At 46.3% G+C, this 71,746-nt stretch overlaps 1 protein-coding gene across 1 annotated transcript; it reads left to right on the top strand.

The window, feature by feature from the left end:
* Positions 1-20,485: 20,485 nt before the first annotated feature.
* On the top strand, positions 20,486-66,437 carry Cdcp1 (CUB domain containing protein 1). The gene is made up of 9 exons (XM_076856616.2): positions 20,486-20,567; positions 44,166-44,375; positions 49,366-49,728; positions 50,462-50,830; positions 57,099-57,320; positions 58,462-58,854; positions 60,865-61,230; positions 63,380-63,467; positions 66,011-66,437. Exons 1-9 carry the CDS (start codon positions 20,486-20,488, stop codon positions 66,435-66,437), a joined length of 2,520 nt encoding a protein of 839 aa, XP_076712731.2.
* The last annotated feature ends 5,309 nt before the right edge of the window (positions 66,438-71,746 follow it).

Here is a 71,746-nt window from a genome sequence, read left to right as displayed (position 1 = left end):
CAGAGGGACAGAGTCAAGGGTTCTCCATAAAATAAATCATCCTTCAGGAAAAGCTGGATCTGGAACTCCACTGGACACTTGCATGTCATACAGGAGCTTGTTTATGATTCCAGCAGCTCTGTCCCGCTGGGCTCATTCAACCTGGTTTATAGATGAGGAAGCTGAAGCTCAGAGGCAGGCCACCTGCTCAAGGACACAGGGTCCATTCATAGCAGGGCCAGGATCCCAATCCAGAGGAGATGGGCTCCAACATCCAGGGCCTCCCATACAGCTCATTCCCTGCCTGGGCAGGGCTTCCAGGTCATTTTTTGGACAGTATTCATTTTTCACCACTAAGATCTTATTACAGAGATCTCAGTGTTGAGCCCTGAAGCTATGCATGTGCTGGGTTTTCCGGTCCTACTCAAGTTCCATCTTAAATGTGCAATATTTACTGCCTGTTAAATCTTTGTGAGGGCTGCTCATCCCCAGTTCATGGTCATGAGGTTTCCCCTTACGGGAATCAAGTACATCTTTATGAACACCCCAACATAGCATAGCACAGTGTGGGGGGACAAAGTTGGTGTTCCATCAATGGTTGTGGAATAAAAGAAAAATGACAGCTGTTACTTATTGCATGTGACAAATCTTTCTCTCCTGTTCTATCTTACTTGACCTTGACAATGACCTCTGAAGCCACAAATGGACCCTTGGCTCAGGAGCACTCACGGTGAACCCATTCATGCAGCAAATCCATGGTCATTTCCCCAGTCCTCAAACGTGTGATGCAAATGGATACCCCTGGCAGCAAAATTCCCTCGTCGGTTCTCTGGCTTGTGGGGCCAGAGCTGCTGTCATAAGACCAAATAGGCCCTGGTCCAACCAGTCTCCACTGAAGCCTTCAGACTTCTCCCCCAACTCAGGTGAGCAAGAAACAGGAAATTATCTTTCTGTAATTCAACCCAATTTCCACTGAAGTCCCTTTTTTTTTTTTTTTTTTTTTTTTTTTTTTTTTGAGATGGTGGATGCCTCCCTTGGAGTAGAGTCCCTGTTTGGGGACTCATGCTCAGCCAAAGGCCCCCCAAGAACCTTCTAGAAGCTTCAACAGAGCCAGCCAAGGTCCCACCAGCATCAACCATCATGGGTGTCAGTCCTCAGCTGTGTGAGGGAGGGAGCCCTCAGCTGCTTCCTCTCCAGCCTTCTGGCTGACCCAGCTGGTACCACAGACGTGAGCGAAATAAAGATGGTGGCTGTTTTATCTCCTAAGTGTTGGCATAAGGGACTAGAGGCCGTCCTCCGAGGATGGGCACTGACCCAACTCTTGACAGCCTGTAGCCCAGCACCGTACCTGGAACATTCTAAAAATTCCTTACCTGTCAGGTGTTTATTCTGTTGTTTCCAAATTGAACAACCCCAGTTCTGAATGGTGGCACTGAGCTGTAGACACACAGATAAATGGCTGTGCCATCCAGACAGGGGGGATGAAGGAGGGCTTCGTAAGATGAAGGCCTTTGGCCTACACCCTGGAGGTGAGGAAGCGAATTTTCAGAGCAAAGGACAGCACTACTCACAGGTGCAGAGCTGGGAGGTGCCTCAGGCCCCGCTAGCAATCCTGGTTAAGGATTGGTGGTACTGACCCCAAACCCAGGTCTCCTGGGTCCTGCTGTGGAATGTGTCCCCTCTTCAGGTTACCCAGGGGTTGCCCTCAGGCTGGGGAGCTTTGCCCACAGCTCTCCTCTCCCTAACCTGCCCGGGTCTGAGGGTTTGATGTCTGTTCCCCTGAAGTTTGTTGACTCTTGAAGGCCTCCAGTGAGCGGTGTGTTTGCACATCCCTATCTCTCCATCCCCCTCCTCAGCCCTGCAAGGCCCAGAAGGTTATTTGCACCGACTCGCTGCCTAATGGGCACTGGAGTCCAACTGGGCACCCACAGACAGACCTCATCACTCCCTCATCAGTTAACCCTTCCCTCTTGTTCTACCGCCAAGGTCAGGCCTTCCCCTGAGGACCGTGGTTTAGAACCAACTTCCAGGGTACGCAGTTACATTGTATGCAGTTACACTGTATATTTGTAAATCATAAATGAAAGATAAGTAGGATATGGAAAAATCTTGCAAATTAAGAAAACAATTACCCACAACCCCACCAGCCCGCCCTGACAGTGATAACCATTGTGTCTATCTCTTTTGCATTTTTTTTCCCCAAACCTTTCAGTATTTTTGGAAACCTGCTATTGTTGTACTTTACATTTAATTGTGAAGGCTGAGTTTTCCATTTAACATTGCAATGTGTGCTTTTTCATAGCTTGCTTTCTTAATGAGTACATAGCAATACTAAGGGGCTGAACCATATTTCATCTATTTAGTGGGGCGTTTAGATGGTTTTCAATCCTGTAGGAAACATCTTCCTGCCTAGAGCTTTTCCTGAAAACAGAATTATTCCTTAAGATAGATTCCTAAGAGGAATGACTGGGGTCAGAAATTGTGGGGATATTGATACCCACAATTCTCTGGATACCCTTTTGTCAAATGATCACAGTGACTTTTTTGAAATTTGATTTACTATTGTGATTGTTACTGTTGTTATGAAGGATCAAATGATCCATGTAGAAAATTTGGAAAGTTGAGAGAAATGAATAAAAATCACCCACATTTATCCCCCACAAAGATAATCAGTAATTATCTTTGTACAGCAGTAATGTTGGTATATTTGTCTTCAGCCTATTTTTTTTTTATGTGTTAGGGGTTTTTGTTTGTTTCAGTACATTTGTGAATTAACATAATTATGATGATGCTCTAAATAAATTAGAGATCATAATTTTCCTCGAGCACAACAGCTAAGCATTTTCCACTTTATTGCAAACTCTTCATAAATATCAAATTTAAGAAATGCATAATTTCCCATTGAGTAGATATATTCTCATTTACTTGCCCATTATCCTATTTGGGGACACTTACACTGATTCCAAATTTTCACTTTTAAAAACATTTGGTATGAATAAATTTGCAAGTTATGGCTTGAAAAGCAATTCCTAAGTTGGGTAAGTAGAAAAATTGTGAAAACTCATCATGGAAGAGGTGACTAATTGGCCTTGATTGTGGAAAAAACTAATTTCAAAACTCTTAGAATCACAAATGGAATTTTTTTAAAAAAAGGAGTTTTTTTGTTTGGTTGAAATTTTTTTTTTTTTGACAATCAGAGCAAACCCAGCAAAAGAACACTGGTTGGGAACTCTGACGCCTGGTTCTCTGATGGCTTTGCCTCTTGCTGTGTGATCCTGGACAAGTCACACAACCTCTCCAGGGTGTAGTAGAATGAGCAGTTAGACCAGATGGCACCAGCCAGGTGCTGTGACTCCCTGGCTTTTCCCTTCCACCCACCCACACCTTGTAAACAGCGCCTTCATTAAGCCTCTGGGGCTGCCATCTGCTTCCTGCCCCACCCTTACTGGAAAGCCCTGCAGTCTGGGGCTGGGCGCTGGTGTGCAAGCAGCAGACAGGGTGCCTGCTGCAGGAGCCATTACAGACATGTTGGCTGGGAATGTGGCTCAGTGGTAGAGTGCCTGCCTGTCACAGAGCGAGGCCCTGGGTTCCATGTCCAGCACCACAGAAAAGCATACAAACAAAACCAGTGATGGTGCTTCCTCTGTTCAGACATGGATAGATCATCAAGAAACTTATTACGTAGGAAAACAAAACAACAACCAAACAAAATATCCTGGGGGGAAAAACCAGGACATAGTATGCTATCATTTGCATAAAAATAAAGAGCCAGAGATACATATTTAAAAAAAAATCCAAAGAGTTCAAGAAAAGCAGCAAAGGGCCACGCAGCCACCACTGGCAATCACAGGGTGAAGACTTACTGTTCCTTAAAAAAAATCACTTCACTTTACCCACGGATAAGACTCATTCACTACAGAGGTGTTTAGTCAGCTTTTTAACTCCTGTGACTAAAAGACCTGACAAGAAAAATTTTGAGAAGAAAAAGTTTATTTGGAGCACACAGTTTCTGAGGTCTGAGTCCACAGATGTCCAACTCCATTCCTCTGGACCTCAGGTGAGGCGGAACATCATGGTGGAAGGGTGTGACCAGGGAAAGCCGTGGGGATATGGTACCAGGAAGCAGAGAGAGAGAGAGCGCCACTCACCAAGAACAGGATACCCCAAAGACAGGACCCCAATCACCCACCTTCTCCAGCCTCATCCTACCTGCCTACAGTTACCACCCAATTAATGTCTATGAGGGGATTGACCCATTGATTAGGTTAAGATTCTCTTAACCCAATCATTTCACCTCTAAACTTTCTTGCATTGTCTCACATGTGAGTTTTTAGAGGATACCTCATATCTAAAGCAGAACATTCTGCCCCTGGCCCCCAAAAGCTCATGCCCATCTCACAATGTGAAATACATTTAGTCTATTTCCAAGAATCCCTATAGCCTTAACAGTTCCAGGACTGTTCAGAAGTTCAAAGTATTCACCAAGACTCAAGGCAAACTCTCAATATAAACTTTGGTAAAAATGAAAATCAGTACATACACATATATATGCTAAGAGTAAACATTTCCATTCTGAAAGAAGTAAAAGGGGCCTAGAAAGAAGCCACGGTACCAAAGCAAGACCAAAATCCAGCTGGACAAACAAATCCTGTGGCTCTGTGTCCAGCATCTGGGGCACACAGCATCATGTTGTTCTCTCCAAAGGGCTTGTGTAGCTCTGCCCCTATAGCTTTGTTGGTTACAGCCCATATGGTCTCTCTTTTGGCTGGTTTGTGTTCAATCCCTTCAGCTTTCCTTGGCTGACATTCCACGGTACTGGCATTTCTTATCCCAAAGTTCTCCACTGCAGCTTTGGCTTCCTTCTCACATCTCCACACATGGTCCTCTCAGTGGCAGCCCACAGGAACTCAAACCCTGTTCCACTTTTCCAGACCTCCCAGGTCTGCCTTTGAAATCTTGGTGGAAGCCTTCATGACCCTTTAACTCCAGCATTCTGTACTCCTGCAGAACCAGCACCACGTGGTTAATGCCAATGCCTGACACCATCTCAAGCAGTAATCAAGTTTCTAGGAACTCTGGCTGCAGCAGCCTCTGTAGGCCTAGGTGGCTGAGCGTGATGAAACAACTTCCTGACCTGCCCGTGTAAATAGGGTGCCCCATGGTCTCTTCTCAAAGGAATTTTTTCTTTTACAACCTTGAGCCTGAGATAGGTGTGGTCTTGCCAGTTCCTAAGATGCCATCAAGTCATCTTTCTTATTGTCTCTGAGTAAAATGTTTAGCACTTCTTGAATGGCTATAATGTCTGTAACAACCACAACTTCCCTAGCCCCGGTTTTACTCACACTTTTCTGGCAGAATTCCAAGTGTTTTCTAATCTGTTGGTTCTGCTTTCCTCTCCTGATTATCACAATAAACTTAGCCAAAAGTTGCCAGCAATATCCATGCCATCACCTGAATACTATGCTACCTAGAAACATACATTTTTTTTTTGCCTGATTAAGAAGCCCATTACCAGGGCTGGGGCTGGGGCTCAGCAGTAGAGCACTTACCTAGCATATGCGAGGCACTGGGTTCCATCCTCAGCATCACATAAAAATAAATAAATAAAGATATTGTGTCCTACTACAACTAAAAAAAAAAAATATTTGAAGAAGAAGAAGAAGAAGAAGCCGCCCATTGCCTTTGAATTGAGCCTCACAGAGAATCATAGGACATGGGCAAAAAGTAGATAACTTCTTAACTAGAACATAACATAGTCCAATTTCCAATAGAGTCTGCCTTTTGCTCTGAAACCTCATGAGCCCAGTCTTTACTGTCCACAGTCTTATTGGCATTCTGGTCTTCTGCGTTTCCACCAGAACTTACCCATTAAGTTCTGCTGACAATAATCTAAAGTTTTTCCAATTTGCACCACTAATTTTCTCAAAATTCCTTCAAGAAATTCCAAAAAGCTCCAAAAGCTTCAGGTTAGTCACAGTAATGACCTCCCTCTTGGTATCAATTTCTGTTTTAGTAAGCTTTTTCACTGCTTTGACCAAAAACCTGATAAGAGCAATTTTAAGGAGAAAAAGTTTTATTTAGGGCTCACCGTTTCAAAGGTCTCAGTCCATAGACAGCTGACTCCATTGTTCTGAGTCTGAGGTAAGGCACAACACCATAGTGGAAGAGTATGTCAGAGGAAAGCAGCTTGGGACAAAACATCAAGAAGCAGTAAAAGGGAGCTCTACTCAATAAGAACAGAATATATACCCCCAAAGTCTCATCCCCCAATGACTTGCCTCCTCCAGCCACACCCTACCAGCCAACAATTACCACCCAATTAAAGCTTATCAAGGGATTAATGCACTAATTAGGTTAAGACTCTCGTAACTCAATCATTTCACCTCTAAACTTTCTTGCATTGTCTCACATGCCGGGGACCATCTAACGAGAGAATAACAAGAGATCTGCTGGTAAATGACATAGGCTTGGGTAGGAAGAGTGAAGCCAGTTTGCCCAGATGCCTCCTGGGTGCCCAGGCTGACCTGTGGCAAACTGTCCACCTCCCAGACAGCCATATCAACAGGCCTCAGGAGACACCCTTAGAGACTACACCAGGAAGAGCAATGGCAGAGAAAGAGAGAGAGAGAGAGAGAGAGAGAGAGAGAGAGAGAGAGAGAGAGAGAGAGAGAGAGAAGGGAGAAAACTGTGAGAAAAAGAGAGGAACTTTGGCTATCTTTTGGACACTCAGAAAGATCTTGAGGAATTCTGATGATGCTTCACTCAGGACAAGCTCTTTAAAATTATCTTCCTTTCAAGGACACCTTGTCTCTCAAGACATCTTTCTGTCTCTCAGGATATCTTTTTGCCCTCAGCAGCTCGGAAGGGCTACTGCTGCTTGGCAGCCTTCTGGCTGGGGACAGATCCGGAGACCCTGGGTTATCCCTGTTTCTTGTCCTAGTCCTGGCCTTCCAGTGCAATAACAAGTGACCATTGCCTGTGGCCATGCCTGACACCTCCCGCCTCCAGGGTCTTAGCACAGGTAGCCCCACTAGCTCTCCCTCTGAAAAGGGCCTCTCAGCTCCTTGTGCATGCTTTGGAGCAGAGATGCTGAAAATCCTGAGGCCCTGGCAGGAAAGATACGTGGCAGAGTTCATATTTCCCAGATGTCTCTTTCTTATCTGCCAGGATTAATCTTTGGTGACACAGCCATTAAACTGGACAGAACATATGGAGAAAATGAATCTGATGCAGACATCCTGAATAATAAGGGGTGAGAACTGTGGGGAGAACTTGGAGTGCTGAGAAAGCCCTGCCTGAGGACAGCACACATGACCAGAGGAAGCAGGGACCCTGGAAGGCCAGCAGGTCTCCTGGGGCCTGAACACCATCCTTTGGAATCTTATGTCATGGTTTTGTCATTCTATCAGCAGCACCTCCACTCAAAAGTTGGAGTGGGCTGGAGGGATGTCCATTTCTTGCTTTCTCCTCCCCACCTTCCAGCTGGGGTCAGTGAAACCAGGTAGCATGCCAAGGCCGGCGTGACCATGGGCTGTGCTCTGCGACAGAGGATCCCTTCAGACCTCTGGCCCACATTAGGGACAGAGCTAGGCAGTGTTTCCAAGTCTTTTTTAATTCCTGAAAAATGACACAGGGACACAGGAAGAGTAAAAACACTGTTTTTATAATAACAACTAGTATTTTAGACTCCCTCAGCCAGGTACCACTCTGCTTTAAGAGAAATGTCCCATTGGATCTTTGCAATGACCCTAGGAGGGAGATTCAATGATTTATCCCCAGTTTCCTGAGGCATGGAGAAGGTTAAGACCACACAGCAGGCTAGAGGTGAAACCAGGGAGTCTTCTCGTGTGTACCCTTAGGTCAGTAACACATCTCATTACTAATAAAGCCGATGGGAGGACTCAGTTTCCATCTGTGGCTGAGGGGGCTTGTGAAAACACCTGTCTAAATGGGACAGGCTTTGTCATCCACTTGGGGGTGGGGAATCCAGCCTTGGAGCATACCTCATAGCTGAACAGGGACACTTGCCCCAAAGAAAAGAAAAGTCACAAGCCTCTGGGCAGAGCTCCTGCTACTGTACCCAAAGTGAGAGGAGGATAAGGGTGGGTGTTACTCCAGCACTGGGAGGTGCCCCCTGGCCTGCATGGCACAATCACCTGGGGAATGTTTCAAACATTTCCGTATGTCCAGTCTCTCCAAATGCCTGTCCCCAGTGAAATCTGCTACTCTAGGAGGGACCCAGGCATCTGTATGTTTGAAACTCCGCAGGTGATTCCAGTAGTCAGGCAAAGTTGAGAACTACTTCCAGGCCGACATTTCCTTGTGGGACAGTAAGCAAGTCCAAGTGAATGGCCACTGGCCTTTTACATGAATTTGGAGATGTGGACTGGGGTGAGCAACAGGCGCAAGGCCCTGTCAGTCTTGTCATGCAGTGTGAATTCATTCTGGCCTCAGCTCCCTCGGTGCTGGCTGAGATCCAGGTGCAAAGGAGAGGGAGTTTGACAGAACAGAGGGTGCAGTTGCTACCAGGGCCCCTGCAGAGAAGGCCAGACCACCACGCACCTTCTGGCTCACTAGGGTGAGCCCCCATTGGCCATCCTATTTTGGAGCTTCTGCTGCCTGAGTCAATGTCTTAGATTACACCCATTGCTAAATAAAGAGAGAGAGAGAGAGAGAGAGAGAGAGAGAGAGAGAGAGAGAGAGACAAATAAAAATTTTAAAACATAAAAATTGATTAATTAATTAATTTTTTAAAAAAGAATACACCCATTGCAATTTCACAATGCCCCCACCGACCCCCCCAGCAGCCATTGCTCTTTCCACTGCCTCGGGAGACGGTCTTCTCCACTCCTGTTACCTCTCTTGACAGACAGCTTGTCCTTGAATTAAACTAAAACTCTCTTCCTGTGACATCTACACCCTGAGCAGAGCTCTGCTCTGAGGAGACATAAAGAGAAGTTCTCTTCCCACCACAAGAGAAGAGTTCTTCAGACACAGAAAATACTCCCACTGCCTCCAGAACCTGCTCTGACGTGGCCTAGCACCCTTAGTTCCCCTAGGGCTGCCCAGATCTCCTGGTGCAGCCTCCTTTTACCATTTTTGGGGTTTTTCCATGGATGGTCATTATGTCACCATGTACCAGTGGCAGCTGTGTGACCCTTGACCCTGAGTTCTTTCTGATTCTTGCAATTATTCTCTCGACTCTTCATTGTTGTGCTACTAAAACAGTGTGGTGAGCATTTTACAGATCAGGAAGCTGCAGCTCAGAGCTGCCAAAGTCGCCTGTCCAAAGTCAGGCAACAGATCAACGACAGAACTGGGGTACGGACAGACCCAGGCCTGCCTGATGCCAGGGCTCAAGTTCATCTCACTCAACCGCCTCTGTCAGTCGCAGAACAGCATGCCACAGCAACCTCTGAGCATGCCAGGAGCATTAACGCCTCCCTGGCCTAGAGACTTCCTGTGTCTTCTAAGTAAGCATAAGATTACTTTTATCCTTTCTATAATCACCTACCTGTCAAACTTCAGGAGGCCCAATCCAATAAATACCTCTGAAAAAACTCACCTGCTACTGAAGTTTACACACTGCAATCCATCCCCAGCCCACCCCAGGGTGCTAAGAATGATTCCAGTTTTCCTCCTAAATGCTTTTGGATTTTGCCATTTCTATTTCTCACAACTAGCCTTGGGTCCATCCAATATATTTTATTACTTGGAAAAAATTCAGATGATGGCTCATACTGTACATTTTTTTCATGGCTGCAATTCCTAGGGAAAGTCTGAAAGGCAGGTATGAGCCTAAGTCTGGTCTAACCCCTTCCACGCTGTTGCACCGTGGGCATGTTCTGGTTGTTTCCTGTGCTGGCAGATCTGGCCACTTGCTCCTTCCTCAAAGCTCTGGTGGGGTCAATGTGTGATGCAGAGAAGGCTAAGACTTCCTGTGAAGCTAAAGAATGCCTCAAACCAGGGAAGAAGGCCAGTCCAGGAGGGAAAGGGGGGGTTTAAGGAGATGGCATCTGAGTCTCTTATGACATTGTCCACTTAATACAGTATCTGCTTCACTGGTTGTGCAGTGTATCCACAGATGAGTCATGAATCCCATATTTCCTGAAGCTCAAATACCATCAATATATCTCACATCACTACTACAGATACCTCTAAGAAAAATATTCCAACTGTTTTCTTATCTAATCAGCAAGAGATGCATCTCAATTTCAGAAATGCTAAAATGCAAGGGGGAAAAAATGGTGTAAATGAGGAAATGAGGTAAAAATACTTGAAGGTGAAATGCGTTTGGGAAATCTTCCAGTGAGACAGTCCTCCTTACTGTAGGACTTTTCAGAGTTTTAATATGCTCAGGTGCACAATGAGCTCCTAAGAAGAGGGAAGGAATGAGCCATTCCTATTGGTCCGCACGTGGTAGTTCACAGACACTTCCTACCAGAGAATCCCAGAGATGGGGCAGATGGTGAGAAATTGGGGAATGAGAAGCCTACAGGAGACTGAGTCCAACACCTGGGAGTCCCTAAATCTAAAAAGTAAAGATTATCAATAAAAAGAAAGAAATCCAAAGTCAGGATGACTTGCACTGTGAGGAAAAAAGAAACAATGGTGCAGCTTGCATGTATGAGAATCACCTGTTCTGACGTTGACCTTCTGCGCTTCCGGTCCAGCTTCTATGGTGCTTTCAGAATTCTGTGGAGGAAAGTGAACCAGAGGGTTGTAATTAACATAACCATGTTTGCGCACCCCCAAAATCCATTCAGGTGACCTGGAAATGGGAATTTGAAGATCAGGATTCTTGCTGTCCATCAATAGATAAATGGAGAAATAACGGTGGTGTCCCTAATTCCCCCCTCAAACAAACACACATACACAATGGAAGATCACCCAGCTCTAGGAATGAAGCAAATTCGGACACATTACTACAACATGGATTGTTGGGAAAAGGTATAATGGCAGCCACGCCCCAAAAACCCCAACATGGCGCCTGAGGAGCTTCTCTTCCTGCCTCTCCCTTTCCCCGCTGGCACCAATATTCAAATCCCACTGGCGGGAAACCTTAGCCCCAATAAGAACTAACTTCTTGGGCTCCGGAACTGACATCTGGAAGAACTTACCAATAAGCGGGCGACCCGTCATTTACCTAAGCCCTGCCACCTCTCCTGAGATCTATATAAGCCCACGACCTTTTGTAATAAAGTGGAACCTCTCCGGTGATTTGTGTCGTGCGGTGTCTTTCATTCACAGTGCGGTGTCTTTCATGGATGAACTTTGATGATATTGTGCTAAATGAAATAAGCCAGTTACAAATGGATAAATATTGTATGTTCCACATATAGGAGGTACCGTGTACCGAGAGTAGACTAGTTCATGGGGACAGAAAGTAGAATGGTGGTTGCTAGGGGCTGAGGGTGGAGATCAAGTGGGTAATTATTTTGAGGGGTACAGAGCCTCAGTCTAGGAAGATGAAAAAGTTCTGGGGCTGGATGGTGGGAGGCCCCCAGCACTATGGTCGGGTGACTCGATTCCCTCTCCAGGGGCAAGAGATCACCTACAAAAGCCGTTTACCTCCCAAACTCCAGGGGAAAACAGAAAAGAAAGGAGCAAGCCTGATAGGCAAGGCCCTGACTCGGGCATGGGTCACATCCGAGGGATGGGCAGGGCATGACTCTCTCTGCCCTGTGGGCAAGAGACTTACTAAGAGCCGGTTGCACAAGCTTAAGAAAGAAGAGTCAGCTCTGTCTCCAGCTTTGCTCGTTCTCTTTCTCCCACTGGCATTTTATCTTGACCTCTTGGAGGTAATTGGGAGGGGTGATGGAGTGTGGATCCCTGGTCACTTTGGGGTGATCTCAGAACATGCACGGCCACTTACTGTCCAGTTCCTGAGTCATAAGTGCACTCAGCCCCCAGCCTGCAGCAGGTGACCAGCTGCTCCGTGCAGGTTTTCTGATTTGTCTTACTCATTCCAAGATTGAAATCCACCTTTCCATGTGGTTACCCCTCCCTGCCCAGGCCAAGGACTCAGAGAAGGAAGTCCTTTCCAAGGAAGATTCCTCACAATCCAAGACCGTGGCGAATTCCCCTGTTTCAAGCGTCACAAAGAGGCATTTGCCCAAAGTGAGACTGCTGGGGAGGGTGGGGGTGGGGGAGTTGTTTCCTCCCTCAAACAGCAACTGGCCTGTGTAGTGACACTAGAGCGATCACGCACTGAAAGAATCTCAACTCTGTTAACTTATTTAATCACCTGGAAAGCAAACTCCAAGAGGACCCCTGCTTCGGACAGATGCTCCTCCTCCTCTTTGTTCAAACCACATAAAGGTCATGCCCACCAGACTCTGGCCAACTCCACAAGACCAGGGTTACCACCAGACATCTGCATGGGCCCAAATGACCTTGTTCTAGAAGTCAGGGCCCTACCACCCCCCAAAACACACACACACTTTTCTTTCCTTCCTTCTTTCTTTTTTTCCTTTCTTCCTTTCTTTCTTTTTCTTTTTTTTGCAGTGCCAGAGATTGAACCCAGGACCTTTTGCATGCTAAGCAAGTACTCTACCACTGAACCACATCCCAACCCCCATCCCTTTTTAAAATGAACTATGTGTTCTTGGCTAGAAAAGCTCATTTATTCCCCAGCTATTTATTGAGCGCTGACTACACACCAAGCACTGTTTCCAACACCAGGAACATCAACATGAGTAAGACAGAGACAACTTCCTGCCTTGAGGGGCTGATAATTTCTAGTCTGAATGAGATTATAAAGAAATGTGTCTCCAGACTTCTCTTTCCAGAACTCTTCCCCCCACACTTCCATAGTGTCTAGCCCCACCAAAGTGACAGGTGTGCCTTTTATGCCAGCCCCCACAGCAAAGCAATGTCAGCTAACTTTACTGTGCATTTGTTAGTGCCAAACACGGTGCTAAGTGAGTTATATGTATTAGTTTCATTAGTCTTTACAACACTCTATGAAGGATACTCTCTCATAGCCGTAGTTCATAGACAAGCAAACTGAGGCATATGGTCAAAAGGAATTGCATAAGCCAGTAAGTGGCAGAGTCTGTCTGAATCTACGACTTCTACCTGCAAAATCCACATTAGTAGTTGATAAGCTATTCCATCTTGCTCCTGTAGTAAAGTTTATTTGCTCTCTGCAGTAAAGTTCCTGGATCTACATACTCCACAGCTCTAGAAACCCAAGATAGCCTGTCACTCTATGGTGGGGGCTGCCCTTGGTTGTTCAACTAAGTGTGGCTCTGTTGCATCTATAGAGCTCAGGTATGCTGGGGCTTGGTGTGGCAGCGTGTCTCAGTGAAATATCATTATTATTTGAGAGCCTCATCACCAGAGGCAATGGCTCCATGTGAGATTACTCCATGCTCCATTCACTAGGAAGGGAATGGTGGCCACAGAAGTCAGCCCCAACCCCCTGGCCCAGAGTAGGCCACATGCTTTAAGACTTGACTCAATCTGGATGCTGGGCTCTCGATAGGCCTGGTGCACATCACTCTGGGAGTTCCTTGCCCCTCCCTTGGGCTGGACCTCTGCTTCCTGCACCCAGAGGCACACATACCATGAAATCCAGAAAGCTCAAATGTTACCATAGAACCTTCCAAAGGCTGTACCCTTTTGGTCACGTGTCTTTGTAACATTTGCAAAGGCACATATTTTAACTGCCAAAAAAAAGTTCTCTACATCTAAAAAATAAATATTAAAAAAAAGTTCTCTTCCCACCTGCAGTCCATTAGGCAACATAGCATCCTGTGGCTGTGGATGTTTTGATGATAGCTGGCTAAGTGGAATTGGAGTCACATTTCACTGAGGTTTAGGAGGGTGCATTCAAGTAATCCACACTCATGTTCATATATAGTTATTTGTTCTCACATTGTAGTAATGGCTTCCAGGAATACTCCCTCCACCCACTGGGCTGACTCACCAGATGAAGACCAGAAGGAGCAAGGTCTGAATGGGTATCATATTATGAGCCTGCCTTCCAGTGTCCAACACGGAGAAGCATGTGGATATGGAAAGAGGGAGGACACAGTTTGAAGTGTACAGAGCCAGAGGAAGCTTAGTCCATGAGAAATTTTTTTAACACCTTTATTCTATTTATTTATTTTTATGTAGTGCTGAAGATCAAACCCACTGTCTCACATGTGCTAGGCAAGTGCTCTACCACTGAGCCATAACCCCCAGCCCTTGAGTATTTCTTTGTGTAATCCCCGTTTATGCTTTCTGAGTCAAATTGTGTCTTATCTGATGTATCTTGCAAAATGACCTGAAGAAATCCGTGAAAAGGAGCTGTACCATGCAGTTCACAGTAAATATACTACGGGGTTTTTTTCTGAATTTTGTGATATTTGTGATCTTTTTCAATTTCTTCAATGTCGTAATTTGTTTCCTTATTCTAAATAATCACTTTTTACATCTGATTTTTTTATTCGTAAGTTTGTGTTCTATTTTTAAGGTGACTGATCTCAGCCTCTACAAACCTATATCCGCATAAACATGTAGATTACACAAAGAAATACTCAAGGGCTGTGTTTCATGTATTTCTTGTTTTAACATATACATCTTCCAGTATTTTCCTGAGGAAAAGGTGTCTGGGAGATTGTGTGCATGTGCACATGCGTGCATTTTCTACCTTACCTTTTAACTTGGTAGTTTGTCTGGATATTCTGAATTCCAAGATGGAATTTATCTTCCTTCATAATTTTGAATATATATTTTTTAATATTTATTTTTTAGTTTTAGGTGGATACAATATCCTTATTTTACATTTATTTGGTGCTGAGGATCGAACACAGTGCCTCGCGCATGCTAGGCAAGCGCTCTGCCACTGAGCCACAACCCTAGCCCCCAGAATTTTGAATTTATTGATTCTCGTCTTTCAGCTTCCAGTGTTGTTCTGGAGAAATTCAGAACCATTTTGATTTTTGTTCTTGTCTGTGAGGTCCGTTTCTTACCTCTGAAAGTCACAGCCCTCTTTGTCCCTAGGTTTCTGAAATTTCAACACAGTACTTTGATGCGAGCCTACGTGACCTACTGTTCAGGACATTCCATGAGTTTTCAAGTCCAGAAACTCATGTCATTCCTTCCTGGGGAACTTCTTGAATGATGTCATTGACGTTGTCTTCTCCTCTATTTAATTTGTTCTCTTTTTTCCTAGAAAACCCACTGTATACACATTGGGGCTCCTGAGCTGTGCTTCATCTATCTACCTATTTATTATTTTTTTTGGCAATGGGGATTGAATCCTGGGTCGTATGCATGATAAACAGGTGATACACCACTGAACTACACTGCCAACCTCTCTTTTTTTATATCATTTTTAAAACTTTCCAAAAAACTGCTACTATTAATTTTTTAAAATTACATCCTGTTCCTACTTCAGAGATAATTTCTTTCTGAGAAAGTTGATCATGTTTTTGTTTTGTTTTGCTTTGTTTTCTTCTTGTACTCTCTCTTTCTTCCATGTGACTTTTTTTCTTGTTTGGTTAGTTGGTTGGATTTTTTTTTTTCTTTTCTTTTCTTTTTACTCTTGTTAGACACTTTCCTGGGTTGTCAGATCTGATCAGATTTAAAAGTGAGAGATTAAGCAGCTCTGTCAGCCGGCTTGCCAAATGGGAGCCTCATGGTAGGGAGCCCTTCAACCTGTGGAGGGGGTCAGTGTCTATATCTTTTGGTCTTCCCTCTTGTGATCCTCAAACTCCCTAAAAGAAGATGAGAAGGTTCTTTCATCTCCAGTATGGATGATCAAGCCCCTTCATCCCGTTCTAGGAGGCTAGTTGGGAAGGGGAGGGAGGTTCTCAGCAGTCAGACGCAGATGCAAAGGTTCTCTTTTATCTACCGGTTTTCAGAATGTTTCCTGGGCCTTCAGCTACCCGCAGCCCTCAGCCCAGATTCCTACATTTCTGTCTTCCTAGAAAACAACACTCAGATTTCTGGGATGCAGGAGGGACAGCTGCCCAGCCAGAAGGAAATCAGGCAGGGTTCCGGGAGCTACTAACTATGGTACTTCTCAAACAGTTTTCTCCCAGTCTTCTTCTTCACCTTCCATCTCCAAAATTGGAACTGCCCTTTCCTGAGGGTTTTGTTTTTGTTTGTTTGGTTTTCTGAGGACTTCACAGTGTCAACTCTGTCATTTCTCAGTTTTCCCCTATTCAAATAGGGTTTTGGCACCTCTGAGTTCCGAAGGCAGGTACGAACCATCTGTCCCTCTGCCTTCTAGCTTCCGAGGTGATTTTGCTGCTGTCTTCTCTCTTGTTCTCCCGACCTGAGTAGGATTATACATTTGCAAAAATTCCTGCTTTGTAGCCTTTGTCGTTTTCACAAAGGTCAAAATTTAGAAGGGATGGTCTATTTTCAAAATCATCTCTCCATCTGTCATTCTTCTCTGGCGATGGATAACTGCCTGAATTTCTCTCCAGTTCAGAAACACACTCTTCAAATTGATTCCTTCTATTCCTCCATGCTTGTAAACATGAAACAAATCAAAGAAGACATTTGGCATTTGTTTTTTAGGGATTGGCTAGCTTCACTTAGCATAATCTGCTCTAATGCCATCCATTTCCCTGCAAATTCCATGATTTTGTCATTTCTTAGTGCTGTGTAGTACTCCATTGTGTATAAATGCCACATTTTTTTTATCCATTCATCTATTGAGGGGCATCGGGGTTGGTTCCACAGTCTAGCTATTGTGAATTGTGCTGCTATGAACATCGATGTGGCAGTATCCCTGTAGTACGCTCTTTTGAGGTCTTCAGGGAATAGTCCGAGAAGGGCAATAGCTGGGTCAAATGGTGGTTCCATTCCCAGCTTTCCCAGGAATCTCCATACTGCTTTCCATATTGGCCTCACCATTTTGCAGTCCCACCAGCAATGTACAAGAGTACCCTTTTCCCCACATCCTCGTCAGCACTTGTTATTGTTCGACTTCATAATGGCTGCCAATCTTACTGGAGTGAGATGGTATCTTAGGGTGGTTTTGATTTGCATTTCTCTGACTGCTAGAGATGGTGAACATTTTTTCATGTACTTGTTGATTGATTGTATGTCCTCCTCTGAGAAGTGTCTGTTCAGGTCTTTGGCCCATTTGTTGATTGGGTTGCCAAATGTCTTCTTTGATATAATGAGAGCAACTAAGAACAGAGCAGGGAGGAAGAGCAGGAGGAAAAGATTAACATTAAGCAGAGTCATGAAGTGGGAGGGAAAGGAGAGAAAAGGGAAATTGCATGGAAATGGAAGGAGACCCTCATTGTTATACAAAATTACATATAAGAGTTTGTGAGGGGAATGGGGAAAAAATAAGGAGAGAAATGAATTACAGTAGATGGGGTAGAGAGAGAAGATAGGAGGGGAGGGGAGGGGGGATAGTAGAGGATAGGAAAGGTAGCAGAATACAACAGTTACTATTATGGTATTATGTAAAAATGTGGATGTGTAACCGATGTGATTCTGCAATCTTTGTAATGTTTTGAATAACCAATAAAAAAAAAAATTAAAAAAAAAAAACATGAAACAAATCCATACCTTGAATAAGAACATGAGGTTAAGAGAATAATCGTATAAGATGAGCCCACTGTACTGGGGTTTCTTTGCCAAAAAGCTATCAGTTTGCAGCACCACCTGGCCTGAGGGGACAGGATATGAAACACTCCTCAACAAACTGACAAACTGAGGTGGGGGCAAAGGTCAGGCAGTCATTGTAGGTAATCAATGATGGGGGTTAAGAAGATGAAGGCTGGTTATCAAAGAAAAGACAAAAGGTCGCTCTCAGCTAGCCTCTGGGATTGCACTTCCTGGCACCTGGAGTCTTTTGTGTTCCTGATCCTTCCTTCCCCTATGCTCCTAAGGAGAAGAAAGAGAAAGTGTGTGAGTATTGGGGGGGGGGGCGGTCCTGGGGTCTATAACAGAGCAAGATACACCCAAAGAAGTCCTTTGTCCCTATCTCTTCCTTAAATAAAACTTACTTTCTGTGCTTTCTTCTGTGTTTTGTGAGTGTTTAATCTTCCACTGCCGGAAAAAGGACCGGTTCCTGATCTCCGAGACCAGTATCACCTTGACAATGCTTTGTTCGCATTCCACTCCAAGAACCAAGACATTATTTTAGAACATCTTGCCTTCAACTATGGAGTTGGGCTGACACACAGAGTGCTGAAATACTTTCCTACTATTCTCTCTTTGCTGCCATTGTCCAGACCACCACTAATCCTTCACATTTGGAAACTATTATTATTTTTTATTTTTTTTTTAGTTGTAAACAGACACAATATCTTTTTATTTATTTATTTATTTTTAATATGGTGCTGAGGATCGAACCCAGTGCCTCGCACGTGTGAGGTAAGCACTCTGCCACTGAGCTACAGCCCCAGCCCCACATCTGGGAATTACTGAATCTCATGCCATGTTCAAAAAGTTGGTATCAACTATTCCAAGGAGGTCTGTTAAGCAAACCTTGGAGAAGTGAAACAATTAGTCCCTTAGGTGTGACTTGTCAAGCCATACTTCTGCTATTTTGAACTCGACGTCCTACTTTCTTCTTATTGTTGTTGTAGTGGTTGTTACTATATGTGGGATATAGCATATAGAGTTATGGTTATGGGGAGAGGATGCTGGGATATCTATGTCTGCTCAGAATTAGGGCAAAAGACAACACCTGCTTTCTTCTTGCGGATCAGCATAAACATTGCTAAAGGGTGTTCAGGTTTTTTCCTCAAGATCTTTTACTCTTAATGAATTTGCCCTCAGTTCAGCCAGAATAACCAAGAGCCTCCCCATTTTTCATCCTCTTCCTTTCCTCTAGGCCTCAGTTTCCCTAGAGATCTGCTCAGTGAGGGAAGTGGACTAGAATTTAAAAGTTTAAGGTCCACTGTAGCTTCTAGGTTCCTCCATAGGTAGAGCTGGTTGGACATCTCTGCCTCTCTTAATAAACTGTGGGCTCCTGAGGGACGGGTTTACTTGATTCTTATCCTTGACCAGGCATAGAAGGAAGGGGGTGGGCCTCCTAAGGGACTGACTTCTCACCTCTGTTGACCATAGGGTTAGGGCCGCTGGAGAGGCTCAGTGTCCTTAAGAATTCAAGAGAAGTGCCATTCCTTGCCAGTAATCCCAGCGGCTCAGGAGGCTGAAGCAGGAGGATTTCAAGTTCAAAGCCAGCCTCAGCAACTTAGCCAGACCCCAAGCAATTCAGCAAAACACTGGTTCTCAATTAAAATGTAAAAATGGGCTGTGGATCGTGGCTCAGTGGTTAAGCACCTCTGGGTTCAATGCCTTATATTAAAAAAAAAAAAAAAAAAAAAAAAAAAATCCAGACCACCGACATTGTTTTGGGGGACTGGCCCAGCCTCTGTCTACCATGGATACAGGTAGCCCAAGGAGTCATCAAGTCATTTTGGCCAAACACTGGTCTGCCAGCCAAGAGTTCCTCAAGCATCCACTGTCTCTCCCTTTGGCCCTGTGATCCAAGATTTGCTATGTGGCCTGCAGGGTGGAACCCACAGCACCTCTGGTGCCAGAGGTAGGGGGCACAGCTGCAGCTGGTGCTATGCACAGTACTCCCTTGTTCAGTGGAGGGCACATTCACAACTCAATACAGAGACCCGAGGGCCTGTTCACATTTCTTCTCTTACCTTTCCAGCCTCACGTTTTCTCTCACTCATTCATTCTTCAAAAAATCAACACCAGGAGTTGGTGGTGTAGCTCAGTGGTACAGCACTTGCCTAGCACAGAAGAGGCCCTGGTTTCTATCTCCAGACTACACACACACAAAACCACAAAATTTCAACACAACAACTCTGTGAAACTCATCTTGCACTGCCAAATCCTTCTTCTAATTTACCAACTGACCTGGTGACCGTGGGCCAGTCACCGAACACAGCAAGTCTGTCTGGCCTGCCTTGCTTGTAACGGAAGGGTTGCTGTGAGCATTAGAAACAAGCAGGCCAAGTGCCTGGGGTAGGCTGCAGGCTCATGGTCTTGCAAAGAGCAACCCTAACACCGACTTGATGTCTGGTGAGCCTCAAAGCCAAACAGCAGGAGAGAAAGCACAGGAAGCCAAGACTCAGGTGACCCACGAGTATGATTCCCTTCCAAAGCGGCACACCTGGACAGCAAAGAGAAGTCGGATTGACTTTCCCTAAGTAAGACCTTCGTACCTTTGTACCAAGAGATCTGATCCTTCTTAGCTTTGGGAAAGAGGACTAAGCCTGGGAAGGTGGAAACAAGTCCGACGTAATGCCACATTGGGTAGGAAGGAACCCAGCTACAGTGCCTAGGACGTCCCCACACCGCGTGGCTGAGGCAGGAAGGGGAGGAGGAGAGAGAGGAAGCACCGGTCAGGTCAGCGGCGCTCCAGCTGCGCAGGGCGGAGCCTGGGCTGGTCCGCCTGCGCGCAGGTGAGCTAGCCAGGACCGAGCGCGGCGGACCGGGTGCCAAGCTCCGGCGCCCGCGGCCGCCGCTCCGAGTCACAGGCTACAGTTGTTTTCCCCATCAAGGGCGCCCCAGAGCCATGGCTGGCCAGAACTGCAGGGTCACAGTTGTACTGCTGGGGGGCCTGCTACTGCTTGCGGTGCGCCTGATGCGCGGGGCAGGTGAGTGCGGGGCTCGGGGCTGGGGTGGCGCCGAGCAGTGGGGCGGGCTCTCCGGCCCGCGCTAGGCGGTGAGGGTGCTGAGGAGTACCGGGTGCCGAGACTGCAGAATGGGATGGCGCGGCAGCCCAGTCGGGGTGCTCTGGTGGGATGGGACCCCCAGGACAGCCCGGCCCCTGTTCGCTCCTCATCGGGTGCCGTGGCAATGCCCTGCTGGGTTCCAGCGACCTAGCTCTGGGCTCAGGCCGTGGCACGTGGGAGTGTCTTGGACCCAGAGCCTCTCGGTCCAAGTGGATGAGCCCAGCGCTGGCCGAAGGGGAAAAGGCGCGCCGAAGCTTAGCCCTGGGAACAGGCCCGAGGGGGCGAGCTGTGCGTCCTGGGGGCTTTGCTGGGATTCTTGGGGAGAACCACGCCGGGTGTGGGGAGAGAGCTTTCCGCTCCAACGCTCTACCTCCTCAACTGGGCCAAGGAGAAAGAAAACAGTGGTCGGATTATCAGATCGCCTCCTTTTTACCCTTCCGCCAGCCCCTCGCCTTCTCCAGAAGTTCAAGAGTGTTAATTCGAAATGAAAGCGCCAGGTAGGAGAAAGCTGCCAGGGTCCGCGCCCCAAGGACAGGCCTTCCTCCTGCCCCTGGCATCTCTGTGTAGTGGACTTTGACTGCAGCATTGGGTAGTTTCGGGGGAAATTAGGCTAGTTCAGGTTGGGAGGAGGGACCGCCAAGAGGTCTGTGCCAGTGAGGACGTGCCCTGGAAGTTTTAGAACATAGTAAATAATCTGGTGTCTTCATGTAAGAACTTGAAATGAGGTCTTTTCTGAGACTAGCACAGGTTTTGTGTTTTTGAAGGAGACCTATCCAGGAAGTGATTTGGGCTTTCGATATCATTTGCCGCACCTAAGCGAGTGTTTATGTTTGACAGGTAGATAAACTAGGGTAAATTATAGTAAAGAATGAAACTAGAACTTGTGAGGTTGAACTTGGACGTGACAGTGACAATTATCGTTACAAACCCAAGGCAGGAAAGTTTCCTGATTTCTTTCTCCAACATTAGGTGACATTACTGCACAATAGATAGAAAAGATTTAAAACCATTAAAACATTGAATACATATTTACTGTAATATCATAGGACTGAAGTTCAAGATCCCATTTGTAGAGAAAGAAATCAGTTTAAGAGTAAAAAACGGCTTAGGGAGTGAAGATGGGTATAAATGTGTTAGAGAAAAGAGTGTGTCTACACACATTCTTGGAAGTGTGTTGAAAATTGTTTGAGATGTTTCTAACTTTCTGTGATAACAGAAAGAAACTTGTCCATGAAAATATGGTGTAAATCAAGGCATTATGGATCTTGAACTGGCTTGTTACATGTCCAGGAAGTTCTTGAGGGGCTAAGCTCTGTGTAATGGTTTGGTGTATAAAAACCACAAAGCCTAGTAACTTCCCCAATTCACTTTCTTAAATTCCTCCCTATTACCTCAGGAACAGACTCTGAGAACCCATGGTGATGCTCACTTGAGGGCTTTTGTGTTTAGAATAGAGCTCAGCAGCAGTACATCTGATTTGCCTGGAGTTGTGGGGTGTATCTAACTGGTGGAGCCTTTGGGAAGTTATTGGAGTCTGTCCTGCAAGGACAGAGAAAGCCAGAGCCCTCTCTCTCACTGTGGATTTGTTTGATAAATTCCTGAACTCTCTGAAGAAAGACTTAGCAGAGTGGAAATGGACTTGGTATCTCCATGCAACTGAAAATATAGGACAATTGTGTTTTGATAGAGTGTGTGGGTGAGACTTTGGTATTCCCACCAACTCCCCCATTTCCAGGAATGAAGCACTGATTGAGTTGGAATCATAACCTTGTTAAAACCTTAACTTGGTTGCTTTCCAAGAACTGATACCAGAGTCTGGTTCAGTGACCCCATTGTTACTGCATTGTTTCCTCCAAAAGATGCAGGCAGACAGATCAAATGCTGTGTTTGTTCACCTCGGGTGAGTGTGTGTGTTCGTCATTCTTCAGATTCAAAAGAGGAACTGCTGGCTGGTATCTGGAATGTGTAACAGGCAGGACTGATGAGTCCCACCAGTCCTCCTCCATACCCCACAGATTTGCACGAGTTGAGTCACAGGAGAGGGCTGTTCTGCCAGTCATAGATGTGTGCTGGGGCTTACCTGTCAGCCCTGGTTTGCCTCAGGTACTGTCATTCCGTCTGTGATGACTGCACCCACCCACATACATGCTCTTCTGAAGGTTCTCCCTGGCTATCAGTGTAAAAGAAGGATGTTAAAAACAATAGTTAAAAACAACACATTTTGAGTAGCACAGAGTTATCACAGAAAAGTTGGCAATAAATATAACTCAAATGGAAAAAAAAATCATCTGTGAGCAAACCACCTTGTTCATTTGGATGCAGTCTTTTCATCAAGTGTGTGCATAAACTAAAAATGGGAAAACCTCATTGAATGGCTTTAACTAGTCCCCTATTGTTGGGCATTTAGGTTGCTTCTAATTTTTTCTATTTAAAATAGAGCAGATTCAACAGTGGGGGACTGCTTATATTAATTCTGACAGGTCTAGTCAATGAAAAGTTCTTACAAATTTTGTCATGTAGACGACATAATGACATAACAATGTAATCATGTTGCCAAGGATATAAAATAGTATGTTGTAGAAACTGGATTATTCTATTTTTGATTTATCTGAGAATGTTTTTGTGGCTATGTTGCTCTGAAGATTATTTTATTTAATTAATTGATTGATTTTTAGAGACAGGGCTTGCTAAATTGCTGAGGGGGGCTCAAATTTATGATCCTCCTGCCTCAGCCTTCAGAGTCACCGAGCTTATACTGCGCCCAGCTGTTTTGCACTTTCTTGACTGTTTGGTCCAGCTAAAATTCTGGAAGTAGAGTTGCTGGGGTGAGGAGGGAGTCATATGGCTTCAGATGCACGTTTCTATGTTGCTGTGGCAAGGTTGTCCTCTTGTCCTGCCGTATCCTCCAGCCGTTGCTGTGTGAGTACCTGTTTCTCACACCTTCCCAGGCTGTCACTGGGGTCGCTTCACCAACATCCATGAAAGTCCTCCCTAGTTCAGCAGGCAGTCTGAGCAGGGTTGTTAGATGCTCAAGAGTCTGAAGAACTCCCTCCACCTAGGTAGTATTAGTAGCCCCAAAGAAAATAGATCTGCAACCCTTGGCTTATAACATAAGTCTCACCTGCATTTTTGCCCAGTAGTGCTGATTGGGGTTTGGATGGGGTGGGGAGGTAGAGGTGACAGAGCAATTTGCTGGCTAGAAAGACCGCTGACGGAGGTTGGCATGGATGGGGCAGTAGGAGATGACAAGACCTCTGATGTAAATGTACATGTTTCCAAAATAGGACATTGGCCAAAAATTACTTTTTTTTTTTTTTTTTGGTAGTACTGGGGATTGTACCCAGGGCCTTAAGCATGCAAAGCAAGAACTCTGCCTCTCAGTTGCAGGAGTAGCAAGCCCGCCCTTTTTATTTTTTAATTTTGAGACAAGGTTTCACTAAATACAAAAATCAATACAAAAATCCCCTCTGATGGGGGGAACCCATCCATGGCTATGTCTGTTAGCCTTGGTGAGTAAGAAAAATTCATACCCGTTAATTATCATTCTAAATTATAAAAATTATTCCACAATCAAATTATTTCAAACCACTTACCACAACCTTGTAATTAGCCCATCACCTTCTCCCGGCAGCTGGAAGCATTCTAGACAACCAGGCCAGGACAGCCGGGTTCCTTCCCTCACCTCTTTCTAGCCTTGGATTTCTACTGGGTGCATTGGTTTTTAAAATCACTGACGACCACTGCTTCTTGTGATGCGGATGCATATTGAGCATTTTCTGCACCAGCCACTCTTCTGTTTTGCATGTGAGCATCTCCCACGTAACATCAGTAATCTATTCCTGAAAACTAGGCATTCTGCAGGAAAACACCAATTCTCTACATCTCATTCTTTGGTGTGGGGAAAAAAATCTAACCACCCACTGCATAGCAATACAAAAACCCCCAGCAGTTTCCAAAAGAATAATGAAACATAAGGAGATACATATATGTAATTAGCAACTAATCCTGTTAAATGTAAAATACATAAGAAATCCCTTAGAGACTTCCAGGGCATTTATGTGATTGTCCACAGACAGCTGCTCTGTGTGCGGTGACCCCACTGTACCTCCCTTTGTTGACATGCCAGTGTCTCTTCTTGCTCCAGATGTTCTTGATCCCATTATTTTTGGAATGCAAGTCAAGACTACCTGTGCATTGTTTTGTTTAAAGTGCTGTGTTTGGAGATGTAAATGTACATGTTTCCAAAATAGAATATTGGCCAAAAATTATTATATATATATTTTTTTTGTAGTACTGAGGATTGTACTCAGGGCCTTGAGTATGCAAAGCAAGCACTCTACCTCTTAGTTGCAGAAGTAGCACACCCGCCCTTTTTATTTTTTAATTTTGAGACAAGTTTTCACTAAATGACCCAGGCTGACGCATGATCCTCCTGCCTTGAACTTCTGAGTAGCTGAGATAACAGGAGTGCCTAGCTATGCCCAGGCAAAAATAACTTTGACGGATGAAATCGAAGTTCTATGATGTATAAGTAATAAAAATGATGCCATTTTCTCCTGAGAAAATATAGATAAAACTCTTAAATCGGCCTCTGTGTTGCGCTACTCTCCATTTTCAAACACCTACTGCTACTAACTTCCCTTGAGTAAGCACAGAGAGGTGAAGTAACCAGCCCTGGGCCACCCAGTTGCAATGGAGTGATGCTAAGGCATCCAGAGAGTCTGACTCCAGAACCAGCTCCCAACACGGTGAGCTGTGCCCCACACACCGTGGGCCTCGAAGGCACATGTGCTTGTCAGCTTAGAGACATTCACTGAGCTCCAGAAACTTTCTTTATTAAAAAAATTTCCCAGCACAGTGGCATACACCTGTAATCCCAGCAATTTGGGTGGCTGAAACAGGTGGATTGCAAGTTCAAAGCCAGCCTCAGTAATTCAGCAAGTCCTTAAGCAACTTAGTGAAACCATGTCTCAAAATATAATAAAAAGGGCTGGGGATGTGGCTCAGTGGTAAAATGCCCCTGGGTTCAAACCCTGGTACCAAAAAAAAAAAAGCAGTTCATGTTGTTTGTATTTGTTTTAGGAATATGTATATGTTTTTAATCAAACAATTTAAAAACTGTGTAGAAAAAGAATTACACACATGACCTAATGATGTTAATGATGTCTCAGTCAATGGTGGGCCACATACACAACCACAGTCCCATAAGAATATAGTGGAGGTGAAAAATTCCTATGGCCTAGTGATGCTACCACAGTCCTCATAACTAGAGCAATGCATTTTGCACACACGTGTGATGATGCTGGTTGAAACAATCATACAAACGAATAGCACAGACAGTTATGGGCAGTGCAGAATTTTGGATAATGATCATAAGCAAGTATGTTACTGGTTATGTATTTACTATACTACACTTTCTATTATTGTTTTAGAGTATATTCCATCTACTCATTAAAAAAAAAAAAAAAGGCTGAGGCAGGAGGACCGCAAGTTCAAAGCCAGACTCAGCAACTTAGTGAGGCCCTAAGCAACTCAGTGAGACCCTGTCTCTAAATAAAATATAAAATAGGGCTGAGGATGTGTCTCAGTGGTCGAGTATCCCTGAGTTCAATATTTGGTACCAAAATAATAATAATAATAATAATAGCCAAGTGTGGTGGTACATGCCTGGAATCCCAGTGACTTGGGAGGCTAAGGAAGGGATAGTGCATATTGGAGGCCAGCCACAGCCACATACCAAGTTCCTATCTCAAAATTAAAAAAGAAAAAAGTCGGGGATGTAGCTCAGTGGTGGAGCCTTGCCTAGCATGTGCGAGGCTCTGGGTTCTATGCCCAGCATCACAAATAAAAACGGTTTATTATAACCCGTGCTGCTAAACTGGCAGCAGCCTACGCACAGCTTGTGTTTACCACGTCTCTCGTTTGTCTGGAGGCCATGTTAAGTGGGTGACCTACACCATCCGGGTTTCTGTAAGTACATGATATGACATTTATGCAACAATGAAATTGCCAGTGATACAGTTCTCAGAAGGCGTCCCCAGTGTTCCATGACGGTACTACAAAATGGGTGGGGCAGTGTATCCCCTCCTGCCTCAGGCTCTGGACCTCCTCCCAGAGGCAGCCGCGGTTTCTTGTGTATTGTTCTGGAGCTATTTTTATGCTATACAGGTTTATAAGTGGATGTACCTCCCTCTTGTGCACAAAGCATACTATAGTGCCTAGTGTAGGATTTACCCCATAGACTTCTTGTTTTTCACTTAGGACTCTTGGTGTTCATTCCATATCAGAACATACACAACAGCCAGGTGCCTTTTGACAGCTGCATAATATTCCTTGTTGTGGGAATTGCATGTTAAATTTAACCATCTCCTTATGGATGGATTGTTCCCTTTTTTTGTTACTATGAACAGAACCTCAGTACCTATCTTTGCAGCCAACTTTGTTGGGCAAGTTCATCTGTAGGCAAAATTCCTAGAGGAAGCTGGGCGCAGTGGTGCACACTTGTAATCCCAGGGGCTTGGGAGGCTGAGGCAGAAGGATTGAAAATTCAGTCTCAGCAAAAGCAAGGAGCTAAGCAAGTCAGTGAGACCCTGTCTCTAAATAAAAATACAATATTTGGCTCAGTGGTCAAGTGCTCCTGAATTTAATCCCCAGAACACCCCCACTCCACCCAAACAAAATCCCTGGAGGAAGAGTAACTGGAAAGTAAACAAGGAAGTGAAGCAAGTAAATAAATAAATATTTTTTAAAAGGGAGATGCAATAGCTTACCCAAGGTCATGGCTAGCAGGTGGAGGCGCTGTCTGTGGATCAGGTAGTCTCCTAGAGTGAGGGCTTCCACTCCACTTTCTGGTTTATTTATTTATTTTCCAGTTGAAACTAATCACAAATGTCAGGTGAAACCTTGTCTCATTTTGAAATTCCTTTCATGTATTTGCATTTGGTTAATGTTTTATGTCTGTTCTGAATCTCTTCCTGGGGTATGGATGCCTCCATCAGTTACATCCCATGTAAATCACGCAGTCGCTGGGTCCTCTTCAAGCTCTCTGTGGCTATTTGTCTTACAATAAGTTTTTCTTGTTAGTGAAAAACACGCAGAGACTCCCTGTTCCTGGGTGGTGACCTCGCCGTCTTTTTCCTCCTCTGACACACATCTAGAAAGCCACATGACTTCATGCCTTCCATTCTCTGCTCATTACACTTCATTGTTGCAGAGTGACCTTTTGTTGATTGCCAGGGACAGGGTGACCTCTTACTGATCGCAAGGGACGCCTTGCGGTCCTTATCTTCCTGAACCATTTCAGGATGCCCAGAGTCCTGCGTGTCAAGCAGACCGAAGCCTCTGGTTGGCTCTTCACATTTACACCGATGATTGGTTAGCTCTTCACAATCCCATACTTTAGGTCTCATATTTAAGGTACCACCTGTCTTAAGCGGCTCCGATACATATACCCAAATGTGTATGATCACACACGATAAATATTTTTTTTCTTGCTCACCTAAGATGCAAAACAGAGGATGTCCTCCAAGCTGTGACATAGGGACTCAGGCCTTTCCATTTTTTGAGACCTGCCGTCTTCAACATGCTTGCTTCTGTGTTCATCTGCATCAAACAGATAGAGTCAAGCAGCGCATGAGAAATCTCACATTGGAGGTTTTCATGGGCCACGAAAGGAAGTTGCTCACATCACTGCTGCTGCTGTTGTGGGGGCTGGACCTCGGCAGCACAGCCCCACTGAGGCAGAAGGGAGGCTGGGTCGTGTAGTGTGGTTGTGAGCCCAGGAGGCGGCCGGGAATGTCCAATTTGCAGGCAGCTGGCAGAATGGTCAGGATTCCCAGTTCTAACCTCAATCATGTCAACAGTTGGCTTCATATGAGACTGGGGGCAGTTGCCTCACCCCTCTGGGCCTCCGTTTTCCAACCTTTAATCGATGAGTTTGACCACACATAGAAACTTCTTGCACACGTGTTTTATGAACTGATTTAAACCAAAGCCAACCCTCAGGAAGTTTTATGTCCAAGCACCACGAGTGAAGTGGCTAGAACCACACCTGGTACCTGGTGGTATTTGGTACCTTCCTGTGGAATAAACAAGGACATGATCAAGGTCTCTTGGCAAATCTTTCTAGGAATCTTATAGAAGTCAGATCACTTTTTTTAAGTCACACTGTCAGAAAGTGGCAAAGGCAGAAAATTATAAACTCTGGGTCTTCTGGCTTTAAATTTGATGCAAATCAGGTAGACTAGGAGGAGAAAAGAAAAACAGTCCCCAAGGCTCCACATGTGGACACAAATCCTGGGAAAACTAGAAAATTAGAGAAAAGAAAGTGTGGATTGTCAAAGGAGCCCAAACTCGCTGTCTCTGCAGAGGTGGGGAGATTGTTCTCCACCCTGCACCAGGGCCTGGCACCTTCGCTGTGTGAAATGTGCCCAGGGTCTCTGCTGATCCCTTTCATCCTGGGTCCAGGAAACAGTGGATGGGGTATGGGCAGGTTGGCAGGATGCAGTCCTCCTCTGGAATAACCAGAAAATAATGATGAACTGCTAATGATACAACGAAAGAAGCCAGGTAGTCACGGGTACAGTGTGGCTACAGTTGTTATTTGCTCTTTCTTTTGTGTATCTCACAGGAAGACATAAGGGAAAAGGCTGAAGGAAATAGCAACACCTCAAGTGTCTGGGCTTACATGTGGCTCAGCAGTGTCCTCATGGTGAAGGGCGACTTATTAGCAGCAATAGTGAACATGACAAGAACTTTGTATTGTCCCGTGAGGTCCTCCATTTTAACTACATCACTCTACAGCAATGCAGAATTTGTGACAGAATACGGTAGAAAATCAGAATATTCTTTATAGGCATCTGATTGAATGTCTTTAAACGTTTACAAAATTAAAAGTTCTTTCTTGCTGGGTGCCATAGTGTGGACCTGTGATTCCTGGCTACTCGGGAGGCTGAGGCAGGAGGATCACAAGTTCAAAGCCAGCCTCAGCAACTTAGCGAGACCTTGTCTCAAAATTAAAAAATAAAAAGGGCTGAGGATGTAGCCCGGTGGAAGAGCACACTGGATTCAATACCTATCTTCAATTACTGCATTTAGAAAATAAGGTGCACTTTTTAATTCTCTCCTGGATGGGGCCCAGGGAACCACTGAGAGCCTTTGTTAACCTGACTGCATAGGGGATGGGCTCTTTCACTAGCAGCCATACTTTCTGGTAGACAGAAACACCAGTCAGTAATTAGACTGCAGGGTGAATGCCTCGCCTGGGGTGCAAACATCCTTAAATAATAAATTTGAAAGTGTCTTGAAAAGGAAAATTAAAACAGCTTCAGGAGCACAGATGGTGTAACTTCAAGTTCTTTAATGAAGCACAAGCACTCCTAGCCTCAATGACAGAAGGTCAAAGCGTTCTTAGAGAAATGTGCCATTTGTGCAAGAGTGTACAAGGTGACAATCTGCTACCTTTGCCTGGGACGATAAAAACAGTCTCTAGAAATAAAAGTTCCATCAACTTTCTGAATCCAGAGATAGCACAGAGTTGAAGTTGGGCCGCTGTCTTTGTTTCTGGGTCTGCCCACTTCCTTGGCATTTTGCCGTGTCACAGAACACTTGGAACCATGAGAAGTATCTGCAATTCCTGATAATGTGTGGTCCAGCTGGAAGCCGAACTGGGATGGTGCATGACCAGGCACGTGCCTTGCTTGCCCAAATAGACGCCTTATCTTCTATTACTGGTCTGGAGGCAGGAACATCAGGCTATTTCAACCAAGGATGTTTCACTAAAACAATATGAAACCTAAGAGCAACTTACAAACATTTGGCGTGCAGGTCCCAGGACATCACAGAGGTGATGAGATTAATCCCCTGTGTTTGTCTCAGGGCATCTCCCAAACCAGACACTGGGCTGCTATGCAGGTGGTACACTGGTCATAGAGGAGAGGTATGTGCCCAGTGCCTCTGCTCTGCTGGAGTCCCCAGGCCACAAGGACCTCGTCTTGGAAGGGCCCAGCCTATGTGATGGACCATCCTCTATCCACTGCGCTGCTGGCAAGTCTAGTTCAACACTTCTGAGGATATAACATCCAGCCTCCATAGGTCACTACACTTCTGAATTCTTGCATGTCACCATATTTCCCATTTCCTCAATGCACACATCCCAAAGAGCTCAGATTCTAGGCTAGAAACTGATCCAGAGTGAGGAAGTGGAGAAATGGGTGGCTTGGAGCCAAACGCCTCCTGGGCTCATGGTTACCTTTCTAGCTTATTGACAGTGATCTTACTCAGCAAGCTTTGGCATTGGGCAAAGCTTGGTTCAAATCCCGACTCCACTGCTTATTAACTTGGTGAGTTGGGCAAGTGACTTAACCTCCCTGAGACTCTGTGCTTGGTTACAAAACAGCACCAGCAGTATCTGGAGGTTGGCTGGAGGTCCCTATGAAAGGACATTTGTAAGTCACTCAGTCCTGGCCTAGAACAAATCTCTCCACTAATCAGAATTATTATGATTTTGATCATCTGAGTTGAGCCCAAGAACATTTGTAATTTCAATGGCAGATTCTCATCATCCATGTAATCAGCTGCCTGTTGGGAGATGTTAATGCTACCACCTGCTTTGGCTCCTCCCATGGATTAACTTTGGGCAACTATGGGGATATCTATGGGGGAAATTCCTAGAGGTGGAACTGCTGGATTGAAATCTGCAAGAAGCCATTTTCAAGGACACCAGAACGTTTCCAAAAGTTGTTTGCAATAGAGTACCTACGCATACATGAATTTCCTGTTAGCCAAGGAACTGACCGGACAGGTTTTGTACAACTTAAGTGCTGTGCTCAGTTGTACATGATCTCTGAATGAGAATGTACCAGAAGGCTTCCAGGGATGGCAGCTTTCCTTGTGTCGGGAGTCTTAAATGGAGATTGTACTGGAGCATGCCAGTGTGTGAAACCAGAACTAGAACCCCCATGGATTGGAGCCTGGCAGCACCCTGGCCTTTAATTCTTACTGAGAGATGGAGAATCCTCTAGAACTGGTCTGGAAGTCGCTGACGCTCTTATCAGGCACATCAGCCTTGGTTAACCCTGTCAGGAGCTTGCTCTTATTTTGTCAGAACACAGAAGGCACTTTTCACATTGTAAACAGAGCGTGGGTCATCTAGCAGAAGCCCAGCCACACCCAAATGCAGCCCCATCCTGGAATAATATCTTCCAGCCTTTGAGTTTCTCAACCTCTGTTGGGCAATATAACCCAAGTTCTAGCCAGAAACACTGGGGAAGGTGTATGTCTCACTGGCACCTTCCAACTCTGGCTAAGTGTCTTCTGCTCTTTTCCCTGGTAGCTGGAGACTAGAGACAACTCAAATATACATCCATAGAAACCAGGTAGATAAATTACACTGCCTCCAATAGAATACCAGGCAGCCATTTAAAAGAATAAGGTAGCGTTCTTTAACCTGATGTGGAATAACGCACAGGGTACATTGTGAAGAGGAAACCCAATGTTCAGAACAGTGGGGTGATTTGCAAACTTTTGGCAAGTTAAAATAAATAAAATTAAATAGAAATGGTATATAGATATACACCCACACTCTCCTCGACTACCCCTGAACCAATGCACCCCCAAAATGGTAACGGTTGCTTCAGGGAAAAAAAACAGACTTAAGGGTAAGAGAAAAATATTTTACTGGTCAGGTGTTTATCATTTCATTTCATTATTTTATGCCTCACATAATATTTATCTAAATGTAAAAAATATTTTTCAGTTCTATTGAGGTGTCACATACACGCCATAAAAGTCACCAACCTCAGTTGTGCAATTTGACAAGTCCTACCAAGCGCATGATATGATATTTCCATTCCCCACAAAATTCCTTCCAACCCCTCTACAGTCAGTTCCTGCCCCTTGGCCCCTGGCAATGACTGATTTGCCTTCTACTACCATAGTTTTGCCTTCAAAATATTCTCTTCCTTCCAACAAAGGGGTTATCGTGTATATGTTTCTGTGTGTGTGTGAATTGAGTCCATGTAGTTTTGCTCAACTTTTGGTTCTCATTCACATTAATGATTAGCAATTAATTCTCCCCTATGTTATGCTAAATGACATAAGCTAGACACAAAGACACATCCTGTATAATTCCACTTATTCGAGCAGTCAGATTCAGGGAGACAGAAGGTAGGGTGATGGTTGCACAATAATGTGAATGTGTATGATGCCACTGGACTGTACATTTAAAATGGGGTTAGAATGACAAAGTTTGTTATGCATATTTTACCACAATAAAAAAAAGTGGGGAAAAAAAGTCTATGGGCTTATTCATGTCTGCTACTCTTTTCCCTTTTCTTTTTTATTAATTTTTTTTTCAGTGATGGGGATGGAACCTAGGGCCTCATGCTTGCTGGACAAGTGCTCTACTATAGAGCTACACCCCTGGTCCTAGTTTTTTGTTTTCTTTTTAAAATCAAAATAGAAAGACTTTTTCTCTCTCTCTCTCTCTGTCTGTCTCTTAGAAGAAGGAGAAGAAGAAAAGCAAAACTTACAATTCTAAATCTTGCTTTAGAAATGACCTAGTCTATCTAGATGCCCAGGACAGCACCTTCAGCCTGCCCAGTCCCCACAGAACTCACTGTACTTGCTCAGGGTTCAGATCGGGAGAAGGGCTTGGAGTTTAGATCATGGAGAAGGACCATGTCTTCAGAAACAACAAGGTTTTCTCCTTCAGCTTTAGCATCATGACAAAATAATTTGTTATACAAAACCTTGAAGCTCTGCAAGAACCTGGTTCATTCAGAGTAGACTTCGGACTGGGATTGTGGATAAGATCCCATGGCCACCTCTGTGCAGGCTCAAAAAGGGACTCTGAGGATGTCAGCTGCATGCCCAGAGGGACAGGGGAGAGTTGAGTTTTTAATCATCAGAGAAGCTTTCAGACAGCTAGCAGTCGTTCTCCTAAGTTTAAAAAATTGTTTTATTGACATGTAATAAAGTACACAGATCCTAAGTGTGCAATTTAGTACCTTATATAGAGGAGATATATACATTTCATACATATAATGTGTGTGTGTGTGTATATATATATATATATGTGTGTGTATTTTATATAACACGAGATAAATATATATCTCATGTATATGATATAAGTGTATACATAAAATGTTCCTCAGTGGCAGGAATATAGTCTGAGAAATGCAACATTGGGCTAGGGATGGAGCTCAGTGGTAGACCACTTGCCTAACATATGAAAGGCCCTGAGTTTGATCCCCAGCACTTCAAACAAACCAAAAAAAAAAGCATTGTTATGGAATTTCATCATTGTGTGTGCTTGCATAAGTTAAGTTGGTTATCACGTCACTAGTATAATCTTTTGGGACCACCATCATATATGCTGACCTATTGTTGCCCAAAACTTTGTTATATGGCACATTACCACATGCATATGTGTGTGTGGGGGGGAACATTTGCGCACCTTGTAACCATCACCCAAATCAAGACTGGAACATTCCAGTATTGCAGAAGTTTTTCACTTGCCCCCCTCCCACCTAGTATCTGCTCCCTAGAGGTTTACTACCCTGACTTACACAAGCAAAGATTGGCTTTATCCCAATGTACATTCAACGGAATCACCCAGCATGTAGTCCGTTGAGTGTGGATTCCTATGTGACTAGCCCCCTGTTGGTTTCAGCTATTTAATCTCCAGTGGCAAAGCTGGGCTGTGGGATCAAAGTCTTCCAGAGCAAGAAACTGGAAATTCAGTAACTTCTAAAACATTGAGCTTCTGGGGAGGGGCTGTACAGGTCCATGGTCTGTCAAGGTCCCCGAGCATTTGTGCAGATGAATTGTTTGATCCCCTCCTCTGACTCTTTCCACCTCTGTCCTTGTGATCCTTGGTGGCTTTTCTGATTCATACCTGAAGGTGTAACAGAGTGAAACGCTAACATTTTGTGGAATGAAATGCCCTGTGGTCATATTAGCATATCATCATGCATTATGTGCAGTGGCTGGATACTAAAATATATTTGTTGTTGAATCCTGCAGTGCCCACATTCAAAGTCTGTTACTCTGCAGCTCTCTTACCTTGGTCATCCTCCTTGAAATCATTTCTCCACCCAGTACGGTTTGATTCCATCTGGGGTTACATCCTCAAGTCCAGTCTTGAATTTGCAAGGAGCCATAACACAGCCACAGTCCCAGAGAAGTGTAGACATAGAGACAGCCACTTGTTACAGACTGTGGTCCAGTCGGGGCCCGCAGCCTAGTGGAGGCACAGACCTCTCTAACGTGGCCTGTGTTTTTGACTCATAAAAATGAAAAATACTGCCGAAGGGTCTGGATGGCTTCATGCAAGCCCTTTACTACTTTGGAAAATGGGTTAAATACCTGCAGACAGAGCTGATCACTAGCATTGCTTTCAGAAGATGGCTCAGTAACTTCAGAAGGTTGATAGCTTGCATCATTGCACATAATTTCCTTTGATAAGGAGTTTGGGAATCCAGAGTGGGATGTGAACTTGAATTGACTGAGAATACACACAGGTTCTTTTTAACATGGCTGTTAGAACGTTATTTTCCTGTCCTCTATGATCATTCCAAGAGTTATGGAAATAGTAACTATTTTAAAAGGGACCTGTGGGTCTGTTTTACTGAGAGGATGGAAACTTATTCTGTTGAGCCCTGAGGTCCCTGGAAGTGACTCTGGAAGTTGAGGCCCAGCTTTGTTCATCTTTGTATGTCAGCCCCTGGCCTAGAAGGCAGGTTGTAGCAAAATTTCTTTGATGTGGCCAGAGTCGACCTTCATCAGGGTCAGGGGGTTTTGTTTTTTGTTTGTTTCACTTTGTTGTGAACCAAGGATTGATTCCAGGTACCCAGCACTTAAATCACTGAGCCACATCCCCAGCCTTTTTAAAAGTTTTTTACTGTTTTATTTTGAGACAGGGTCTTGCTAAGTTGCTTAGGGCCTCGCTAAATTGCTGAAGCTGACTTTGAACTTGTGATCCTCCTGCTTTGGGCTCCCAAGCTGCTGGGATTACAGGCGTGCATCTCTGTGCCCCAATTCATCAATATCTCCTGCGTCCGAGCCCCACGCTGCCCTTGATCACTCCCCAGGTCCTTTGTGTATAATGTTCTATGTCCCATAGTAGCCCAAAGCATTCCCACAGCTTGGCCAGACTGCCACATCTTGCCTCAGCTTCTTCCTGGGGTTTCCTGGTAGGTAGTCATCAGTCCACACAGCTGTACTTCCAAGAAAAAGGAAGAGATTTTCCCTTTTGCTTCCATGGACTGCTTTTCCCCAAGTCAGCCACAGGGGACTGAGGTCGGGGCAGGAGTGACTGACAGGGCTTGTCAGGGCCTGCTTGACCTCCACCCAGTGGACAGAGGCTTCAAGGCTCACAAGGACAGGTTGGGGTGGGGGTGGTCTCTATTCCAGGAAGAAGCATTTCCTGCTAAGTCACACCAGAGGCCTGGATGAACTTCACTCACTCTAGTTAAGGAGGAAGGAGGACGGGTGGGTGGGGATTTGGGGAATTCTCCTAAAGTTCAGTCTGATTTCATCCATGAGTCTCAGCGATAGCAATCTTGAGAAATAAGGCCCCAGGGCAGGGGCTTCTGTGGAATGCTTTTCTGCCAGAGCCCAGCACCCGCCTTTCACAATGCTTTGTTCTAGAATTATTGCTGCCTTTTTCTTGCCGCCAACTCAACCACATTCACCTCCCCTGCCTGCCATCTTCCAGGCAGACAGACCCCCTTGAAGCTGTGCCACACTGAGCAGCTGAACCTGTCGCCTTCCCTCTCCTAGAACCTTACACCAGGTCACTGCCCAAAAAGTATACAGAAACACAACCATGTCCCAAACTTTTCAGATTCTAGGGAACTTCAAATCTTAGCTTTAAATCGGGTGGCACTTTCAAATGATTTTTTAAATTAATTTATTCATGTTAATTAGATATTTCAAATGATTTTGAAGTAAAGGAAAATGTGCAGGAATGCAACGTCCACATTCAACTGTCTTAAACAAGCATCTTGTCCGGGAGGTGCCCTGGAGCACCCACAGCTTAGAGCCATTTTATTCTGTCTTGATTTGCCTTGAGGGTGAGAACAAACCATGCTCATCAAAAAGTTCGAGGTTGTGTGTGAATTGCTGGGGCACGGTTAGGTCTGCTGAATACTTATTTATCATGCCCCAGGCTCCAGCATCAAACTGCTCAGCAGGTATGAAACCCGGTCCCGCCTCTTCTAATTAGTCACAGACGCCTGGGCAAGTCACTTCACCTGCCTGAGCTTTCAGTTTCTTCATCTGCAACTGGAGATACATGCTAGAGCCTCCCCTGCAGGATGGTCGTGGGGACTTGTGACTACTTAACATACTTACCACGTGTTAGTGGTACCACCGGTTACCTGTGACCTTGATGAATCCTGCTTCCCTGAATGTTGAAGTATAACACCAGAGCAGCATGCTGAGGCCAGGGTGGAGTAGAAAGTAAGGAACTCTATTTAAAGGATAGTAGAACAGACTCCCCCTCCCCACCCAGGAAGAAGAGAACCCAAAAGTCGGAATCCATGGGATGACGAAGTCCCATCTCTTTTATTTTTTATTTTTTTTTAAATATTTATTCTTAAGTTTTAGGTGGACACAATATCTTTATTTTACATTTATGTGGTGCTGAGGATTGAACCCAGTGCTTCATGTATGCTAGGCGAGCACTCTACCACTGAGCCACAACCCCAGCCCCCCCATCTCTTTTACACATCTAAAGTTTCCTTTATTCTTTTACATTCTTCCCCCCTTATCTTGTTCATCTATCTTCATCTGGAATATGTGACTGGGAGATGCTGGTGGGAAAACCAAAAGGTGGCAAACAGATGGGTTGAAGGGGCTAGGAGGAATCATGGGGCCCGGATGGGGGCCCTGGGTGGATTAATTAGCAGTTCCCGGTCTGCTCTGGGATTACCTTATTAGCAATTCTTTAGGAAGGGCTGTATTGGCTTTGGGGGACATTAGCATTTCAATCTCCCACCCAGGAGTCTTTTGAACCCAAACCGGTTTGGTCTGTTTTTCTCAATTTGGCCCTATTTATCTATCTAACACACTACCTATTTTTAATTCTGGCTTCTTAAGTGTGGTGCATGACACGTGCTAAGCTCTTGGGAAGTGCTTGGTGTTATTTAGGCAGCCCTGGGGTCTAGATTCCCAAGGCTCCCTGTGCCTGGGAAATGAATCAGTCCCTGAAACAGCAACTGATGTTCTAGTTCTTTCTTATGTGAATGTGGAAATTAACCACTTCGGGGAGGCAGATCTGTGACCTCCACCTCAGTGAGCCAGTCTATAAATGGGCCTGGCCAACTCAATGGCAAATGGACTTGGGGTATCTAAACCAGTTGTCTCTCTGCTGCCTTCTGGCCTCACTGGCTAACAGGCACTGTATTAGAAAGACCCCAGGCTTGGGGTCCGGATGGCTTGGCACCCCCTCCCCACAGCAGACCCCATAGAGATGACTGGTGGTGAACCCAAGTCCCTTGGTATCAGCCAACAGCTACCTTCACTTACTGAGGACTGTAGCAGCCCCTCCACTGCTGGGTGACTTGACCAAGTCACCAAGTCACCAGCAACTTGCAGGAGGCAGTTCAATATGTCCCCTGGAGGGGTGAACCAGAAGGTCCCAGCTGCTTCCTGAGCTCAGCAAACTTGGTTAAGTGAGGCCACATCTCTGAGTCTCTGAGGTGTAGGAGTCACATGAGTCACTAGTTATAGAAGGGCTTGTTGGCCAGAGGGCAGGGCCAGGGCCAGGTGAGGCTGGTAAGGCGTGCAGAAGAGGGCAATCACGTTTGCACAGCTCTGAGAGCGAGTACCTTCCCGTTCAAAGTTTGCCCTCTAGGTCCTGCCTCACCTAGGCCACCCAGCCAATCAGGACTCTGGTTAGACTCAGCCCAGCAGATGCTGGACTTGTCTCTGAATACCCTTCAATGGTGCCCATCACTAGGACTAGCTGTTGAAATATCCCATCATTAACAATATCGAAACAATAACAGCTAATATTGATTAACTACCTGGCACCATTCTGAGCATTTTATAGGTAGTTAACTCATTCAGGGTATCTACCCTTTGCAGATGGGGAAAGTGGGGCTCAGAGAAGCTGAGGAATTTGCCTAAGCAGACACAGCATAAGTGGTAGGACCTAGGCAGCCTGCTTCTAGAATCTTCACTCTTAACCACTCCATGCAGCTACTAAAATGGGCTGGTCCCAATCACTGAAGCCCAAACTCTGGCCTGTGCCCAGCCCTTGCTCCCCTCTCCAACACTTCTATCCCCTACACCAAACTTTGTGAGGTAGCTCCAAAGAAGCATGATCTTCAGAACTTTGCCCCTGTGGCTCCTCCCACCTGTCCTTATGACACCCATCTTACTATTACCAGCTGGAAAATGCCTGTTCCCCTTTCCAGGCCCGAAACCTTCCTTGACTACCACCTCCAGATAGCCAATGCCCCCACGACCCCCCCCCCCCGTGTCTTCAGAACACTTGAACTTCCTTGTTGCCCTCAACTTACTGATTATCTCGTGGAGTCTGGTGGGCAGAGAGATCGACAAATGGACATTCAATTTATGTGAATTCAGCAGTTACTTCTGCCCGGGAATGAAGGTAGAGAGAGGTCCTAAATGGTGTGAGGGGATCTGAGGCAGAGAGTGAATCACTGTCACTCTGCAGGTGTCACTTCCTCGGGCTGTTCCTGGTGTGAGCATCCCACGCTCTGAATGAGCACCCACAATCAATGAACTATATTTTGCAAACCAGCCCCTCAAAGCAAATCGCTGTTAATCTGGTGCACAGCCTGAGAAACTGGGATCTGTCTGCTGTGTGGAAGCAGGAGATGCTCTCTCTGTACATACGCCTGGAGCGTGAGGAGGCTGGTCTACAACATGATATCTTCCTAAGATGCCACAGGGCTGTTTTGGCCATCGGCGGTTTTCTTCTTACGAGCTTGCTTTAGAATCGGACTCCAACGCCAGCTGTGACTGATCAGCCACACTGATTCACACCTAAACTCCTTGGTTTCTGAGTCTGTCTCCCTCAGCCTCCTGGGTACTCCCCCAGAGCACTGTGCCATTAACATGTCTCCCGGGTGCCCGAGCTTAGCCAGTCCCTGGTTAGACTTTTATTATTATTATTTTTCCATATGGACAGCCAACTGTCCCAACTCTAATTATTGAACATATCAGTATCTTTCCTTCATGAATTACTAGCGCTGCCTTAGTTGTTTGTTTCATTTTAGGGTCTACAAAATCCAGATTTCCATGCAAACTCATTTTGCAAACAAGGACAATGAAACCTTTACAGTTCATTGTAAAGGAGCTGCTCAGTTCATGGTCATTGGACAGAGAAAGTGAATGAGAACCAAGCCCCACCAAAAACCACATCCACAATGGAGGCACTAGTTCTGACACATCTAAAACTGTTTCAGTGATATCTGTCAGTCTTTTAAATTGTATTTGACAAATCTGGGAGAGATGACTCCCCTGGTGTTTATCTGGTGGAATCTCCTTTTTTTTTTTTTTTTGCATTTGTTTCCTGTTTCTCTTACTATTGCAAAGATAGAGAGGAGGGAGAAGAAATAGCAAGGAGAGTTTATAGACTGTCTTGTGACAAGGTGAATAATGAATGGTGATTAAAGCCATTGGACATTCCCACCTGAGAAGTCGCTGGTGGGAGAGAACTAGCAGAGATATCCTAATAAGGAGGTGGAGGTGGGGCGCTGAAGAGGGAGCCAGGGAGTCAGAGGCCCAGCCTGGTGCCCCACACTCCTTCCTGAATGCCCCGAGCCTGGGAGTTTAGGAGCAGCCACTGAGAAGGCGACCTTGATTTCTTTCAGTCCGGAGGATCTTGCCATCACACCAGAACCTGGAACACTGTCTGAGTTTCTCTGAACTGGAAGCACAGATCTGAAACATAGGACCAATGAAATACAATGTTCTCAGGGAGGTAAAAGAGAGATACAGAAGAAAACTCTCACCCATTTCCTTTAAACCACAGGCCATTTGTCAAGTGCTCAGATGTGCCAGACCCCATGGGGGAGGGGGGAGGGAGGCTGAGATTTTATTCCAAGTTGCTGGGGTTTGCAGGGTCAAGGTGTAAGAGGGGTGGTGAGTGAGGAACTGGGGGATGAGCAAGCACGGTGTGCTGAAACTCCAAGCATCCGTGATCAAACGAACTTATTTTACCTATGTGGCCGGGTCTCTGTTCCTTTGATTACAGTGAAATAATCAGAGAGGTGGAGTTGATGGGCAGCAGGAGTCCCCATCTCAAGTATGTACAGGGTGGAATCATCTTCTTACTCCCCACCCCACCCCAGCTCACTTCTTCATCATTTGGGATGAGGGGCAGTTACAAATGGCAACCACGTGGGTGATGCATCCTGGACTGTAACCTTACAGCCTGTAATACACAGCACCCCCTCCTGCTGCAGAGGTGCCCAGACTCTGCTATGCAGTCTTTAGCTTAGCGTCCCCTCTGTATGCCAGATGGATCACTCAAGCCCAGGTTCTCTGGTCTGGGTCCCTGGAGGACAGAGTAGAACTTGCTGGGTTGTTCACATCCAGGTCAGCATAGGGAAACATGGTGGACATGCTGCAAGAGCTCCAAGAGTGAGTCCTTGTAAAGGTTTCTATCATCCTTGTTTGCAAAATGAGTTTGCATGGAAATCTGGATTCTTTAGATCCTACAATGAAACATACAAATAACTAAGGCAGCACTAGTAACTCATGAAGGAAAGATACTGATATGTTCAATAATTAGAGTTGGGAAAGTTGTCTCTCCATATGGAAAAAAAATAATAATAAAAGTGAATTCCTACCTCTCATCCTCCACCAAAAGAAGAGTTTTCAATGCAGATTACCAGGTTTCATTCGAGGCCAGCCAGGTCTGAAAATTTTTTCTTTTTTTTTTTTTTTTTGTACCAGGGATTGAACTGAGGGGTCCTCGACCACTGAGCCACATCCCCAGCTCTATTTTGTATTTTACTTAGAGGGTCCCACTGAATTGCTTAGAGCCTCGCTTTTGCGGAGGCTGGGTTTGAACTCACAATCCTCCTGTCTCAGCTTCCTGAGCCACTGGGATTACAGGCATGCGCCACTGTGCCTGGCAGGAACTTTGTCATTTTTAAAATTGATAAATTACACTGTGAACTTTCTGAGAGCAAACTCTGGCTGTTTTTGTCATTAAATCGTTATATACTAAGTATGGTCCCTAGAATACATCATGAACCTAGAAAATGTTGATTGAATAAAAGATGACAAAGATTCTTTTAAAATGAATTTATTGAAGAGATTAGACCTTTTCCTTTGGCCATCATTAATACTACAATGGACTATCACATACCCAGAATTATTTGGGCTACTTACGTAGCTGAAAACAGGAAAGAACTGAGTGGAGATAATTTGGTGAGCTTGGCTTTGGTTTCCTCTGAATCTAATTTTAAAAGATTTGAAAATATTGCATGTACTTTGAGAGCAGCTAGGCCCACCCAAAATATTATTATTTTTGTGTGTGGTACTGGGGTTTGAACTCAGGGCCTTGTGCATGGGAGGCAAGTGCTCTACCCCTGAGCCACATTGCCAGTCCATCACCACCCAAAATATTATTAAACCTTATTTAGGTATATCCATAATTATTCCACTGTTCGTTTACTAAATGCCTTCTTTGTGTAGACAGACACTCTTTTGAACACTTCTCCTCATTTCTATTAAAATAATATATAAAATGAACACCACCACTCTCCATGTGCATTGTGATGGATTTGGGCATTTATATACAGCAGGTAGTGTCCACCATAGTCAAGACCCAGAACAGTCCCCTCATTGTGACCTTGGTCACGATTGTTACAATCAGGGAATCCTTTTAAACATAAGTAAATTATGCCTCAAAAAAGTTGATTTTAAAAGAAACGGGGAAAGCATAGCTGAGAAATGAAAAGCTCTTGGTAGATTGCAGTCTACTCACTGACTTCTTTTTGAGCACCTTATGTGTACAGGCTCCATAACTGGTACCGATTGACCGTGTCTTTATGCCAGAACAGGGTGAGACAGAAGCCCCGTGCTGGTGCTGTGGTTCCATCAGTCTGTGTGGGCCCCGGGTTCCTTCCACAGGACCCACCTACAGCCATCTATCCCACCCCCCTCGGCTCCCAGACCAGCCTGCCTACATCAGAACCCTACAATCAAGACCAGGGCGGGGGCTGCTAAGAAGGGCTCTTCCCCTTTGATCTAGAGCATTTAAACATTAATCAAGCAATCAAATAGGATAGAGACTGGGTTTGTTCATGAGCACGGCCCCATGATGACACGGGCACTCCTCTGCTTAGTAATCAGTCCCCACCTCACTGGCTTAGTATTATTTGCTCAAGTGTTTTTGCTGAATCCCAATCTGATGTAGTAGCCTTTTTTAACTTTCCAAGCTCATTGATACGGTATGTTTACTTCTAATTTCTGCAAACATCTTCCTACCCCCACTCTACTCCTATACATATGTACGTTCTGGACGTGCCAAGTGCTATAGCAGGAGACAGTGGCTCTTTGCAGATAAACGTGCCTCTTCACTGGGGTATTAGTCAGCTTTCTGTCACTGTGACAAAATGCCAGAGAAAATGGACTTGAAGGAGGAAAGATTTACTTTGGCTCAGGGTTTTAGAGGCTTCAGTCAATAATCACTTGGCTTCATATTTTCTGGGCATGCAGAGAAGCCTTACATCCTAACAGAAGCACATGTAGAGAGAAAGGGGTTGGGGACAAATGTAGCCTTCAAGGGCACACCTCCAGTGACCTACTTCCTCCTCCAACTAAGCCCACCTCCCAATAGCCCCTTAAGCTACCAATGAATTAATTTATGCATGAGATCAGAGCACTTTTGAAGGCTCCCCTCTGACCAAGCCTTCCACATGTGAGCTGTTGGGAAGCGTCCCAGATCCAAAACCATGACAGATGGTTTCTTCTACAGTCATATCAAGAAATAAGTGGAGCCGGGCATGGTGGTGAACACCTGTAATCCCAGGAGTTTGGGAGGTTGAGGCAGGAGGATTGCAAGTTCAAAGCCAGCCTCAGCAAAAGTGAGGTGCTAAGCAACTCAGTGAGACCCTGTCTCTAAATAAAATGCAAAATAGGACTGGGGATGTGGCTCAGTGATCGAGTGCCCCTGAGTTCAATCCCCAGTTCCTTCCCCCCCCCCAATAAAAAGGCAAGTGAAAGTGACTGGTCGTTATTTAATACTATAAGTCGGGTGTCTGAAAACAAACTGCTCAAGATATCTGGACGTGGTTTTTAACTTGTAGCAAAATCAATAATCCAAAGAAGAGACAGACAGATGTTCGTGCCCGGCCAGCAGTGCACTGGTTCTTTGGTGCCAGCAATGTCAGCGCTGTCGTTTTGCACCATCAGACCAGGAGGGAAGGCACGAGGTGTGAGAGAGGGCATCCTCCCTGAGCCAGCTGACAGGTGGGCAGGTGTGCAGACCTAAGCATCCGCTCACTGCATCTTTCTTCCTCCCTCCAGAGGCTTCTGAGATTGCTCTGCCCCAAGGAAGCAACATTACCATTCTCATAAAGCGGGGGACATCAGCTCCGCCAGCGAAGCCCTGCTTCATCATCGTTTCTAAAAGGCATATGACTGTGTTGTTCATCAAAGCTGGAGAGAAAACGGTCTTTACCTTTAGCTGCCAGGACCCACAGAACCACTTTGTCATGGAGATCCAGAAGAATATCGGTAAGTTGGCCCTCGGGACCCGTGGGCTGTGGCTCCGCCCCTCCCTGCCTCTCTTTCCCCCACGAAGCTGGACAGGTGGGCTCTGCACTCTCCCTGTCCAGCTCTTGTGTGGCCAGTTCTAAGTGCCTTACACAGGTTAATTTATTTGGTCTCCAGAAGATCTCTAGGAGACGTTCCCAGAGAAGGACTTGTCCAAGATGGCACAGCTAGTAAGTCGCAGGTCAGGGGAGGAGCCCAGAACTCTGGATCCAGAGTCTGTCCTTAACCACTCAGCCACATGGTCTCTTCATGGAGTCCCAGAGAGGCCCACGAGCTGCAGATCTTGAGGTCAGCAAAAGTCAAAGGAGTTCACCTTAGTCCATTTGTGCTACTATAACAGAATCCCTGAGACCAGGTGATTTATAAAGAACAGAGATTCATTTTCTCATGGTTCTGGAATTTGGGAAGCCCGAGGTCAAGGTATAGAAAGTGGCAAGGCAGGAGAGAAAGAGAGCTCTCCCTTCAACCTTAAGCTCTTTAGAGGGGTCCCAAGCCCATCCAAGAGGGCTCCATCAGTCCGCGGGTTTTGGAGGAGACACATTCAACCCATGACAGAGTTGGAAGCAAAAGGAATCAGAAGGTTGAGGAGGTAAGAGGGGCCATGTGTCCACAAGCATCATGGAATTAATCAGCTTTAGAGAGTGGTCGAGCTGGATTTAGCTTCAAGCTCCAGGGCTGAGTCTGTGACCTATCCTGAGGCATCACATGAGTTACTCGACTGTTTTGTGCCTTAGTTTTCTTATCTATGAAATAAGAGAGTCATCATACCAAACCACTAAGGTTGATAGGAGAATGAAATAAAATAATGGATTGAAAATGTATAACACACAAGAATTCAACAAAGCATATGCATTTGATGTTTTTATTATTTATAATTTGAGCTTCAGATAGCAGGTTGATATGGGAAACAGTCGGGGGTGGGGGTGTTTTCATAATTTCTGGCTTTTCCAGTCGGCATGCCAAATAAGAGTGAGTGGATGTTAATGACGGTGAGGGCACTCTTTGTGATCTAATCAATGCCTTGTTTAAGGTGGAAGAAACTCATAAGTCAAAGGAGAAATGAAAGTATTAAAAGAGCTATATTTTAAAAAACTATATTTGCTGGGCGCAGTTGGCGCACGCCATATTCATCAGACATAGAAGTGTTACCAATAAAACAAAGAACAGGGTAGGGATTCCCATCCTGCAAGCTGGTATTCTCCATTATCCAGAATTTCTAATTAAATATTTATGGATAATCTTCATAAGGACACACAATATGTCTGAAGCAAAATGGAAAATTTTGCGGAAAGACAAAAGAAAAGACTTCGATGAAAGAAGAGAGCTATCACATTCCCTGACAAAAAACACTTCGTGTTTTTAAAGCATCAATTCTCCCCCAGATTAATTTATCAGTTTAAATTGATGGCAATTAAAGTCTCATTGAAGCTTTTACAGAGCTGAGTAGAATACCAATATACTTTAAGAATCCAGTGGAATGGTGTGTCTCCATTAAAAGAATGTTAAGTTTGTGTATCCGTCATGGAAAGACGCCAAGGGTAGTTTGGTTCCATTAAGAACAATGCAGGAGGCTGAGGCAGGAGGATCATGAGTTCAGAGCCAGCCTCAGCAATTGAATGAGGCCCTAAGCAACTCAGCAAGACCCTGTCTCTAATTAACATACATTAAAAAATAAAAAAGTCGGGGGGCTGGGCTGAGCATGTGGCTCAGTGGTTGAGCACCCCGGGTTCAATCCCTAGTACCAAAAAAAAAAAAAAGAAGAAGAACAATACAGCCTATAGCAGGAGAACAGTTTGTTGCATTATGTGAATGAGCACACACATAACATGCACACCCACACGCATACGCGTAATCATACAGAGCCCAAAGTCGGGAGAGATAAAGAACAAAATGTTAATCCCATACTATATCTACTGGGGATGGGGGAAAGGAACAGATGATCTTGGCTTTCTTCTTTCTATCCTTCTGTACTGTCCTTTGTTTTCTTTCTTTCTGTTTTAACAAGCATTCATTTCTATTCTATTCCATTCCATTCTATTCTATGTGGCTGGGGATAGAACCCAGGGGCTCACACTTGCCAAGCAAGCCCTCTGCCACCGAGTTTCATCCCCATCCTCTGCTCTACTTTTAGAATCAGTTCAATCAATAAAGTGACTTCCTTTTTGAAAAAGCTAACAAATGACATGTCACAAACAGTTGAATATATTCTGCCTCTCAGCCCCAGGATGCCCACGCTATTTGCTAGGTAGTAAAAATGCATGCTCTTAACTTTTAAAAGTGATAGGGAAAAATCAATTTTTACAAAAACCAATCTAGACACTGGAATCAAATCCAGTGGTCTGCCCGCTCCTCACTTCCTTTTCTGGGTAAGCAACAGAAAGTTTCAAGGGAAATGACATCTCAGTTCTCGTCCCATCTTCAATAGTCCCAAGCAAGTTAATGGATGTAGACATCTACAGGAAAAAAACAAGTTGTCAATCACTTCAGAAATGACACTTCTCCTTCCTCTGGATATTCCTATATTCTTTCAAGTTATTTATTTTTATTATTATTATTATTTAATTTATTTTTTAGTTTTCGGTAGACACAACGTCTTTGTTAGTATGTGGTGCTGAGAATCGAACCCAGGCCGCACGCATGCCAGGCGAGCGCGCTACCGCTTGAGCCACATCCCTAGCCCCTTTTAAGTTATTTAAAATTTTTTTGCAGTGGACAGAAGGTGGGAGCCACACCAGAAGGTGTGGAGCCATGCGGGTCATTTGGACTATTCCAAGGTACCAGGGATTGAACTCAGGGACACTCAACCACTGAGCCACATCCCCAACCTTATTTTATATTTTATTTAGAGACAGGGTCTCACTGAGTTGCTTAGCGCCTCATTTTTGCTGAGGCTGGCTTTGATCTGGCGATCCTCCTATCTCAGCCTCCTGAGCTCCTGGTTTTATAGGCATGCCACATTGTGACCGGCCTGGACTATTCTTATCTCTGGGTCCATCCTTAATAACCCCAAAGTAATGAATGAAAAATTGTGATCATAGCCTAGCTCTTTCAGTACCATGGCAGGTGGCAGAGCTGAGGCTGGGAGGTGGGAGGGCCTTTCAACCCTGGGTCCTTAATATGGAGTTAAGTCAGAATCCCTCGGGTGGTCCAAGCATGCATATTTTTAAAATATTCTCCAGGAGGGTCTGGGGTGGAACCAGGGCTGAGAGCTTTAATAGGAATAAACGATCCCATAAGAGTACAGAACCCAGCAGAGCCCAATTAATGCTACCCTGGGCACAGTGGGCATATGCTTGGAAAGCTAAGAGGTGGCTTAATATAAACAACCAAGTTTCCATGAGCTCCCCAAATAGGTACTATCTTTACCAACACAGAAAGTCTAATTTCAGCCACATTAGTCATCTCTTTATCTAACCCTGTTTTATTGAGATGGCTGCAGAGTGCATTGGCAAACTCGTGGTTGATCATACACAGACTGGGCCTTTGTCCTGGCATTGATGTGTACTGCAAGTGGTTAGAATCAAGACATCTCGACTCCAGGGCTGTTTTGCAAAACTGAGAGGTTTGGCATGGATGACTTCAGAAGTGCTAGACAGCTCCAAATTTCACCCGTCATTCTATTTGAAGTCAACAGTCCTTTCAAACAACCCACAAAAGCAGGAATAGCTGTGCATGGTGGTGCACACCTGTAATCCCAGCAACTGGGGAGGCCGAGTCAGGGGGATTGCAAGTTCAAGACCAGCCTGGACAATTTAGCAAGGCCCTTAGCAATTTAGAGAGACCCTATTTCTAAATAAATAAATAAATAAATAAAAAGGGCTGGGGATGTAGCTCAATGATCAAGCACCCCTTGGGTTCAATCCCCCTACCCCCTGACAAAAAAAAAATAAATAAATATTTAAATATTTGCAGATTATTATTACAAAAGCCATCACACCCTTCAGAACCCCTGTGCACTGAAGTGCCTGCTTTCTATCACCTGTCTCCACTTATTTCTTCCTTGATAGTAATGTGTTTCACTTTGTTTTAAAAGGCTTAGGAAACAAAATACATTAAAGGGTGTCATTAGTTGTGAGCACTTAAGAATTCAGCTACACAAAACACTCCCATAAAGCCACACAACAGGAAGATCACTTTGCTGCAGGCTCCAGACACCCAGGAGTTGTAGACTTGGGGTGCACACCTCAGCATGTGGGTGAGAATATTGATGGGGAACGCAGGTGTAGAAGGTGGATCTTGGCACTGCGCCCTAGAAATTGTGAAACCAGAACTCAGAATAGGGGAAGTTGGACATCCCAAAGCATGGACTTCATTGCACGCAGCCTTCTTCTGGCCTCCAGTAAGGTCTGGTCAGAGGTTCACCAGCCGGGCTCCACTTGGTCAGGAAAACACAGTAGTTAGGAGGCATCTTGGGTCGGATGCCCTGGAAGCAGAGCCTGGGACAAGGGTTTTTGTTTAAGTCATTTATCAAGAGTGTTCCCAGAAGAAACCCAAAGTGAGGGAAGCAGGAAAAGCCAGGGGGAAGTGAGCACAGATGTGGTTTCAGCTAACATCTGGCCTCAGCCTGTTCTCACGGAGAGTGCCGGAGCATGAATGGAACCCTGGGTCATGCCACTCAAAGCAGGAGGTCAGGCTTTTTCGGTCCTGCCTCAAGCAGTTATTGGCTGAGGACTGCAACTCCTGCCTTGGGATGGGAGTGAGGGGGCAGCTAAACCTCTTAGGCTTTTCTGGTCAAAAAAACTGAGGCTTAGACCAGACCCAGCTGAGGCTCTCCCCAGAGGAGGGTGCACCTGTGAGCACTGGTCACCAAGAGCGGCAGCAGCTGGGGAGTGCACCTGCTGGTAAAGGCCACCTGGGCAGAGCCCCAGAGGGTCCGCTCCAGGGGGCTGAGAGGAGCAGCATGTGGCCTTACAACATCCATGATCAAAATTGCTCTTGTGGATTCTTGCAGACTGCATGTCAGGCCCCTGTCCTTTTGGGGAGGTTCAGCTTCAGCCCTCGACATCGACGTTGCCCACCCTCAACAGAACTTTCATCTGGGACGTCAAAGCTCACAAGCGCATCGGCCTGGAGCTGCAGTTCTCTCTCCCACGCCTGAGGCAGATTGGGCCCGGGGAGAGCTGTGCGGATGGGGTCACTCACTCCATCATTGGCCGCATCGATGCCACTGTGGTCAGGATCGGCATCTTCTGCAGCAATGGCACTGTGTCCCGGATCAAGATGCAGGAGGGAGTGAAGATGGCCTTGCACCTGCCGTGGTTCCACCCCCGAAATGTCTCTGGCTTCAGCATTGCCAACCGCTCGTCTATAAAACGTGAGCACACCCCTCCCTCCCTAATGGGTAGATGGAAACACAGGAAGTGGCCGCCATTTTTCTAGGGCAGGGATGGCACATGGTCGGCCATTCTGTAGCAGTCAACTCATGTCCTCAAGGAAGATCCCATGCTCCTATAAGCCACTTGGGCCACTTGTGAGAGCCTCCTTTCTCTCTTAAATAAACAGAACATCTCTTTTCTTTGTCCTGTCTGCATATGATATTTATTTTCACAAACTTGGTTGCCATACCTGTGTCTCCCTCACATTTTCTATACGCTCACAATGGCTCCTGGGGGTTGCTCCTTAAGTGTTCTGGAATTTTGTGAGCTGATGTTAAACAGAGTCGGTCTCAGCAACAACACTGTATAAACTTACAATTCAATAAAGCATTTTAGAAGCAGAGGTAATAAATACACCCAGCTCATCACTTCCTAATTATCTTACTACATTTTACTATGATCTCTGATCTCCAGGTTATTTGTGACTATCCTATCTTTTTGGCAGACATACAAATATAATGGTGTCTGTTGCCCGACTCTGTATCCACTTGTGTTGGAAGCTTGAAGTCAGCCATGGTGGGAGTATTTACACCAAGGAAATGGGCACAGTCCACAAAGTAGGGCTTTTCCCCTGCTGAGTGAAAACATACGTCCAAACTCACTCCTAGGAGTTGGGAACTATGATTGTGTAGTCACCTCCTTTTCTTTCTGGTCGGGTTCCATCCCCAACAGGCCTGTGCATCATCGAGTCTGTGTTTGAAGGGGAAGGCTCGGCCACCCTGATGTCTGCCAACTACCCAGAAGGCTTCCCCGAGGATGAGCTAATGACGTGGCAGTTTGTGGTCCCCGCACACCTGCGGGCCAGCGTCACCTTCCTCACCTTCAACGTCTCCAACTGTGAGAAGAAGGAAGAGCGGGTGGAGTACTACATCCCCGGCTCCACCACCAACCCCGAGGTGTTCAAGTTGGAGGACAAGCAGCCCGGGAACATGGCTGGGAACTTCAACCTCTCCCTGCAGGGCTGTGACCAAGACGCCCAGAATCCAGGGATCCTGCGATTGCAGTTTCAAGTTTTGGTCCAACATCCACAGAATGAAAGCAGTAAGTAAGCCTGGCTTTCCTCGCCCCGTCTCCTGCGCACCCTCTCTGATTCCCCGGGGAGTCGGCTTGGGTGGGGTCCCTTGCCTGTTTTCTCATCTGGGCTCCTGGAGCACTTGGACTCTGGCCCCTAGAAGAGTTTCAGGAAGTGGGTTGCTAGGTAACAAGAGGCTCTCTGGTGAACACCCAGCATGCAGTTTCATTTTAGCTCAATAAGCAAGCAGCAAACGTGATCTTGCATTCAGGGTGCTAAGTTGTTTTTAATGAAACCCAGGGAAGGCCACTTTCTAGACCTCAGGTCTTGACCCTGCAGTGTGAATGTGATGTCACCAGCACCGTCAGTCATGATGATGACAGCTCTCAGTTTTTTAGCTGAGCACCCCCTACCATGGACACCCACTGCAAGCCAAGCCCTGGGCCAAACACTTACACAGCATCCTTATCCTTACTGCGGCCCTGTAGGGGAGATGGGAATGATCTTTTATTAATGAAAATCCAGAAGGTTAAGAAAGGTTATGAAACCAGCCTAATGTCACACAGTTTATCAGGAGCAGAGCAAGCTAAGGACACAGAGCGCGCACTCTGGACCATACTGAGCTCTAGGCAGATGGGACACTATTCCACAGACATTGCTGAGACACCATGAACCTAGAGGCGGAGAGTCAAGCTCAGGATTGGGTTGCGCTCAAGGGACCAGGATGCAAATTTTTAAGGAGGCACCCACTCGGAGGAGCCTCACCCTCGTCCTGGCACTATTGTGACTTTTGAGATCAAAGCGGAGGAGTCAGTGTCTGTACCTGGGCCCATCATGCACTGAAGTCTGGGGAGGAGTGAGTTATGACAGGTGGTCTTCAAGAGGACACTTCTGACACGCACTGAGGGTGGGCTCTGTCCCGAGGGCTGGTTCTCATTCTTGTTTTTTTATCATTCACTCTAGGAAAGGGGCAGAGCCAGGCAGAAACATTAGGTGGGGACATGCAATGGCTTCCTATATCTTTCTGTAGAGCATGTAAACATCCAAAAAGTGATAGCATGGGATCTTCTCAAAAGACTGCCCAATTCGAACTGGGAATGTCTTCTTGCCACTCTTTTGCATGTGTGTATGTGTGTACGTGTGCGTGTACACATGCCATACACACTTACATATATGTACACATGTATGTGTGCAAATATGCATATTCAAGGGTGTCCCCTGAGACATTTGTTTCCACTGCCACCGTCGTGTCATCAGAGTGTTGAACACAGTGCAAAAGGATCTAGAAATGGAGTGGGTCTGGGTTTTAGAAGACAGAAGGGTTTGTTTATCATCTCAGTCGTGGTGAAGTGCTGCTGAGAACCTCTAATGAATTCTGTTTCCTGCAACATCTGCTGGGCTGGTTTCTAAAACTAATCATATTGTTAAACAAGCCATAAACAGCATCCAGGAGGGAGTGGATTCCGCTCTGAGATGAACAGAGACTGATGAACTGCGGGGCCAGGTGGATCACAGTGTCGGCCTGTCCAGTCAAGTTTGGTCCGTACTGTTCTAGAGGAGGAGTGGATCTGGGCAGCAGGAATGTCTCTGGGGAGAGAAGAAGGGTGGGCTGGACCCCTGAAAGCTCTGGTAGCTCCCTCTGATGCTGTGAGCCCCAGTGTGGGCCCTGCATTTCCAGGACTAGTCCAAGGAAGCCAGTCCTGGGCACCCACACACCTGTGTGACCCGTTCCTCGTGCAGGAAATGATTATGGCAGCTCGTTTTGTAGTCAGGGTGCCCAGTGGGCAAGGGCACTGACCTGGAGAGTCAGCCCATGTGGATCTGTCTCCCATCTTCCCTGTTTTCCTGGTGACCAGGTCAAGCCGCTTTGCTTCTGCATGACTCAGCTCCTCACCTGTGCGGTGGAGATGATGGATGCTGCAAGGCCAACCTGAGGCAGCCCAGGGCCCAGCAGGTTGTAAGCCCTCTCTTAATGCTACCTGCAGGGTTCTAGGTCAAGGAGAGGATGCAGGGTTGGAAAAGACGGGAAGATGGTCCCCAGAGATTGGCCTGTGGCCCAGAATAGAAGTGATTTGTAAGTGGTAGCAAGTCACTCCTGGAAGGAGCTCTGAAGACCTCAGGCTGGGAGAATTCCAAGGGAGGACTCATGGCAGAGTCTGCTCCTTCCCAAGCTGCCCCGAGGTCCCATCTGTGTGGCGGTGCATGCCCCCTTATGACCCCAGGAAGGGATGCCAGGTGTAATTTTGGCTTTCTTAGCTTGGAGGTGAGCAAGCAGAAGCTGAGGGGAGAGGGGCTTCAAGGTGACTGAGTCCCTTGGGTCCAAGCCTGTGTCCTCCCTTCTCACACAAGTGCTAGAGGGAACCTCCTGCAGCTGGTGCCCCCCTGAGCCCAGGCCAGGGCCTGCTGCCCTCACTGGACCATCTTTATCCCCAGCAGCAGGGAGCAGCTGCCCAGACCAAAGACTGTACCCCAAGAGCCCATGTGGCTGCTCTGCCTTCCTCATGGGCCACGTTGTATTTATCCATCTGCACAGCTGAGTCCCACTAATCTCCACCCAGTCTTGTTCCTCTTTCTGTAGCCACCAGTTTCTGGCACATTCCAGCCTCTCCATCAATTCATAAACATTGCACCAATCTCATGAGGCAGTATCCTATCCCAAGTGGCACAAGATCCAGATGCATCATCCAAGCACACAGTCCATCTGAAAGGGCAAGACAGACAGGAGAGGGTGGGCCCCCAGAGGGCTGGACACTTAGGGTGTCAGACAAAGGGAAGAGCTTCAGAAACAAGAGTGGACACAGAGCCAGGAGACCTTCTCAAGCCAAAGAGGAGGGTTTATTGGAGCAACCATAGAAAACCAAAGGGCACCACAGGAATGGTTTAAGAATTGAACTCCCTTGCTGATGACTTAGTGGAGAAAATACTTTTAAAAAAGAAAAGAAAACCAGAGGACTGCACTGGAGGCACCCAGCCGGCTGAGACCCTTTGCCATCCCATGGCCAGACCTGACCACAAGTGGGCCCAGGCTGCAAAAATATTTCTGAATGTGAGCAGCCAGGCACATGTTAACCTTGAATCTTATTGTCCCCTCCACATCACCACCACCCAACCTGCTATCATTCCTCTGTCCGCTTGCTGAAAAATATCAGCTGGTTCAAGTGTACCCAGGGGACTCCTGCATTCAGTTTAACGGTAAGTCATGTACAGGCTGCCCAGGACCAAAGGAATAATGGATGTGCCCAGCTGTGACTAATGTGTCCACTGCTGGCTTTGCCTCACAAAATGTGAAGCTCAGAGGCTCAAAAGAGTTCATGTGCATCTTCACCAAAAAAAAAAAAACTGCCTGTTAAGGGCGTCATAATGCACTCTCTTCTTTTCTCTTGATAGTACAGAATTTTCATATCACACCGGGGGTTGCTACCATTTGTACCATGTGGCCTGTCTCCCCTGTTGTGTAATTCCTAGAAGATTGGAGTAGCTCTGCTGATGACGATTACATGAGTCAATAGTGCACCTCCTGTCCTCAGCATCCTCCTTAGGGGGAGCCTGCTAGCCTCTGCGTAATGCATCCTCCTTGAAGATATATTTCTGAAGATATATTCACTTTCTCTGAAAATATCAAGCAAATTGGTATCTTCAAAACCCCTGGGCCAGCTGAGTACAGTGGCACACTCTTGTAATCCCAGAGACTCTCGGGAGCCTGAGGCAGAAAGATCTCAAGTTTGAGGTCAGACTTAGCAACTCAGCAAGACCCTGTCTCAAAATTAAATTTTCAAGAGCTGAAAGCATAGCTCAGTGGTAGAGCACTTGTCTAACATGCTTAAGGACCTGGGGTCAATTCCCAGTTTATATTTATATATATATATCTCCATCCCCCCAAAGGCATAGACAAGTTTAGAGAGCCACTTTTGGGGTAAAGCAAGGAATACATACTCAAGCGAGAATGTGAGCCATCTCTAGAGGAGTATAATGGGTTTTTTAAGAACATTTTTTAAAGAATTTTTCAACATTTTAAAGAATATTTAATATTTATAAAGGCACAGAACAATCCGAAAGAGAAATGGAAAGAAAACTATGTAACTTTTCATGAAATGGAAAGTAAGGTGGTGACTGATCCATCCGATCCAAAAGTGCAGAATCAGAAACAACAATGGGAAAAAAGAAACCCGGTTTGTCCCACAAAGGCGCGAGAAGTAGCAAGTCAGATCCAGACCGGGGGACAAACGGGGGCTAAGAATGGAAGAAGCCACTAGAACACCAGGTCCTTCTTCCCTGACAGCTCCTGTAGCTCTTCCCCAGTCAAGGACAATAATGTTTCTCCTTGAGACAAGACAGTCACTGACCCAAAGGTCCCAGCCTTTGCTTTAGGAACCAAACTGAGCACCTGGGTTGTCCGGAAGTTACCCACCAACTACCGTGCCACCTTCCCCTCACTGAGCCAGGCTCACATTTTCTCCCTTTTTTGGAGTGACGGGCTCTTTTCTGAGGGAATCCCACGAACCCAAGAGACTCTGTCCACAGCATCCTCTTTAGGGGGAGCCTTCTAGCCTCTGTGTAATGCATCCTCCTTGAACTTTCTGAAGATATAATGTTAGTGGTTTGACTGGAAGCAGTCGGGCCATAAAACCCCACAGAGGAGCTCCATCAACAAGCAGAGGTATTCCAAATAGCTTTCAGTGTCCTCTATCAGTAAGAGCAATAGGCAGACCTCCAGGCACCTGGAGAAGGCCAGCCAGAAAGGCCAAGACCAAAACAAATGAACAGAAGAAAAGTAACTTGGAGGAGGCGGAGATATTGGATGGAGAAAAACCATAACAAAGCTATCAGCCGGGCGTGGTTGTGCACACCCATAATACCCACAGCTTGGGAGGTTGAGGCAGGAGGATGGCGAGTTCAAAGTCAGCTTCAGCAGGAGTGAGGTGCTAAGCATCTCAGTGAGACCCTGTCTCTAAATAAAATAGGGCTGGGGATGTGAACTCAGGGCCTTGGGCTAGGCAAGCGGTCTGCCACTGAGCCACAGAACCAGCCTTTTAAAAATTTTGTTTTAAGGCAGGGTCTCACTACATTGCCCAGGCTGGCCTCAAATTTACAATCCTCCCACCTTAGCCTCCCAAGTTGCTGGGATTATAGGTGCAGGCCACTGAGCCTAGTCCAGGTTGTAATGTTTTGAAAAGAGCTTTCAAAAGGATCTCTTAGAGAAAAATCCAAGAAATAAAAAATGGAAGGGGGCTGAAAGATAAAGATGAGGAAATCTCCCAGAAAGTAGAGTTTGATTTGTTTTGTTAAAAAAAAAAAAAAAAAAAAAAGAAGAAGAAGAAGAAGATAAGAAAATTTCCTGGGCAGAAAAGGAAAAATAATTGTAGTATGCAACATGATATGACTCTATGAACACTGTGTTAGTATTGTGTTTACACAGTCATGATAATGCAGACAGAATAATGATTTCACTGTTAAAAATATAACTGTTAGAGAAAATGAAAAGGGAAGTATGTGTATCATACTGTATATATTTGCTACAACATGCCATTTGCTCAGTACTACATCTAGGAGGCTTTTAGATCTCTCTCCGTCTTTTTAACTGCTGTATAATATTCACGAATGTCCCGTAGTTTATTCAACTATCCAGTGTTAGTTGGTTTCTGGTCTGCACAGCCCTGAGATAAAACGTGGGCACACATCATCACATCACATGGCTGACTTCCCAGGGCTGCAAGGTTTTCATTTATATACTGCTTCTCAAGTGACTATGACAGGCTGACCCAGGCTTCTGTCAGTCTTGTGGGTGAAGCACCTGTTTCCCTAACCTCCCTGGCACACGGTATCACCATATGTTTATGTTTTCCCCATCTGAGTCGGGGAAGAGACCCTTGGTTTTAATTTCCTTTCTCTGGTGAAAAGTGACACTAAAAACTTTTCATATTTTGAATATCTGGACACTGATGTCTCCTGTGAACTGCTCAATTGTTGCCTATCAGCAATATGTCCCCCTCCCTCCGTGTGTCCCTTGTCCCTGTTACTTATAGCACCTATTGCTGATGGATATTTTAATCTTTTCATTCATTTATTTGTTTTGCTTTTATACTTTGTGTTGATTTCACATTTCTAATATTTGATTTTATTGGGTGAAGTCCACTGCTTTTTAATTTTCTTCGAAAGTTATTGCAATATTACGCTAATAATAAAAACCCATGCCCTGTGCTGCTTTCCTCCTCGGGAGAGGTTGACTACTGACTCTTACCATCTTAAGTGGCTGCTGCTGGTCCGTGCATCACACCTCGTTTCTATTCGTGTTTTCAGATAAAACCTACATAGTTGACTTGAGTCAGGAGCGGACCATGTCAATCACCATCGAGCCACGCCCCGTCAAACAGAGCCGCAGATTTGTCCCTGGCTGCTTCGTGTGTCTGGAGTCTCGGACCTGCAGTAACAACGTCACCCTGACACCGGGCTCCAAGCACAAGATCTCCTTCCTTTGCGATGACCTGACACGCCTGTGGTTGAACGCAGAGAAAACCATAAGTACGCCCCTCACTGGTACATGGGTCTCTGGCTGCAGGCAGCTCTGCCCCTGCCCGCCCTCCCTTCTTAGGGGGGTTCATTAGGTAGGTTGGGAATTGTCCGATCTGAAATGCCCACCCAAGTGCAGGTGAGCCAGGGCAGCAAGAAGGAAACAGAGCATGTGCAACGCACCGGCTTTAGGACCAGCCTCAGTTGGAACGTGCCTCCCTTGAAATTCCCTACTGTGTCTGCACTATGTCTCTGCTGGCCTGCCAGATCCCCTCTGTTGAAATCTCTCCTCTCTCCAGTCCATCTGGCCCCCACACTCTCACTTCTGTACTCACTGCCCACCTGTCTCCTCTGCAGCAGACTGAGAAGAACTTTGCCTAATTCCATTTTTTTTTAAATCCATTTAATCCCTAGTAGTGCTGAGCATGTGCTGGTGGCTTAAAGAATGCTTGATGAATGAAGGGCAGCAGAGCCTACTGTCACCTCCCTGATGAGCCACTGTGAGCTTTGACATGGGTCTACAATGCAGGAGCTGAACCCACATGTAGACTGCCAAGGTCACTCCATTAGGAGCTGGACAAGGTGGCATACACCTGTTATCTCAGTGACTCCAGAGGCTGAGGCAGAAAGATCCCAAGTTCAAGGCCAGCCTCAGCAACCTAGTGAGACCCTGTCTCAAAAGAAAAATAAAAAAGGCTGGGGATATAGCTCAGTGGTAAAGCACCCCTGGGTTCAATGTCCAGTATGACCAAAAATAAAGAAATAAATAAATCAGCTCACTCCATTAGAAGTAGTACAAATTAACAAATTAGACCTCTAAAAAAAAAAAAGATCTCCCGGTGGCACTCATAGATGTGACTACTACACCAAACAGCCTGCCTGCACGACACTTAGCATCTCAGACACATGCAAACAAGAAGAGAGCACTTATATCCTAAGTCCTGCAGATGCCTGACAGTGGGAATGGGAGAGAGCAGGGGAAATCCAGCAAAGCAGACACGGGGAGCCAGAAAGTGGGGACGGGGGACCACGGGGATGCGACACGGGACAGACCAGAAGGAAAAAGTCTGCAGGGGAAGGCAGGGCGGGCGCGGGGAGCCAGGGAGGGCGACTTCCGATCCCTGCACATAGGTACCACCAGCCTCTCTCCTAGGCTGCACAGACCACCGGTACTGCCACAGGAAGTCCTACCAACTCCAGGTGCCCAGTGACCTCCTCCAGCTGCCCGTGCAGTTGCATGACTTCTCCTGGAAGCTGCTGGTGCCCAAGGACAGGCTCAGTCTGGTGCTGGTGCCCAAACAGAAGCTGCAACAGCACACTCATGAGAAGGTCTGCAATACCAGCTTCAGCTACCTCGTGGCCACACACCTGGCCACACCGGGTCAGGAACTGTACTACGGCTCCTTCTGCCCTGGCCCTGGAGGTTCTATCGAGCAGATCCAGGTGAAGCAGAACAGCTCCGTGACCCTCCGTACCTTTGCTCCTGGCTTCCAACAGGAGTTCTACAAGCAGGGCCTGACCGTGTCCTTCACCCCGCACTTCAAAGGTAAGGAGGACCTTCACTCTCTCTTTCCCATCTTGTTTGGGCAATTTAATTATTTTTTAAATTTATTTACTTTTTTTAGTTGTAGATGGACACACTGATACTTTTATTCATTTATCTATTTTTAATGTGGTGCTGAGAATCAAACCCAGGGCCTCATGTGTGCCAGGCAAGTGCTTTACCACTGAGCCACAACCCCAGCCCAGGGCATCCATGTTTATCTTGAGTTGTGTGAGTCCCTTAATTAAAGTTGCCAATTTGGAGAGAAGGGGTGACTGAGGAGCTGATCCCCACGCAAGAGATTTCAAAGATGACGAGTCCTGATTCCGATTTTTCCCATCAACCTAGGATGGAAAATTCCAGAAGTTTGAAAAGAAAAAAAAAAAATGTTTCTCCCAGCTGAAGGCAATGGTTGGTAGGCAGCAGAACAAATAATCAGGTTCAATTCTCTTTTGGAAGCAGGCAGAGCATAAATGAGAAATCACCAAATATTCCCCAGCCCCGAATTTTTAAGATGGGAACATAAAAATTCTTTTGCAGACATTTTTATGATTCTGCTTTTACAATTCAGGATGCAATGTGGAGAGAGAGCCCGGGGAGGAATGGGGGGAGGGAGGTGACCCCCTGGAGCACAAGGGTCCCCTTCTGCAGCCTGGTGAAGGTCAGATCAAGGTCTTCGTGTCCGAGGCAATAAACGAGGGCTAAATGGCTCACCGCAGTAACCTCCAGGTGGTTGATTTTAAAAGTCACAGTTGCCATTATAAGTTGCTCAGAGAACAGTGCCGTGAAATTAGAGGCCATTTCAAAAGGTCTTGACCAAGACCTTTATTTAAGGTTTACTTTGTATCTTTGTTCTCAGAGGCATGAGTGGGAGGGAGATGAACTTTTAGCCATAGATTAAGATCGGTCCCGACTTCCTGATATCTCCAAGGTTACCAGAGAAAATCCTCTGGGCAACCTTTGAAATTAAGATACTCTCATTAGAGTGGAAAAGTGGGGTTTTTATCTCACCGGAAGGTAAGAAATGGATTTATGAATGTGTTAGAAGCTGTTTCAGATTTATGATTCTAGAATTCTTCCCAGAACATGAGGGTTTTTGGGTTTTTTTTTTTTTTTTTTTTTCCCAATCTCTGAATCAGAAATTGGTATATACCAATCCCAATGGAGCAAGGCAGCAGACAAGCATTAGCTATGTTGAGAATTATTTCTGAGAGGAAAGTGAGTTAACCACAGGTTTGGCAAACTGAACTGTTTTCTGTTTGTTTGTGTTTTCCCAAAGACCTAGACACCTAATCTGACTGGAACTAATTTTTGCACTGACTAATACAGTAACTATCAGCTATATGTGCTTATTTAAATTAATAGTAAACAAATCTAAATCTAAATTAATCCCCATTGTGTTAGCTTTCTGTCACTGTGACAAAATGCCTGAGATAATTGACTTATAAGGAGGAAAGGTTTATTTTGTCTCATGGTTTCAAAGTTTTCGCTCCATGGTTGCTTGGCCCTGTTGCTTTGGGGACCAAGCAGCATAGTATATCATGATAGGAGCACATGACAGAAGAAACTGCTCACCTCATGGCAGCCAGAAAGCAAAGAGAGAGGAAGGGACCAGTTCCCTCAGCACCACCTCCCAATAGTGCCACAGGCTGGAAACCAAACCCGTAACACATGGGCCTTTGGGAGATATTTCAGATCCAAATTTTAGCACTCAGTCAAATTAGTCCCATTTCAATGGCAACCACACATGTGGCAATGGAAATGCTATTAAACAGTGCAGATAGAGAATATTTCCAGGGACTAGGGATGTAGCTTAGTGGTAGAGCATTTGCTTAGCTTTGATCCCCACCATGTTAATAAAAGAGTCAAGAATATTGTCACTGCTGAAAGTCCTGCTGGGCCGTGCCCGTCTAGCAGATTTAACATGTCCTCCTGTACCCCTCCTTTCTCTTTTTTTTTCCATCTTGATGAAGTGAAACAGTGTCTGTTTGGATCCCCTTCCCTTTTCTGCAGAGGATGGAATTTTCACCGTGACCCCAGACACAAAGAACAAGGTCTACCTGAGGACCCCCAACTGGGAGCGGGGCCTGCCAGCCCTCTCCTCCTTGTCCTGGAACATCAGTGTGCCCCGTGATCAGGTGGCCTGCCTGACCTTCTTCAAGGAGCGCATCGGCGTGGTCTGCCAGACGGGGTGGGCGCTCATGATCATCCAGGAGCAGAGGTCGCAACCAGAGGAGATCTTCAACCTGGAGGAGGTCATGCTCCCCAAGCCAAGCTTCCACTACCACAACTTCTGGGTCAACATCTCCAACTGCAGCCCTGTGAGCGGCAAGCAGCTGGACCTGCTCTTCTGGGTGACTCTCACCCCAAAGACCCTGGGTAAGAACTTCCATAGTCTTTCAGAGATGGTAGTGAACAGGGAAAAAAAAAAAAAAAAAAACGGCATCTGAAGAGCTAGGAATAAGCCTGGGAGATAAGTCAGAAAACAGAGAGAGAGTCCTGGTTGTCCTTGTATCAGTCAGTTGTTGCATTGATAATGCTGCGTAACAAACCACCCAAGAAGTTAGCAGCTTAAAACAGCCCTTTATTACTGCTCATGCATTGGCTGAGTGATTCTGGTCTGAGCTGGGCTTATTGGGCTCACGCATTCATGCAGATGAAAGTTGGTTAGAGGATTTTGTTGATCTTAGCTGGGCACTTTCATACATAAAGGGTTTAGCCAAGCTATCTGACACAACTAGGCTTACCTGAGCCTTCTTCAGGTGGTCTGTTATCCTCCAGCTGGACCTGTTCTCTTGACAGAGGTAGAAAGATCCACAAGAGAATGGCAGAAGCATGCACAGTCTCTTGATGCTGGAATTGGGAACTTTTTTTTTAGAGAGAGAGGGTCTCACTGAGTTGCTTAACGCCCCGCCATTGCTGAGGCTGGCTTTGAACTCGCAGTCCTCCTGTCTCGGCCTCCTCCCGAGCCACTAGGATAACAGGCGTGCCCACCGCGCCCGGCTGGAATTGGGAACTTTGCGCTATCCCTTCTAGCACATTCGTGGGGTCTGCCTAGATTTTCTCAGCCGAACTTCCACAGTTCTGTTCTCTTCATCTCTTTCTCACATGGGGGACGTCTCTGCCTCCTGTGATCTTCTTTATCTGTAAAGTAGGTGATTACTATATCATAAAAGTATCATGGGGATCCAGTGTCAGGGATTAAAAATGTGACATAGATACGCAATACCGCTATTTTTTTTTTTTTTTTTTTTTTTATTTCATCCCAGTGAAACTTTGGGCTCCATGAACGGCCCCAGTAGCAGGCCTTAGAGCAGGGTGGAGAATTTGCCTCTGTGACTCCAGGAAGTGCCTACGTGGCAGGGTGATCTGCAGTGGGACCGTGTGTTCCCCTTATGGCCAGAGTGCCACAGAGTGTTGGAGCCTGAAGGACCATGGAGGCTGCTTTCCTGAACCTCTTCCCTTTCTGGAGGCCCGAGGGATTGGATATCCCCCCCGAAGGTCACACGGCTGCTTAGCAGCAAGAGGACTAATGGGAACCAAAGCCAGAGTGACAGCTTCTCCCGGTCCTCAGTTTATCGCCTGGGTTCTCCTCCTCTCCTCCACTGATTTTCTCTCATTTCTTTTCCTGTTTCCTCTGAAGCGCGTCTTCTGTCTTCTTGGCTCTTGGATTTACTTTCTCTTTCCTCCACTCGGCTGTAGAAAAGGTCAGTACAGATGAGAGAGACCTCTCCTCACCCTTCACCCTTGACGCTTGACTCCCTGCTTTCTCTCCCAACTCTGCTCTTCCCTCCTCCAAGACAGACTGGTGACTGGGGGAACCCACCTGGTGGCAGGCCAGGAATACCCTCTGGAGTCGATCTGGTAGGTCTCCCCAGTTGTTCCCACTTGTCTGTTGCTACATCCAAGCCACCCCAAAATGTCATGGCTTAGGCCTTAACCATTTTGTTGGTCCACAATTTCTGGGTCAAGAATCTTGGCAGGACACAGCAGGATGGTTCTCTGCACTCCAGGGCATCTGGGTCCCTGGCTAGACGCCTTGAACAGCTGAAGGTTGACCGGGATGGAGACATGTCTGGGACCTTGGTTCTCACTTTGGTTTCCCCCCGCCCCCCATGGAGTCTCCACGTGGCTAGCTTGAGCTTCCTCATAGCATGGTGGTTTCAGCACAGGCAGACTTCTAACATGGTAGCTGCCTTCCGCTCACAGAAAAAGTGCCAGCTGGGCAAGGCATATAGCTTGGCGGTAGAGTACTTACCTAATATGTGCAAGCCACTGGGTTCCATCCCCAGCACTACAAAACAAGGTGCAAGCTGATAGTCTTCTTAAGGATCGAGGCCAGAAATGACCCAGCCACCTTCTATTGCCTACCCCAAACTCAGGAGAAAGGAAGTACACTCCCTGTAATGTGAGCAGTATGTGGGTACAGAAGGGGAGGGCCTGGAGGTAGCCAAGCCTGGAGTCCACCCGGGTTCATCATTTCGCTGACCACCCCGTCTCATCTGTGTCCTCGTGTCTCTGCCCACAGACCTGACTGCTGTCATCATCGCTGTGGTGGCAGGTGGGGCCTTGCTCCTGTTGGCCCTCGGACTCATCATTTGCTTCGTGAAAAGGAAGTAAGTGGAATCCCTCCAGCTGCCTGGCTGACTTGATGTCTCCTCCGTCACGCAGCCTAGATATAGTGTTAATTATTGGCTTTGTTTTCTTGTTTTTCCTTCCTCTCCCACAAAGATCCGTGTTGAATAATATTGCTAGGTCTGAGTTATGGTTTGGCGGGTGGGAGGAGATCCTATCCTAGGAGGGGATAAAGGAAAAAGAAAAGCAACACTCTGTGACTTTCTGGCCGCAGCTTCTAGCTGCCTGGGCACAAGAGCCCTGTGAGTCATTCTCTTGTTTGCTCATTAAACTGATCCACACAGGGGACCTTGGCAGGAAGGTGCTCAGTAGGCCCTGCCAGGCCAGACCAGGCCTCTGGAACTGCACGTTCTCTCTCCCCTAGAGGAACACGCACACATGTTGCCCCTGCTTATTCTCCTGCAGTTTATTAAACAGACTGTCTGCTTTGAGCTTGTTTGTTAGACTCCAGACAAGCACCAAAAGAGCATCTCTAGGGGTGAGAGGAAGACCCATCAACCTCCTCCATCCCACCTTCCACCCCCTCAGGAGGACAGCTTCTGTTGCATGAAAGGAAAATGACCTTTTTTTAGACAGAGTCCATGCTTTGCCGCAGATTTTACAAATTCTGCTCATATTTCTGATTAAAACCATGCAGAAGAAGAGACATCTGCTTTCCGTAGCATGTTTTGACCTTCCAAAAAAAAAAAAAAAAAAGCCAACAACAACAAAAATGGTTTGAAATTAACCATGACTCTGAGCAAACCAACTGAAATTCCTCATCTGCAAGGAGATTGTCTAGAAATGTTCCCACTGATGAGGAAGTCCTGGCTCTTTGCAGGTCCTAGAGAGGCCTCTTGTCCATGAAATGTGGCTGTAGGAAGGACTTCTCTTAATGAAACGTCATGTTACTTTTCCTCTTAGGAGACTCTCTTGTCCAGGGCACACAGAATGTCCCACCCAGTGAGAAAAGCCTGGTGTGAAGACTGAGCCCCAGCTTCTCACCAGGAGGGACCTGGGCAGGGGCGGGGGTCCAGCCTTGCCTCCATCTCGAAACTGCTCCACTTTGGGCCTGAGGATCACTAGCCCTGGCCTTGCCAAGGTCCTTGTCGGTGTGAAGCCGTGTGTTGACAGGTTTATATAGGCCCATGCATCTCCAGGTTGGTGTAGCTAGGGTGAACAGATTCTGCAACACGAACCAGCAGAGACAGCACCATCCAATTTACTCACTGAGCAGGTATTTCCTGAGGGTCTCCTAAGCACTAGGACCCACGCATGATGCTGAGGATAAAAGCAGGAGCAAGATGCAGTCTCTTCTACTGTCCAGGGGGTAGAGGAACAAAAGAGGCAGGTGAATACACAGGCAGGCTCGGGATGCAGGAGAGCTTTGGAGAGAGAGGTCAAGCAAGGCACGGTGGGAGTGTGAAGGAGGGACATCCATTAGAGACCTCAGGCAGGAAGCCTAGGAGCCCATCCTCTTGGCCAGAAACTCCACATAACAAGCTAACAGTTCTAGATTTATTTTTATCTCAGGTTGCTGATCCACAATTAGTGAACTGCCAGCCCCATGCATTATGTGGTCCATTATGCTAATGGAGCTAATGTCCTCCATTCGAATCGCTGGTCAGCTAACAAGTCAGCCTTCCCTGCTATTTGGCTCACAGAGACGGAAAGCGAAGCTTTTGTTTTCCAAGGCAGAGAGTGCTAATGTCCAGCCACGTCCAAGTACCAGAGAACATTACACTCCAAATGTTAATGGCGTTATTGTGGAACTCTGGCACGTGGCCCAAATTCTGTCTTCGTTTTGGCTCTTATCCTCTCTAGGAGGTTACCGTCGCAGGAACCTCTGCGGATGCTAAGCTCTTCTGTCCCCAACGTGAGCAGAAAATTAGCTCCACCCTTCCCTCCTGAGTCTCCTCTATGACCACCTGGAATCTAGGTGGTCAGAGCTTTGACCCATGTGAGAGAAAGATGAAATGTTATTATGTGGTGTTCCTATGTACTTAACTCTTACAGGAAAGTAGTAAGAGTTCTAGAAGGTTGGCCCCAGGTGTGCAGAGCCAGATGGGGTTTAGAAGAGCTGGGACACCATTTGTTTCTAGTAAGAAAGAGAGGGAGACATTGCCAGGTGTTCACACCATTGGATACCAGGTAATCCGTCAAAGATGATTGGAGGGGTTGAGGGTGTGACTCAGTGATAGAGCATGTGCTTAGCATGCACGAGGCCCTGGGCTCCATCCCCAGTTCTGGGGAGATGAAAGCCAATTTGAGCACAAATAGTGTTAAAGATGTCCCCTCTAAACCCTCTCCACCGACTGTGATCTCTCAGTTTCCACCTTAAAAGCCTGAGACAACAGGTCATTTTCAAATGTTCACTGGAGAACACTGACTTCCATTCTCACATGCTAAGAGTTTCAGGGGCTCCAGGGAGACTTGGTCAGAACTCTGAAGACTCTAAGCTCCCACAGGGGTTTAGAAATGCGGTACATCTAAGATTTTTTTTTTTTTTTTCCTGACTTCCATCTTGTTCTCTTTCCACAAATAGGAAAAAGAAAAACAAAGGCCCTGCTGTGGGCATCTACAATGGCAATGTCAACACCCAGGTGCCGAGGCAGCTGAAGAAGTTTCATAAAGGAAGAAAGGACAATGACTCCCATGTGTACGCAGTCATCGATGACACCATGGTGTATGGACATCTGCTGCAGGATTCCAATGGGTCCTTCCTCCAGCCAGAGGTGGATACCTACCGGCCCTTCCAGGGCCCCATGGGGGACTGCCCTCCCTCCCCACCCCCCATATGCTCCAGGACCCCAACTGCAAAGTTGACCACAGAGGAGCTGCCCCCTTGCATCTCTCCTGAGTCTGAGAGTGAACCCTACACCTTCTCCCATCCCAACAAGGTGGAGGTAGGCAACGGGGACACAGACATTCCCTTGCTGGATACCCAGGAGCCAGTAAAGCCAGCAGAGTAACTTTAGGTCCTTTCCAAAGACTTTGCTGAGATGCACAAAGCAAGGCACTGAGGCATCCCTACAGTGTTCCTGCCCAGAACTCCTAGAGAAGCGTATGGAAGAAGAGCAGGATTTCCTGACCACCACTGTCAGATTTCCCAGTGGACTCATTCCAGTGGTGAGATGTAGAAAAGGAGGGATACAGTCACCCTACAGTGTTGTAGGGTAGTCCATAAAGAGACGTGAGTCACCCCACCCGATAGAGGGGTCGCCACAAGCCTGGATTTGGAGTGATAAACGGAGTCTTGCCCACTTCATGGTGACAATTCTGATTCCTAGGAGCCCACCTGAGGTCCTGGCTCTCATTAGAGTCCCCTGGATGAAAAGGACACTGTGCCTTATTATTATTTATGTGGTGTTCCTATGTATTTAAGTGGTCAGATGTATCACCACACAGTTCTTTTCACCTGATATAATATTGACTTGTGCCAACTGGTTCCTATGGCCGGGCTTTGACTTCTACCAACCACTAGATAAACATGTGCTTGTCCCCTGTTGAGGTGAGATAATTTGCAGTCTGTCCCACCAGAAAAGGGTATGTGTGGGAGCTGCAGGGACACCCACCTGCTTGAGTAAGAGACTCCCTGATTCTCTCCAGCTGTGTAGAGTCATCCCACTGCAGAAATTTAGCTTGTGTTCTTTTGTCTTTTACTCCTAGAGAGAAATTTCTTTGAGTTGCCATGTGTGGCTCTCCCAGCTGCAGCAAGACTCTGACATTTAAACAAAAATGTAGAGAATGCTTTCCTCCTCCAAAAATGTTTAAATGCATACCAGAGAGTAGCCACCTGGGTTAGTTTCTGTTGCTACTGCAACACATTATTATTTGGTGGCTTAAAAGCAACGCAAATATAATGTCTTACCATCTAGAGATCAGAATTCCCAAATGGTTCTCTTTGGGCCAAATTCCTGGCATAGACTCTAGAATTCATTTCCTTAGCTCTGGTGCCTGGTCAGGTCTTTCTCACACAGCATCACTGGTCACTGACTGCCCTACTTCCCTCTTCTACTCCTGAATCCAGGATGCTCTCCCCACCTCAAGATCCTTACCATCGGGCTGGGGATATAGCTGAGTTGGTAGAGTGCTTGCCTCGCATGCACAAGGCCCTGGGTTCAATCCCCAGCACCACAGGAAAAGAAAAAAAAAAAAGATCTTTACAGTCCACAGTGGAAAAGTCCCTCCTATCATGTAAGGCACACATCCACGGGTAGGGATTGGGACCCTGCTGGTAGGGTGCCATTAATCTGCCTGTCTCACCTTCCTGCCACTGACACCCACAGAGAAACTACAAAATGATCCAGCTCACCGGGTGTTTTGTTTAGCCTGCCGTCTTTGTAAAGAATTTGTTACTGATGTTTAAAACTCCAAAATGTTGCATGAAAATCCAGAGCAGAAGATCTGTCCACACTGAGCTCACACTCCACCCAGTGATTGGCTGGACACGGTGGTTGGTAGAACGGTGCTCCCACAGAAATGCCGTTCCTGTAATGGAAAGACCCGGACCCTTGTCTCTTCCCCAGTGAGAAGCTAGACCACAAGCCTGGCCTGTGTTTCAGGAAAGTGCTTCCTCCTAGTGTGTCTCCTTCCTGTATGCAAATCACCAGCCCCATTCCCGTGAACCTTTGCCAGCGGGGCTCTGCTCTAACCTGGGAGAAGAGCGCAGTGCAAAGTTCAGTACTTCCTGCAAAGAATAAAGGTGACTCTCGTGGTGTTCCTCACCCTGGAAGTGCACCACCTTTCCTGGTCAGGTGGCCCCAGTGGAAGGGCGTTTGACAGTCACCTAGATGGTGTGTGCTCCACCCACTTGACCTCTTTCCAGAAGGAAGATAATTTATTTCTCTGATCATACCCTATCCTTTCTGAAAGGCTGGCTCTGCCCATCTCCTTTCAGACTCCACCCCAGATGCTGGGGGGTTGGCCATACATACTATTATCGCAAGGTCCCCTTATGGTCATTTGCTTTTTTTTTTTTTTTTTTTTGGATCCCAGGGATTGAACTCAGGGGCACTTAACCACTGAGCCACATCCCCAGCCCTTTTTTGTATTTTTTTTAAGAGACAGTGTTGCTGAGTTGCGTAGAGCCTCACTCAGTTGCTGAGGCTGGCTTTGAACTCTCAATCCTCCTTCCTCAGACTCCCGAGCCACTGGGATTACAGGCATGTGCCACCGTGCCCAGTGGGCTACATTTGCTTTTAAGGGAAGGCTCAAGACTCTGGGCTGAGTTGCTGGCCCCCTGATCCTGCAGATGGATGAGTCTTCCCTGAACTCAGGCTCAGTGAAGGGGCCCAGCCTGAGCATGTGGCTCTTTAAGGCCCAGACCCCACTTATGTACAATATTTCCAGGACTCTGGAGAGACCAGTCAAATGTCATGTTGATTTTTGCTGTGTGCCAGCATCATGCCCTTCCACCCTAGATCCGCAGATGCCCAGGCAGCCTGTATGCCCTTCTGCTTCATCTGTGAGCAAGGCTGGCTCACACAGGATTGATCTTCAGTGCTGCGGACACTGCATGGGAGGGAAAGTTCTCCAAGAGGAGTCAAGAGGGCAAGCCTAAGTCCAGACCTCAGGAGAGGTTAGGGGATGGTTTGTGTGGATCTGCAAAAGCTTAACTGGAAATAACTTATTTAATGTAGATACTTTTTACGTCGCATTTTATTCATTTCCTATGCTTTTTTAAAATAAACAAATGTACAAAACAAATGAGTATTGGGTTGTTTAAATGCTCTGACTATTCGCTCTCTGGCTCGGTAGAGGCCCCCAGTTTCCCAGTTGTTTCTTTTCACAGGCTTCGCAGGGGCCAGCAGCTTCTGGCTTCATTCTTACCCCAGGGCTTATTGTACAGGGAACTGGGCTTTGGGATGCAGTGTATGAAGCAGATGTTTTTGAGCTGAAATAAAAATGATAGTCTTGGGCTGGGGACGTGGCTCAGTGGCAGAGCACTTGCCTGGCATGAGTGAATCCCTGGGTTCCATCCCCAGCACCATTAAAAAAAAAAAAAAATATATATATATATATATATATAGTCTTAGAATCTGGCTGTCGCCCATTTCCAAGTCTCTGTATGCAGGGAGAAGGAATGGAAGCTCTCAACAACTCAAGAGCCACAGCTCATTCTGTTCTGTTCTTGTTAAGTCAGCAGCCCCTCTGTGGGCCACTCCCACTAGCTGACCCTGCAGAGGCCCGGGGCTGCCCTCCCCACTCGCCCAGCTGCAAGTCATCACCAGCCACCAGTATGGAAGTACAGGAAGGGGCAAGAGAAGGAAGTGCCAGAGGAGCCCCCATGGACTTGGAGAGGGGACCCAAGCACACTGGCTTGAACACATCAAGGAGATCAGACGTTGCTGCCTAGACAACCATCCCAAAATTTAGCGAGCCATCTCATCTTTTGCTCTCAGATCTGTAATTTGATTGAGCCTCAATGGGGACTGCTTATCTGTGCTCCGTGGGACCTTAGCTGGGGCGGCACAACCAGAATCCTCTTTGGAGATGGCTTTTACGTACCTGGCAAATTCATGCAGGTCATTAGCTGGGAGCTTTGACTCGGGGACACTTGGGTCACTCCACAGGGCTTTGGGAGCTTCTTCATCACATGGTGGCTGGTTTCCAAGAGTGTTTCCAGAGTCAGAAAGTGGGAAGTGCTGGTCTCTCAAGGTCTGAGCCTGGCATCACTTCTACTCTGTTTGATGGTGTGCCCATCACAGAGCCCACCCAGACTTAAGGGGAAGAAACAAAGGCCCCCACACATACATCTCAGTGGGAGAGGTGTCAAAGGATTTTTGGCTGCAGTGGGGCAGGGAGATGGAGTGTCCTGTCCTTGAATGGCACGGACCCAACATCTGGTCTACACCCCACCCATCTGCTGGACTATGGCACCTCCAGTGTACAACCCAGCCCTCCCCACCCCCTCTTCCAACCCACCCAGGACCTCAGAGCTGAATCCCAGTGGGGCTCAAAACCCTCAGGCTGTGTCAAGGTTCTCCTGCCTGCAGCCCTCTATGTGCCATTACCCTGGACAGCTTGTGGCAAAAGCTACCATCCTTCTCCCTGCCCACTGACTGGGAATCCTACCAGTGCTTCAGACCGTGCCAAAGAACTCACTTCCTCCAGGAAGCCCTCCAGCCCCACCAAGCTGTACCTCTAAATCCCAATCATCTTTCTGATTCATAATTCTGCATTTAGCCACGTCAGGTTTATAGCTAACACGCTTGTACTTGCCTGTCTTTTTACCTAAGAAGTATGTACGTTTCCCAGATGCAGGGGCCCATGTCTTGTACGTTATTCATCTGCCTCATACCACCTCGCACAGTGGGTGCCCTAGAAATAACATCTGTTACATTTACTAACCCAAATACACTCCTTGCGCTTAAAGCAGGGACTTCAGGAAGGTGTTATTCTAGGGCATCCTGAGGAGGGGGGAAGGAGGTTGATGTCAGGTTTTGCAAACCTTATTTCACCTCTGATAATCCCAGGTACAAAGTTCATCTCCAGTTTACTACTGAGAAATGAAGGCCCAGCAAGGTGGATTTACCTGCCCAAGGTCACAAACCAGCAGAAGGCTGGACAGCAATAGCTCGGTGGCTCGCCAGCGCCCTCTGCTGCTAGACTGGACTTGAGCTGAGAGAGGCTCAAGCAAAGGGATGCCGGGAGTCTGGTGGACCTCAGAGCTCCCCCAGAGGGTTTTTGTCTCCCCTGTCTCCATTCCTTCCTCCAAGAGGCCATAAATTTGGGAGGAGAGAGCAAGCCTGCTTCCCACTACAAGCCCCCTCTGGCAGCTCCTCCCCCATGGCAGGCCCACTCAAAGTTCTGGGGTTCCAGCCACAGGGTAAAGCATCAGCACCCCAGGCCACTGCCAGACCTGCCTCTTCCACCCTCGCCCCTGCCCTTCAGCCTGCACCTCTCACAGACTCCTGCTCCCCAGGAAAGAGGGGAGTCCCATTTAAACCCAGGTGGCTTTGGGAATGTGTCAAAGTGGTGCCACATCAAGGCGGCCAAGAACAAAGAGGCATGGAACTCAAGTCTCCACCCGGCTGGTTCCCTCACCTGCCTCTGGCCTCCTAGGAACCTTTCACAGGTGCGGTGAGTTTCAGGGGTGAGCCAGCACTGCCTCTTCCCCACCCTGTGACGAATGAGGGGACAGCAGGGAGCTGCGCTATGAACCGTCAAAGCCCAGACAACAACACACCAGGAAAACATTAGCTGTGAGTATCCCACAGGATTCCAGAGAAAGGACAGAGAGAGAACTGATGTCAGGGAGGAGCCCCAGCCTCACCCT

This window comes from Callospermophilus lateralis, chromosome 1 (genome assembly GCF_048772815.1).
Source record: "Callospermophilus lateralis isolate mCalLat2 chromosome 1, mCalLat2.hap1, whole genome shotgun sequence".
Lineage (NCBI taxonomy): Eukaryota > Metazoa > Chordata > Mammalia > Rodentia > Sciuridae > Callospermophilus > Callospermophilus lateralis.
Note: the sequence above shows the minus strand (reverse complement) of the source record. Positions and strands in the feature narration are given on the sequence as shown.

What these genes read in the sequence shown, in the direction of transcription:
- Cdcp1 (XM_076856616.2), top strand. Translation starts at nt 20,486, where the DNA reads ATGGCTGGCCAGAACTGCAGGGTCACAGTTGTACTGCTGGGGGGCCTG. An exon ending in GGAGATCCAGAAGAATATCG is followed by an intron (nt 44,376 to 49,365) that starts GTAAGTTGGCCC and finishes GGATTCTTGCAG; the next exon opens with ACTGCATGTCAGGCCCCTGT. An exon ending in GAACGCAGAGAAAACCATAA is followed by an intron (nt 57,321 to 58,461) that starts GTACGCCCCTCA and finishes CCTCTCTCCTAG; the next exon opens with GCTGCACAGACCACCGGTAC.